Source organism: Helianthus annuus, chromosome 11 (genome assembly GCF_002127325.2).
Source record: "Helianthus annuus cultivar XRQ/B chromosome 11, HanXRQr2.0-SUNRISE, whole genome shotgun sequence".
NCBI lineage: Eukaryota > Viridiplantae > Streptophyta > Magnoliopsida > Asterales > Asteraceae > Helianthus > Helianthus annuus.
Window position 1 is genome coordinate 134,570,310 of NC_035443.2, and position 72,089 is coordinate 134,642,398.

Sequence of the window (72,089 nt, forward strand, 5' to 3'; positions counted from 1 at the left end):
TTGAACATAACCACGAACTTTGTGAGGACCTGTAGGCCCACACGTTTTTGCGAAGGTTTACTCCAAGCGAAAAGAAACTGATCGAGCAGCTGACAGCTCAAAACATGGAGTCGCGAAAAATTTTTCAAACGATAAGCAAGCAGGACCCCAACAGGTTTCATGTTCAGAAAGACGTTCAAAACGTTGTGGCGAAGATTAGAGCCGAAAAAAGACAAGGATTGAATCCCATGCAGTCACTAGAAAACGTGCTGATAAACAACGACTTTATTTACGAGACACGGGAGGAACCCAGAACAGAGGTCGTAACATAGATCTTCTTTCTTCATCGGTACTCGAGAGACATGTGGCGTGCATTCCCCCACGTCTTGCTGATCGATGCGACGTACAAGACAAACTTATACAATATGCCATTTGTCCAGATTGTTGGTATGACGCCTACCAACCATTCTGTCACACCCCAACCGATGGCGGAATCATCGGGGAGCGGCAGTGAGCGAAACAGATTGTCCAGAAGTTTCCATAACAACTATATTTACCAATTATTTAAAACAACATGTCCCATACCATGTCATAAAAGATAATACAATTATTACAGAAAAGATCTAGTCAAATTGTTATGTTCTGACAACTCAGATTTTTTATTATAGACACTTATTTGTTGATCTAGGTCTTTCCTAGCCTCGATTTCACAGCAAGCTAAGCATATAAGCATCTTAAGCACCTGTCACATACGTTAAAGTAAAAGTCAATACATATAGTGTAAAGGTGAGCATACAAGTTTCATAGATATAATAGAGTTCGAAATCGATTACGCATAACCAACACGTACACAGTGTGAAATGAGGCATGTTAGTTATCGACATGAACCTATCGATACCAATGACTGCGAGTTGACTGCCCAAGGCAGTTTGTAATACACAGTCACCACCGTGAGCCATGTAACAAATTGTCCTTAACAACCCCTGAGTGAACAGGTGCTGAGTCCAAACAAATAGTACTATCATTGATAAGGCAGGTAGACATCATTCCATGTGTAAACATAACAAACAAGCATTCATTAAGTCACGTATAACACGCGGTAATTGGTTAGCGAATAAAGTATTGCGTAGTGTGTTTGATGTGATTTAGAATAAGTAACATATGTAACTCCCAAAAGTGCGTCAAGCAAAAAGGGATCGAGTATACTCACAGCGATTGGTGGATTGAAGGGAGCGCTAGAGAGTAAGGTTAGCCTGATCAGAACAATAGCATAATGATAAGCGACGCGTAAAACGATACAAGTGTCAGTGGGTCGGTCAGCAGTTCGATCGGATGGTAGTCCGATCGAATAGCCGGTCGTTTGGGTGACAGTCCGCTCGGATGGTCATCCGATCAGGTGACCTTTCGAGTGGGTTGTTACTTCCTTCGGGAAGGATGTGTTTGTGTATGATGGCTTGACTTTCGAAGTTTTCGTTGTAGCATTTTGAAAACATAGAAGTATCTCTGCCTTTCAGGTCGGTCGACCGGACGGACGTTCGATCGGACGACAACCCGATTGGTTGGACACTTTGGTGAGAACAAGTTCACAGCAGTTTGTCACTCGATCGGATTGTAGTCCGATTGGGTGGAAATCTATTTGTATTGAACATGTTGGAAATTGTTAAATGTTGAAGTCAAATCGTCACATGGGCGGGTAGTAATCCGATCGAGTGGTAATCCGATCGGACAACAATTCGTTTAACGTTCAAACTTAAAATAATTAAAAATGAGTTAAGTGTGGGACCTAAAGTGCAAGCCGATCGAGTAGCAAACAGATCGGGTGGAAATCCGTTCGGACAGTAGTCCGATCGGACGACACTCCGACCTGGTCGACCTGATCGTCTTCTTCCTTGGTCATTTTGATAGTTTGTAGTTTTATCGAGACGATGTGACAACGTGCTAATCAACAGAACCCCAATCTTGACCCCAGTGGCCCGATTGAACATGAATCACCCAAGTTCAGCCAGTCAACCGGTTCAAGACGGTTGTTCTTGGCTAACCCAAAATCGGTGGTCTCGTGGACAGAATCCAGATCTTGAACCAACACATCAACAAGAAGGAGTAGACGGTTTGAACAAGCTCCGATTCCATCGGTTTTGAGTGCATTGAGTGTAAAAGAGTTGAAAGAAAGATGGAAAACCCTCTTTCAATCCCTTTTACCGTGAATATGTTTAGATCTATGGAAGATCTATGTTTATTTTTGTGGAAATCGTTCAGATCTAAGTTGTTCTCGGTGGATTGAGGCCAAAACATGAAGTTCTCAAGAACACCATGATGACATCATCCTAGAACACCTCAAATCTAGTGATTTCACGGTTAAAAGTTAAGATTCAAAAGATAGAAAGGTGTAGGAGTGCGTGTAGATTAAGAAAGTACAAGATTTAGGTTGAAAACTTACAAGATTTGAGAGAAATCGGAGAAAAGAAGCTTGAGTGTGGCTGGTTCGAGCAGAGAGATGTCACTTACCAAAAGTAGTAACAAGTGAGGTATTTATAGGGTTTCCAAAAGTGGGAAGGGCTAGTTGATCGGGTGGCAGCCTGATCAAATGGCTGGCCGATCGGCTGGTCACTTGGTTAATTAGCCACTTGATTCGAGTGTTCGGTGCGACGAGTTTTGCCGTTTCGATTGCAATCACGAGCGTTGCGATAGAGTTTCCTATTCAAATTACTTTTAATCCCAACTACTATATCAACATACAGTCATCCTTAATTGACTTGCGTTTAGCGTTTGCGATTCGATTGCGTTTCGATTAATCACCACAACATAACATAATTAAACATGCACAAGTAACACATAAGGCACACAAACACATAAAACAATATCCAGAACGCGTAATTCGAGTTGCAAGAGCGATTGCAATAAGCGATAAGCGATAACATATGCGATAAATATCGAATAAACCTCGATTATTAATAAGTACTCCATATAATACAATTAACGTTAAGCATAAAATAGACTATCTACAAGTCAAAGAAGTCAAAATAGGAATTGAGCAAGGAGTGATAGATTGCAATTAGCAATCTTGTCTCCCTTTGACTTCAATCTTGACTTTGACTTTCGAAGCACGGGGTGTTACACATTCATTTTGTATCGCGCATGCAGTTGTCAGTAAAGAACGAGGTGATAACTTTGTGTGGGTGCTTGAGAGGATCAAGTCAATGTTGGATGAATGTATGGAGCCACGTGTGATTGTAACGGATAGAGACCTGGCCCTTATGGGCGCGTGTGCTAGAGTATTTCCAGACGCCTCCAGGCTTCTTTGTAGTTGGCACATACAATAGAATATTATGAAGCACTGCAAGGGTGCCTTCACAGAAGAAGACTGGGAAAAATTTTTGTCATTCTGGGAGTCATTGATTGAGTCTCCATCCTTACCCGTCTACGAATACCACTTGCGCAACCTGCAAAAGAGACTTGTGGAGTGCAAACATTCTAGTAAGTTTTTTCTAATAACATACGACTCACCTATGTCAATTTTAATAAATTATTTTTACTTTTTAGGGGTCTTCAATTACGTGTATGATAACTGGCTAAAAGACTATAAGGAGATGTTCATCTTTATGTGGACTGATAAGAGGCGCAACTTTGGTAATCGTACCACAAACAGAGTTGAGAGCCAGCACACCAACTTAAAGCGACACGTCCTATATAGGAGCTCGTTGGACCGTGTAGTTGGTTGTTTCCGGGATATAGTTGAGACACAGTTCGGTGAAATAAGGAAGAGTTTTCGAGACTGCATCTAAAAAAGAATGAACCACCACAGACACCCGCTGTTTCAACGCCTACTTGGAAAAGTATCCCATACAGCCCTTGACTTGTTGAGTGGAGAGGCACTTAGGAAGCTAGATGTCTTGGAGCGCTATCATATTCATCATGTGCTTGCCAAATGTGGTACAGTTGTGGGTTGCCGTGTGTTTGTAGGCTAGAAAAGTACATGCATGCAGGTAATAATTGTTAAACGTACAACACTTGTGTGATATATTTCCGTTAATCATGTCACTTAAACAATGTTATTTTTAACCGTGCAGAGCGTCCGATTCAACTCGAAGACATAGACGTCTTCTGGCGGAAGCTTAACTTCCAAAGTTGTAAATTGATAGACGATGACGTTGACGTGGTCGAAGAGCTAAATATTGTTAGACAACAATTAGAGTCGCACCCCCCAGCTTAGTAAAAAAGCCTGACGTCAAATATTAAAGCGGTGTTGACTCCAAAGAAATCAACCAAGAAACCACCGGTTGTCCAACAAAATACTCGTGGCCGAGCAACAACAAAGCATGTACAACAAAGGTTGGACGAGGCCTCTTGTATTGATGAAGAATTGAGAAGAAGCTCCTTCGGTGATGCAAACACGTGCTTTGAAGGTTCCCGACAAAGTAAGTACGATAACCCTCGCCACAGCTCGCACGTTCCGTCACAGGCCTCTCAACAGTCGGTTATAAGGTCCCAAAAACCCAAAGCGAGCCTAAGCCGTTCAAAGAGTTCTAAGAAGAAAGAGACACGAGATGATTACGGTTTTCCTTTAATCATTGGGGACGAGAACGTGGGAATCATCAAACAGTTTAAGTCTGCCATTCCACCAGTGTTTCATCCGCACATCTCGTGCATACGAGATGTGATGCCGGACGGTCATTGTGGGTTTCGGTCTGTGGCTGTGGGCTTAGGTATGGATCAGAGTTCATGGGGGCTCATTCGAAGGGACCTTGTCCAAGAAATGGATCAGAACGAATCGATCTGGTTCCCAATATTTGAAGCATGGGATGAAGGTTATTTTTACACGGATCGTCAAGGCCTAATTTAGGATTCAGTGTCCGGTTGTCCCCCGGATCAATGGATGGACTTCCCCTTAGCAGGACTTCTTATTGCACAAACGTACGGTATCGGGGGGCACCTATTAAGCATGGGTGCGAGTTCCACTTTCTTCCCGATACTAAGTCCTCCAACTAATCAACAACCGCTTTCATAACGCTTGCACATGTTAACGAGAACCACTTCATACATGTTAAGCTGGAAGGGGATTATCCAATGCCACCAACACACGGGCTTTGGTTGAACCACCGAAGACCCCATACAGAACAATGGGAAGATATGTACTTGCCACATCTAGAATGGTATACATCGATAATGCATCCGCCACCAAGATCAAACCGCAGTCTTAATTACATCGACAGTGATACGGAAGAATGATTTTTGTAATAAATAGTATTTTTTGTATCGATAATTATTCTTATTGTAATTAATAAGATTTTTGTATTAATTTCTATAATTTTTTTATAATTACAATTGCCTAAAACAATTTTATAAGATTTCTATAAAAATTTCTATCATTTTTTTTAATTAGAATTGATTAAAACAGTTTAATAAGATTTTTGCTCATATTTTTATCATTTTTTATAATTATAAAAAAAATATAAATATACGCCTCGTATTGACCTAGACGGGTCGTCTATGGATGGTCAAAAGACCATTTTTGTCACACCCCAACCGGTGGCGGAAACATCGAGGTGCGAGCACTAAGCGTTCAGATTGCTCATGAGATTCCATAACACTAAATAGATGCAATATAAATTAGATTGATTTCATGATAACAATGTCTAAAGTACCAATGACCAAGTATCGATTACAAAATCACCATAAAAATATTCAAGTTTCTAATTTTAGCTACGATGTGTTTCTAAGCAGCATTCTAGCATGTTTCATGAGTCCTAGCATCTTGTTATCCTGCAACATGTATTAAAATAGAGTCAGTACAAAAATGTACCGGCAAGTATACCAATTTGAGTATATAGAGTAATAGATTAAAACAACTCATATCCATATGTAAATATTTACAAAAATAGTTTCAGCCATGCTAGTGTTCGCAGTCCAACAAGTGATAGTCCAAGTATCCCGATGCTTTGTTGTTTTCCAAGTCTCAAGGAAAACTAGAATCCTCCTAACAATACCCCCGAGAATAATGGGGAGGTGCATCTCCTATAACGCTACTATTGTTAAGGTGGAACTACACACCCTGGATTAAACATCCACATAACACAAATAGAATACAAGAATCACAAGTTTCACATACACATAGGATTGAGTTTAGTTTCCAAAAGTCTCGAGTATCATAGTTTCATAGAATACATGTTGCATCCCAAAGCTTAAAACAAAAAGGGATCGAGTATACTCACAGTGATTGCTTAACAGATTAATAGTTATTGGATCAAAGGGAACTCTTTAGGATTAGCCTGATTAGATTATAGCAGATAAGTGTCAGACAAAACAACGAGATTCAAACCAAGTGTCGGATCAGTCATCTTGATCGGATGGCTGTTTGATCGAATGGCTATCCGATCGGATTGCCATTCGATTGGGACGACTACTGTGAGTGAGGGACGGATTGCCATCCGATCGGATGGTCATCCGTTCAGATGGCCATTCAATCCAAGTGTCAAGTTCAAAATGTTCAAGTTTCTGAAAAGGTTTCTAATTGTTGGAAGATTCCAAGACACATTGTCACTTTAATCGGATGGCAGTTCGATCGGATGGCTATTCGATCGGATTGCCATTCGACGATCAAAGATTCAGAGTCTCAAAGTTTTTAGGGTTGAGAGGAAAGTGTCACTTGAACAGATGGTTGTTCGATCGGATGTCTATCCGATTGGATTGCCACTCGATCGGGTTATCCTTGTCCCGTTCCTAAGTTTGTAATGTTTCTAAGTTTCTGTTTAAACAGTGACGACCTGATACGTAGTGAGACAACGGTGAACACATCAGTGTACAACTGATCTGATTGGGTGGGAATCACCCCAGTCCGTTCAGCCGTCTGTTCGTGATGGTGCTTATGTCAGAATCCGTACTCCGGTCACCTTCTCCGGCAACAATCCTTTTCTAAACCAACTTCAGACTAATCATCAAGTCTATAGTCCGTTAGATCCAGATCCCACCATTTTTAAGTAAAAGTTTAAGAAAAGATGAAAGAAAGCATAGGTTTTAGTTGGAAAGTGTAGATTTAGTGAGGATTTAGTATAAAACACTTGTAATTTCTCAGATCTGAGCTAGATCTTGACTAAAATGACATCACACAACAGTTTGGTACAAACCGCCATGATGACATCACCATCAAGAGCTCGAATCTTAGATATTTCATGGTGAAAAATGAGATTTCAAAGGAGAATCATGTAGAGAATAACGTGTAGATCAAAGATGTACAAGAATCTAGTGTAAAACGTACCGAAATCGCCGAGAATTGGAAGAAAAGTGGAGTGCGTGCGTCTGGTCGAGTGAGGCTGTCACATCAGTGAGAATGATGATGTTACAGGCCTATTTATAGTGTCAGAGTGAGTGAAGGTGGTGTGCACGGGTCGGATGCACCTCGGTCGAATGGCCATCCGATCGGATTGCCATTCGGTCAATCCTATCTTTTCCGTTTAATCGTCTTTGATTCGTTTTCCGAGTTAGATTCAGCATTGTGTATTATTGGGTAATAGTATAACAAGATTATAGCATTAACACAAAAGTTTCCATAGTTTCCATAGTTTCCGCCAGTGACAAGACTCCAGTTCCTCGTTCAACCAAGTCTCAAGTTTCACGAGCCTCAAGAGTCAAGCACCAAAGTATCAAGAGTCAAGAATCTTGCTTCCAAGTATCAAGAATCATAGAATCAATTCTCATAGAATTGTAGTATCATAGGATCATAGTATCATAGAATCGTAGTTTCATAGAATCATAGTCTCCAAATATCAAGCATCAAGAATCATATCATAAGATTCACCAAGTATTAAAGTATTAAACATCACGTAGTATAGGGACTAAAAAGGTCAAATAGGTAAAAGTCTAGGGACGCAGACGTTATAGTCTCCCCTCCTTTGGGAGATTTCATCCCCGAAATCTAAGAAGAAGACTGCTCGAAGAGCTGCGGATACTTGGTCTTTATCTCACTTTTAAGTTCCCAAGTGAATTCGGCGCCACACTTTCCTTCCCATCGAACCTTGACTATGGGAATTTTGCTACGCCTCAGTCGCTTGACACCTTGATCCATGATTTCGACCAGTTTCTCCACAAAGTTTACAGCTTCATTTATTTGCAAGTCTTCAAGGGGAACCTGCAGTTCCTCGTCGGCTAGACACTTACGTAGGTTATATACGTGGAACATTGGATGCATGTTGTTTAGTTCCTGTGGCAGGTTGAGTCTATACGCTACCTTGCCAATCCTTTCGAGTATCGTGAAAGGACCCACATAGCGAGGAGCGAGCTTTCCCTTCTTACCAAAGCGAACTACTCCCTTCCAGGGAGATACCTTAAGAAGAACTCGGTCACCAACATCAAATTCCAGAGGCTTGCACCTTTTATCAGCATAGCTCTTTTGTTTGCTCCTAGCCTTGATCAAGTTATCACGGATTTGAAGAATCTTATCCGTTGTCTCTTGAATGATTTCAGGGCCGGTAAACTGCTTGTCACCAATCTCATGCCAGCTGAGAGGAGATCGGCACTTGCGGCCATACAAAGCTTCGAAAGGAGCCATCTGAATACTGGAATGATAGTTGTTGTTGTACGAGAACTCAATCAATGGTAAATGTGCATCCCAGTTACCACCAAAGTCAATGACACAAGAATGAAGCATATCCTCTAGGGTTTGAATAGTACGCTCGGTCTGTCCATCCGTTTGAGGATGAAAGGCCGTGCTAAGATTCAAATGTGAACCCATAGCAGATTGAAAGGTTTGCCAAAGACGTGAAGTAAAACGACCATCACTGTCCGAGATTATGTCAAGAGGTATGCCATGACGACATATAATCTCATCGGTATAGACTCGAGCAAGTCTCTCCACTTTATAATCTTCACGAATAGGAAGAAAGTGGGCTGATTTGGTCAAACGATCAATAATCACCCAGATACTATCGTGACCAGAAGGCGTACGGGGCAGTTTAGTAATAAAGTCCATAGCAATGCTATCCCATTTCCAAACTGGGATTTCGGGTTGTTCTAAGAGTCCCGAAAACGCTGATGTTCAGCCTTGACTTTCGCACAAGTAAGGCATTTAGAAACATATACAGTAATGTCCTTCTTCACACAAGGCCACAAATAAGTCATACGCATATGATGGTACATCTTATCGGCACCTGGATGAATAGAGTAACAAGATTTGTGAGCCTCATTCATAATGAGCTCACGAAGGTTATTGCGATCTGGCACCCAGATGCGATTGAGATAGTATTGAAGACCATCAGATTTAGTTTTGAGCTGATTCACGTTAGCACCAAGAATTTCAACAGATAGACTTCCTTCATTAGCTGACGAATACTGAGCTTCACGAATACAAGCATGTAGATCACTAGAGATACGAATAGTCTTAAACTGAGTTTTACGACTAAGAACGTCGGCCACTACATCCGCCTTGCTAGGATGATAGCGAATTTCGCAGTCGTAGTCATTAAGTAGTTCCACCCAACGTCTCTGTCGCATGTTCAGTTCCTTTTGGTCAAAGATAAGTTGAAGGCTCTTATGGTCGGTGAAAACCACACACTTAGTACAGTACAGGTAGTGTCGCCAGATCTTTAACGCAAATACAACTGCTCCAAGCTCTAGATCGTGAGTAGTATAGTTCTTCTCATGTACCTTGAGTTGACGAGAGGCATAAGCAATAACCTTGTCCCGCTACATGAGCACACAGCCCAATCCACGGTTCGAGGCATCTCAATATACCACAAAATCGTCACTCCCATCGGGTAGAGTGAGAACAGGAGCGTTACACAAAAGGGTCTTAAGGGTCTGAAAGGATTCCTCTTGCTCAGAAACCCCAAGCAAAAGGTTTCTCCTTTTAGGTCAACGAAGTGAGAGGTACAACAATCTTAGAAAAGTCCGAGATGAATCGGCGGTAGTAACCCGCCAGTCCTAGAAATGAACGAATCTCAGATGCAGACTTAGGCGTACTCCAACTCTTTACAGCTTCGGTTTTGGACGGGTCAACATGAATACCTTGCTTACTAACGACATGACCAAGAAATTGCACTTCATCAATCCAAAATTCACACTTAGAAAATTTAGCATACAAACGTTCACCACATAAGAGTTCAAGCATCAAGCGTAAATGACGAGCATGATCAGCCTTAGATTTAGAATAAATGAGAATATCATTATTAAAGACTATCACAAAGCGATCCAAATACGGTTTACAAACACGATTCATGAGATCCATGAACACGGCGGGTGCGTTGGTCAATCCAAAAGGCATGCCACGAACTCGTAGTGCCATAACGGGTACGAAAAGCGGTTTTTGGTACATCATCTTCGACTACACGAAGCTGATGATAACCGAAACGAAGGTCGATCTTCGAGAAACAGGACGCGCCTTGTAGTTGGTCAAATAGATCGTTGATACGAGGAAGAGGGTAACGATTCTTAACGGTAAGCTTATTAAGTTCACGGTAGTCGATACACATACGAAACGAACCATCTTTCTTCTTGACGAACAGCACAGGGGCACCCCATGGAGAGGTGCTTGGCGAATGAATCCTTTGTTGAGCAATTCCTGTAGTTGGCTAGATAATTCTTGCATCTCGGAAGGTGCAAGACGATAAGGAGCCTTGGTGACAGGAGTCGCACCAGGTACGAGATCAATACGAAAATCAACGGATCTAGAAGGAGGAAGACCAGGAAGATCTTCAGGAAAGACATCAGGGAAATCACACACTACTGGAACGTCACTTATGTTCTTCCCTTTGCCCTTTTATTCCACCACGTGGGCTAAGAAGGCAAAGTTCTGTTTACGTAAGCATCTGTTCGCTTGGGTGCATGACATCAGCCTTAGTCCTTTCGAAGGTCGGTCTCCATAGACATGCAAAACATCACCAGACGGAAGAGGTAGACGAACAAACTTCTCGTGACAAGCAACCTCGACATGATTCTTAGGCAACCAATCCATACTGATAATGACATCAAAACTACCCAAGTGCATGGGTATTAGATCGATAGTAAACACGTGGTCGTTAAGAATCAAGGAACAACCATAGAGAATAGAATCAACTAGAATAGACTTTCCATCGGCAATTTCCACCGAAAACGACTTAGGTAACATAGAGCGTGCACAATTTAAGAAAGATTCAAATTCCACGGACACAAAACTTCTATCAGCACCAGTATCAAATAGAATCGAAGCGTAGAGGTTATTCACAAGAAACGTACAATTAACGACGTCATTGTCGTTACGAGCCTGATTAGCATTGAGGTTGAAGGCTCATCCACGAGCGGCTGGCTGTTGGTCCTGGTTCAGCTGAGGAAACTGATTACGGAGGTGGGTAGTATCTCCACACTTGTAGCATGCACGAACAGCGTTGATTGGCCTCAGATTTTGCGGAGGAGCTGGAAGTGCTGGTAGGGTTGCTTGAGCTGGGGCTTGCTGAGCTGGCTGTGCAGGGTTAGCTTGACGACAATAAGGAGTCGTGTGACCATAGCGATTACAGTTGGTGCACAGACAACATGCAGAGGCAGCAGGATGATGAATGTTATAGGTTGTACACTTGGGGTAAGACCTAGTGTACTGCTTCTTGACTTCAGGTGCAACAAGGTTTTGAACAGCAGCAGGAGCAGGTTTAGCAGCAGGGTTCGCAACATGAACAATAGCATTGCATCCTGAACCCTGAGACTTTCACCTCTTGTTCTTGCTGCCACTTGGTTGCTGGGTAACTTGATGTGCAGACTTGGAGGTAGTAGGAGTAGCAAACTGCTTATCACGGATGCGGTTGTTGTTGAGACTAGCTGCAAGACGGTAGACTTCCTCAATAGTTTCGAGTTGGGCTGCTTCAATAGAATCACGCATAGCAGGAGGTAAACCATTGATGTACTTAGTTATCATGCGCTTAGGGGTTGAAACCAAGTGAGGGACAATCAAGCTGAGCTACTTGAAACGGGTAGTATAAGCCAGATTATCATCACCAATCTTCTTCAAGTGCCAGAACTCTTCTTCAAGCTTCAATTGTTCATGGGGAGGGCAGAACTTAAGCATCATTAGTTCTCGCACCTCATCCCATGGAAGAGCATAAGCTTCTTCGTTCGAACGGATGTTTCTCTCATTAGACCACCACTCCAATGCTCTGCCTTGGAACATTCCAGTTGCACTCCTAGTCTTTAGATGATCTGGGCACTCGCTGTTAATGTAGGTAACTTTGATGCTGTCGAACCACTCGAGCATAGCAGTCACCCCATCACTGCCCGTGAAAGGCTTAAGGTTGCAAGAGATGAAATGTTTGTAGTTGAACTTAGCAGGCTTTAGCTTCTTACCCTTCGATTCTACAGAGGATGGAGGAGTATTTGATCCTTGGATCTCAGAGACGATCTTTGGCACGACGCGAGCGATCTGGTCGACCATGAATGACATCGTATTTTTTTGAGACTTCTCCCTGGATCTCTTGAGAGTGTCGGATAGCTTACGAGAAGACATCTAAAGATCCAACAAGAGTATCGTGTAAGTCTAGATTCATAAAGCCTCACAATATAGATTCACACACGATAGATTAAGACTCAAGATTCACATAGATTAAGATTCAAGTTTTACATAGCTTCCAATAGACTCAATCACCACACCCACGACCCTCACATGGCACGTGGTACGAATTTTGGCAACATGTCAGAAGCGCTTATATATAGGAAGTACTAGCGACGTATCCACCACGCTTCGGGCAAATCGCTTCCGCCTCGTACTCGGTGTTATGTTACGTGTCGCAAAACAGACTCATCATCATCATCATAGTTTCATATAGATTCAATGGATTTCCATAGATTCAATAGGTTCCCATAGATTCAATAGATTCCAATAGGTTCAATAGTTTCCAATAGATTCAAAATAGATTCAATAGATTCACGTAGATTCACATAGGTTAGTGTTAACAATCCACAAACAACTAAATCCCGCATGGCACGTGCTACGAAAGTTCGGTAACATGACAGAAGCACTTATATATAGGAAGTACCAGCGGCGTATCCACCATGCTTCAATCATGCCACGTCCCTCTCGTCATCGGTGTCATGCTTCGTTAACCACAACATTAGATTCTATCATTTCTCGCAACATAGATTAGTCCAAATAGATTCAATCAACGTAGATTAACCAAGTAGATTCCACAACCTCAACCTGAGCCTACAAAACTATGAACCTCACTTAGCGCGTGGTACGAAGGTTAGGTAACATGCCAGAAACACTTATATATAGGAAGTCCCAGCGGCGTACCCACCATGTTTCGGACATGCCACGTCCGCCTCGTCTTCGTCGCTAGGCTACGCTTCGTATTTTGTTTCTCACAACAACACATACGTAGATTACACATAGATTACACTAGAGTACTCATAGATTACACATAGATCTCACATGGACTCCACATATATTACACAAGTAGTTTCCCATAGCTTAGATTTCAACCATTTCATCACCGGTCTGCAAAGCACTAAGTTTCGCATGGCACTTAGTACGAAAGTTGGTAACATGCTGGAAACACTTATATATAGGAAGTACCAGCGTCGTATCCACCATGTTTCAGACACGTCACTTTTCCTTCGTATTTCATGCCATGTTACATTTAGTGTCTTGCAATCACAGTATCACATAGATTCTTCGTGTAGATTTACATAGTATTATAGTCGATCAAGATTCCCACATAGATTAACATGATAGAATAAAGCTTCATAAATTTAGTTTGATTCTGAGATTAGAATTAACGTTTTAGATTGCGGATATACGTGCGATTAGTGTAAAAGTCTCAAAATAAACGAAGAATTAAGTTTGAAACCACACATAAAATCGAGATAACATAAAAGATAGGCTCATAAAACATAGGATTGTTCTGGGTAGAGGAACGGTGACTAACCAAAGTGATTCGAACCCCTTTCGAATTGAGGTAATGCGTCCTGACTTACTTAGACAAATACGTCATCGATGTTAGGCCTACGATATTCGTCCTTTTGGTCATTTGACGTTCCTAATTGAATGGAAGTTTCGAGACTTTGGCGAGACATAAAAATATCAAAGAGTGGGACTAGTTATCAAGGTCTGAGTTTCACCTCTAACTTGACAACTTCGTACCCTAATAGTGGCGGTTCTTATCCACAGACGAGACCCACTAGAATAATATGGAGATTTTCCATTAGGTTCGGATGTCACTCCTGGCTTGAGAGCAATTCTCGTGCAAAATATAAACACTGATTAACAGTGTTTTCAAAGTATCAAGTGTATATTGTATCAGCCTTAGGAAAGGCGTGTAAGTTTAACAGGGAAACTGTGTTGCTAGGAGGTAGATACGGTAGAATGCAGTAGTCTTAAACAACAAATAAGAGTCAAGATTCCTAGAACTATAGTCTAGGGATAGTATTCCAACTTATCTTAATTCCCTATAGTTATGGCTCTGATACCAATCTGTCACACCCCAACCGATGGTGGAAACATCGGGGTGCGAGCACTAAGCGTTCAGATTGCTCATGAGATTCCATAACACTAAATAGTTGCAATATAAATTAGATTGATTTCATGATAACAATGTCTAAAGTACCAATGACCAAGTATCGATTACAAAATCACCATAAAAATAGTTTCAAGTTTCTAATTTTAGCTACGATGTGTTTCTAAGCAGCATCCTAGCATGTTTCATGAGTCCTAGCATTCTGTCATCCTGCAACATGTATTAAAATAGAGTCTGTACAAAAATGTACCGGCGAGTATACCAGTTTGAGTACATAGAGTAATAGATTAAAACAACTCATATCCATATGTAAATGTTAACAAAAATAGTTTCAGCCATGCTAGTGTTCGCAGTCCAACAAGTGATAGTCCAAGTATCCCGATGCTTTGTTGTTTTCCCAAGTCTCAAGGAAAACTAGAATCCTCCTAACAATACCCCTGAGAATAATGGGGAGGTGCATCTCCTATAGCGCTACTATTGTTAAGGCGGAACTACACACCCTGGATTAAACGTCCACATAACACAAATAGAATACAAGAATCACAAGTTTCACATACACATAGGATTGAGTTTAGTTTCCAAAAGTCTCAAGTATCATAGTTTAATAGAATACATGTTGCATCCCAAAATTTAAAACAAAAAGGGATCGAGTATACTCACAGTGATTACTTAACAGATTAACTGTTATTGGATCAAAGGGAGCTCTTTAGGGTTAGCCTGATTAGATTACAGCAGATAAGTGTCAGACAAAACAACGAGATTCAAACCAAGTGTCGGATCAGTCATTTTGATCGGATGGCTGTTCGATCGGATGGCTATCCGATCGGATTGCCATTTGATTGGGACGACTACTGTGAGTGAGGGACGGATTGCCATCCGATCGGATGGTCATCCATTTGGATGGCCATTCGATCGAATGGTCGTTCGATCGAATGGTCGTTCGATCCAAGTGTTAAGTTCCAAATCTTCAAGTTTCTAAAAAGGTTTCTAAGTGTTGGAAGATTCCAAGACACATTATCACTTTAATCGGACGGCAGTTCGATCGGATGGCTATCCGATCGGATTGCCATTCGACGATTAAAGATTCAGAGTCTCAAAGTGTTTAGGGTTGAGAGGCAAGTGTCACTTGATCGGGTGGTTGTTCGATCGGATGGCTATCCGATCAGATTGCCACCCGATCGGGTTATCCTTGTCCCGTTCCTAAGTTTGTAAAGTTTCTAAGTTTCTGTTTAAACAGTGACGACCTGATACGTATTGAGACAACGGTGAACACATCAGTGTACAACCAATCTGATTGGGTGGGAATCACCCTAGTCCGTTCAGCCGTCTGTTCGTGATGGTGCTTATGTCAGAATCCGTACTCCGGTCACCTTCTCCGGCAACAATCCTTTTCTAAACCAATTTCAGACTAATCATCAAGTCTATAGTCTGTTTAGATCCAGATCCCACCGTTTTTTAAGTAAAAGTTTAAGAAAAGATGAAAGAAAGCAAAAGTTTTAGTTGGAAAGTATAGATTTAGTGAAGATTTAGTGTAAAACACATGTAATTTTTCAAATCTGAGCTACATCTTGACTAAAATGACATCAGACAACAGTTTGGTACAAACCGCCATGATGACATCACCATCAAGAGCTCGAATCTTAGAGATTTCATGGTGAAAAGTGAGATTTCAAAGGAGAATCTTGTAGAGAATAACATGTAGATCAAAGATGTACAAGAATCTAGTGTAAAACGTACCGAAATCGCCGAGAAATGGAAGAAATGAGGAGTGCGTGCGTCTGGTCGAGTGCGGCTGTCACATCAGTGAGAATGATGATGTGACAGGCCTATTTACAGTGTCAGGGTAAGTGAAGGTGGTGTGCATGGGTCGGATGGCACCTCGGTCGAATGGCCATCCGATCGGTTGGTCATCCAGTCTGCTTGTCATTCGGTCAATACCATCTTTTCCGTTTAACCGTCTTTGATTCGTTTTGCGAGTTATATTAAGCGTTGCGTATTATTGGGTAATAGTATAACAAGATTATAGCATTAACACAAAAGTCTCCATAGTTTCCGCCAGTGATAAGACTCCAGTTCCTCGTTCAACCAAGTCTCAAGTTTCACGAGCCTCAATAGTCAAGCACCAAAGTATCAAGAGCCAAAAATCTAGCTTCCAAGTATCAAGAGTCATAGAATCAAGTCTCATAGAATCGTAGTATCATAGGATCATAGTATCATAGAATCGTAGTTTCATAGAATCATAGTCTCCAAAATCCTAAAAAACAAGAATCATGTGCAAACCCTACACGTTATGTCCTTTAGAGCAAACCCAGTTAATTTTTTTTTTGTTAAAACTGATCATGTGCAACGCATATGAGGGCATTTTTGTAATTTCGTATTTTAGGGAAATTTATGTAATTAACTTAAAATAAATACCCCACCATCTTCAAAAGTTGCAGACCCACCAGTTGCCATCACCTGCCGCCACCACCTCCCACCCTCACCTGCCGCCAACCACCCACTATCTCCACCATCGCCTGACCCACCATCACCACTTACTCCACCGTCTCCAACATCACCATCAACATCCACCCCTTCGATCCACCATCAGATTCCCAGCTACAAACTATCCCCAAATCTCCAAACTATCCACCCCTACGAAATTATCTGAACAAACAAACAAAGCAATAGCGTTCAGTGTTGAAGATTGAATGGGTAACGAAACAATAACTGATTGACTGTTCGTAAATATAATACACTGATCAGATGCTACTTGTAAATTAAATATGATAATGTATCATAAATTTTGCCACTAGCATTTAAGACAATGCGGGTCCCATCTTCATATGATTCGGAAACCAGATGAGTTTATCAACACAAAAGATATGTAGCAAACTGATTAAAGTGACAAATTTGCAGAAGAAAAATGATTACCATCAAGCAATTGTGCTGAGGCCAATCTGATAAAGAACTGACTTCCATTTGTATTCGGACCAGCATTAGCCATAGATAAGATACCAGCTCCCGTATGCTTCAACTTTGGGGTGATCTCATCCTCAAACTTTGAACTTCAACAACAGAAGGTCCATCGTCGGCTGCTGATGTCATATTCGTTGGTGTGGATGGTGCTCAAAATTTCTTAACATGTCCTGCTATCTACCAGATCCAACCAAATGTTGTCGATTATGCATACCACCGGACTAGTGGGTCACAGATCTGACTAAGGAACGGGCTCAGGTGTACCGGATAATCATATTTGAGACCGACGATCTGTAATGGTGAGATGAAGGCGGCATCTATTTGGGGTTAGGGTACCGTCGATCTGTAATGGTGAGATGAAGGCGGCGGCGCAACTAGGGTTTCAGCGAGGAGAATCGTGTTGTGATGGTGATATTGGAGAGTGGTGGAGGGTAGTGGCTAAGGGTGGCTGTTGGTGGTTAATAGTGGCGGTGGGAGAGGTAGTGAGAGAGATCTAGAGAGAAAGAGAGCTATAGAGAAAGAGGCAGACAAGATTTTTCTTTATACATATAATATGTTCTTTTAATTTTGTATATTTGTTAATTTTTTGATAAAAAGACTAAACTAGCCCTGTGTGATATAATTTAACAGAAAAAGTTAACTAGGTTAGTGCTAAAGGACATAACGTGCAGGATTTTGAAACATTAAGTACAAAACTCATCAATTTTAAAGGTAAAAGACAGCGCCTGAAATTTGGGACAAACATAAAGGACAAAACTTGTAATTTACTCTTTAATTAATTGCCATTAAACCCCTGAGAAGCCCAGGTATAGGCCTTAATCAGGGGCATAAAGGTAATTTAGATAGATGGACGAAAAATCGAAAAAAAGACATTGGTGGAGTAATGGTGAGTGTGATGGGGACTACAGTGGTGGTGGAGTTCAAGATGTTGGCGGTGGATATAGATGTAGAGAGAGAGAGAGAGAGAGAGAGAGAGAGAGAGAGAGAGAGAGAGAGAGAGAGAGAGAGAGAAATAGACTATCTTTATACCCATTTTCATGATTGTGGAGTTAAGTTCTCCGGTGGTCGGAACATTTCCGGAGAAGGCCGGAGTTAAGTGCTACGGCGGTCGGAACATTGCCGGAGAAGATACTATAATAAAACAGGGTGTATGGTGTAAATGTCTTATTTAGTTCTATTTTCTTATTATTATCAGGTGAAAAAAAGTATTTTCACGTTTCATGGGGTAATATTGTAGCGTTTTTCAATAGTTGAGGGGTAACACAACAAAAATTTCGTGGTAGGGGGTAAGGTTGCCAATCGCATCTAACCCGAGGGGGTAAAATTGCAGTTTACTCAAAAATATATTTTAGATTGGGCTTTGATTCGGTTAAGTAATTAAGTGGCTAAAGAATAATTTTATAAGTTGTGTTATATATTTGTATATTAAATAATAATCAGTGTTTACATAATATTTTTGTCTAAGTCGGGCGGTTGAAAATTTTCAAGGGGTGCGGGTGAAAATTTCCAAGGGGTGCGGTCGAAATTTCCGACGAAAAATAACACTAAAAAATATTTTTTCAAGGGGTGCGCCCGCCCACCCACGCCTTAGGGTGGGTACGCCCTTGAGGCAAGGATAACCAACACACGTTGGAATCGTCGGCGAACAAATATGGAACCAGGTTAGAAGTTTTGGCCTCTGGTTACCACTGCGGGCTACCAAATGGAATCGGTGACCACTTTGGGCAACCAAATGGAATCAGTGGCCACCACTGGTTGGGCCGGCAAAGGTTAGGTTTTTGTGGAGTTAATATTTGCGCCGGAGGAGAAAGAACAGTTGTGTACTTGTGTTATGATGTTAAATTGTTGATTGGTTTAATTATCTTTGTTTGTAACTTCATTAAGAATGGGGATATTTGAAATTTAGCGCTTTGAGTTAATTACTGGTTTCGTCCCTGTGGTTTGTCAAAAATCACTATTTCAGTCCATTAGTTTAAAATTTGCGATTTCAGTCCCTATGGTTTCACTTTCGTAACCATTTCAGTCCCTGTGGTTTTACTTTCTTAACCATTTCAATCCATTATTCTATTAAGTACAGGGACTGAAATGGTTACGAAAGTGAAACTACAGGGACCGAAATCGCAATTTTTAAACTAATAGACTGAAATAGTGATTTTTAACAAACCACAAGGACGAAAACAGTAATTAACTCTTTAGCTTTTGGGTTGGGTATATAGTATAGATTAGGCTAGTAAATATGGGGATACATGTAATTCTTCCAAAGAAAACAAATGATAATTGATCAAAATACCCCTCATTTAATATTAATTTTTAGCAGGTTTAGAAGAGTGGATGAGTCTGACAATAATTTTAAAACATGAGTGTTCAGTTGAGAACAAAAAAGAACAAAAACCTTTTTGGATAAATCTAACAATTGTATCCAAACCTCACGAACGATTTTAGCAGTTTACTCATATAATAATTGTTTACATAATTATTATTAATAAATAAAATTATGATATAATAAACTGAATATGGTATATATATTTATATTATATACTAAAACTATAATTAGATACATATTAAAAATAATCATAAACTAGAACTAGAATTAAGACCTGCGGGCGTTGCCCGCGGGCTAGTAAATTTTTCAAAGTGTGAGCGAACGTTGTCTTCATATGGTTTATTTATAATGTTGACTTAACTTTTTATAATTCCTAATTATAATGTTGAGTTAAGGGCTTTAAAATATCTAACCGAATGACTAAAGAGGCTAGTTGAAGCCTGCTTCTTTAACATAGAGCATTATGTAATCTATGAAATCCTAGTAAGAAAGTTCAACAGGCAACTTCTATATCGTATAACCATGAAATGATGAAGCGGACAACATATTTAACATAATGCAAAGCATGGCTTGATATGAAACATTTAACGAGTACTACAAATATCCTAAATTTAATCGTACGAAAGATGATCTAGACAGTTATTCCAATCGGGAAGCACGCACAATCCTGAGCGCTTCTATAAAATGACAGTATTACCTTATGATTGTTAAACCAACCTGCGAATTTCATCCCAACAAATGCATCATCCTCAACAGAGCATCCATGTAAAATAGCACTATACCTGAATTGTATTTATTTAATTAGTATATCATCTACTAAAATAAAAAATAATATAGGTAGATGCGTGGACAAATTTATGAGGCATAACTACATAATCTTTTTTTTTTTTTTTTTGAAACACACCCAAAGCCAAGGGTATAATTACTCTAAGCTAAATTTTGTTGCTTATTTATAATGTATAATGTATAATGTATATAACTAATTAAGAAATAAGAAATGAATCAAACACGAGCTTGAAAAACTAATCACGAGTTAAGCTAGAGCTGGAACCGAGGGGAACTCAAGTTAAACGAAAACTTTGTTGCAAGAAGACAAGAATCCCCATTCTCCCTCTTTTTCTAACCGTTTCAGGTTTTCCGTCACATCTCCTTTCCCTCCATAAACCCCACTCATCTTCTTCAAAAACACACACACACTCTGCGTAAACATCAAATCCAAATTGCTTTCTTGTTCGGTATGGCATCGATACCTCGTACAGTTGCAGATATTTTCGGAGATTACTGCGGTCGTCGTAGAGGATTCATTGATGCTTTAACCCATGGTAACTTCAGTTCCTAACCCTCATGGTATCTTTTTCCGATTGACTCAAGTTACTGATTATCTTTTTTGTTGTTTGAATTTACCTAGATGTTGATACATTCTTTGCTCAGTGTGATTCAGGTACATTGTTCTGTGAATTCGGTTATTCAAATGTGGGTCAGTTGTGTTGATATTTAATCCAGATTTCTTGAATTAAGTTTAATGGAGTTGTTAAAGACTAGATTCTTGTTTCTTGGGTCGGGTTGGCGGGTCAAACAAGAACATGTCATGGACCAAAAATTGTGTCCACATGTGAAGCCGGACAAGACGCATGCACTTATGGGTTGACATGAATACGACTCGTTTAACCTGTTATTTTTATTCTTTTGCATATTAAAATTTACGATCAAAAAATAGAAAAATGTATGATATAATTATGTATATGCTTTAAACTATAAAAATTCTTTTTCAACGTTTACATTTTGGCAATCCACTTGAGATTAAGACATAAAAGTCTAGTACGGGAATTATTAGAAATTGATATTAATAACTTTCTTAGAGTAACTATGAACAAATATTCTGAGAGTGGTGTATCAGTTGATAATATTTTTTTGAACTTTTATAAAAATAAATGGGTTAAACTGGTCGACCTGTGAACCGCCAGACTGACCCAAACCTGACCCATTTGAGAAGTTTTATTTGATACTTTTGAATGTATGGTTGTGTTGTTCCAGACGAAGACAATCTCTGTCTATATGGATATCCAGATGGAAGTTGGGAAGTGACTCTTCCATCACATGAGGTCCCACCAGTGATTCCTGACCCTGCTCTTTGAATCAACTTTGCAAGAAATAAGATGAGCCGAGACGAGTGGCTCTACCTGGTTGCAGTCCACAGTGACTCGTGGTTATTCAATGTGGCTTTCTTCTACGCTGCATATCTAAATAAAAATCAAAGGTTCACACTATTTTTAACTTTTAAATGCATGATGTCTACTGTTGCAGTCTACAGTGACTCATAATCTTTTTTTGTTACAGGACGCGTTTGTTTAACTTGATTAACCGTCTGACCAATGTGGTTGAAGATGTGAAAAAACGGAACGCTTTACAAAACACGCCTAGAATAGACAAGAGTAGTGAAGCCAGCGGAAGCAAATCTAAAGACAAGAGTTGTGAAGCAAGCGGAAGCAAATCTAGGATCCCCAAAAGGTAAGCAAATATGATTTAAGTAGTTATGTTTTAAATACGGGTCAAGTGACCCTTTTTGTGTAGCTTAAAAAGGGCGGATCATATCTTAAGTAGTTGGTGTGTAAATGAGTTAGCTTTTTTGTATGTGTTTTGAAGTAGTCTGTGCGTTAAACAGTGGCAAAGCTTGAGATTTCCGACCGGGGGGTCGAAAACGTATATACCAAAAATTTTTGTAAAGTCGGGGGGTCAAAAACGTATATACCCAAAAATTTCTATACGAAAACTACATACTCTCCACTAACGAGCGAAAAGTTCGGGGGGTCGGCCGCCCCCTCCCGCCCCCACAAAGCTACGCCCATGGCGTTAAACATGATCACAAAAACTATAATTTTATCTAAATATATAGAATCAAAAGATTTTAGGAGGATGTGGATTACTAAAGATACACTTTTGATGATTTTCAACGTGTCCATTTGACCCATTTTCTTTTTACTTAACTTGTTGTTATGACTTATGATCATATAACCCATTAAGTCCTCATATTTTCAGAGATCAAGTGATGGACCGAGTAAAAGCACCTCAAAAATTGTAGAAGATAGTCATGTGGAGAGTGAAGAAGAACAAGAGGAGACACCATGTGGCTGTTGTGGCGAAGTCTACCAGAAGAATGAGTTCTGGATCGCGTGTGACTTCTGTCCGTTATGGTATCATGGCAAGTGTGTGAATGTCACAACCACAATGGCCGATGAGATAGACAAGTATGAATGCCCTTTGTGCGCCCAGAAACGAACCAAAGCATAGACTACAGAAACTGACTGGATTTAGCGTATAGCCATTTTGCTTCTTGTTGTGATGAAAAGATTAACTTAGTCATGTTATAGTTACTTGTAAATCATGAAGTGAAAGTTAGACGTTGCGTTTATGACAAAGGAGCAACAACCTTGATGAATTGTATAGGTTATGCTCATTTGCAGATTTTGGATTTGATTTTGATTCAAAGTATACTTTCTGTAGTTGTGAGAGGGGTATAATTTTTGTTGAATTTTTAGTCTCCACTTAACAAATTATTTAAATGTGATTCCTTCATTTATTTTAGAAATTAATTTTCTTAATATTTTGTATAAAAAAAATGTAGGATGTTACATAGGAAGCATGTTACAATACTGTATGAGGTAGATGTACATAAGGATTTATAGGTTCAATTCATCTCAACACACATCAACTTCTTGACATCTTCACTAAATCTTTCCGATTTTCTTCTCTACCATTCAAGCTTCAAGTTGATTCTGGCCTTCAAGCATATTAAACTGAGTATACATATAGCCAATTTTAATACGTTGAAGATCGTATAACATTGTGGAAGCAGCCGCAACCAACGGGCAACTATGAATGCCCAAAAACGCCATATGAACGGTGACAAATGCAGACCGGTGTAAATTGCGCGGCTACATCCGTGGAACGTTTTTAGCATCACCAAGTCTAAGGACCAACACCCACAAACTAATCCGTGTGACCCCCCCCCCCCCCCCATTTCGGAAAAGTTAATTTTCAATGCAAATTGGTTTAAAATACATATGCTCCTATTATTAAAGAGTGTTATTAAGGAGCTGTTTGTTTAGCTCTTAATAAGACTCTTAATGATTCAGACCTCTTACTGGTTCAGTACGTACTTAATGATTCAGACTGTTTGTTTCACGAGCATGTCTGAATGGTTCAGACATTTGCCTCTGAATGTATAAGCTTTATACTGAGTCTGAATGGGTAAGACCTCTAACCTGAGACATTTGCCTCTGAACAGTTAAACATTATACTTACTCTTAATGGTTCATACATCTTACTGGTTCAGCAATTAATGGTTCAGACCTCTTACTAGTTTTGCACTTAACGATTCAGAAGTTGCCAAACAGTCCCTAAGTTTTATAAAAAAATGAATTAAGAAAACAAGTTTAAGAAAACGACGTGTAAACGTATCAGCTGAGGTAAAAACATGGTGTACAACTGAAGTTTACTAATTCCGCATGTAAACCTCATAGGGTAAAACTGCAATTTAATCTTTACATAATTACAAATATACCTTCAAATTAATTAAGCACTCAACCAATGTTCTTAATGATTAGATTAATAACTCGGTAAGAATCTCTTTGTCAACCATCTATATTTGTTTTTATAAAACCCAATTAATTAAAATGAATGTATTCAAATAAAATTTTGTTGGGCTAAAAAAATTGCAAAAGGCTCCCAAGCACCCCGGTAGAGGTGCACAGACCGGTTTTATTTTTTCTAACCGTTTTGATGGTATTGGGTCCAAAGACAAAAACCGATTTCGGTTATTAACTGAACGGTAATAACCGGTTATTCGAAGGACATACTTATAACCGATATGTTATAAAGAAAACGGTTGAAAAACCGTTTTTTTTTCCAGTTTTTTTTAATAATAAAAAACTGGAAAAATTAAAAAAAATAAAACACACAAATAAACCAAATAAAAATACGTTTTTTTTTTTTTTTTTTGTAAATTCTAATAGTTTTTCAACTAACATTACATATTTAAAATTAAAAAGACCTGAAAACATCCAATACAATTTTTGTAGCTAGTCTTGAATCAAGTTCTCGTCGTGTCGTTTCGTCGTTTCATCGGTTTGTCGTCAAGTCCTTTTGTCGTTTCTTCGCTTAGTCGTTTGGTAGTTTAGTACTCTAGTCGTTTCGTCGTGGCTTTTAGTTGTTTATTCGTCTTCGTCCAATATATATTATTTTTTCCACTAGTTGTTTAGTCACTTCGGGGACTAGTGGAGTGTACGGATTCATCGTACGCGAGTTCGTCATCAGAAAGTGGTTGTGCCCATCGTTTACAAAACTAATATTAAATTAAAATAAAAACTTTTATTGAAGACAATTGACACAAAAGCCCCTATTTTCTCCCTCCCGCCCTTTTCAGTTTTTCCGTTGCATTTCATGAAATCCCCATAATGCTTTTCATCCACAAATTTAAATAAAATTTATGAAGGAACTTAGCGTACAAGAGTTGTGATTTAGAATGATAGACAAATTTAAATAAAATAAAATTGACACCAGAAGACTCTCTCCCGCCCTTTTCAGTTTATCCGTTACATTTTATAAAACCCCCATCTTCCTCTTCACCCTCCTTCCACAACAACACTCTTCAAATACAAATTGCTTTCTTCTTCGCTATGGAAGCGGCTTCGTCCCCTCGTAATCCTACTACAATTGAAGAGATCTTCAGAGATTACAGCGCCTGTTGTGCTGGTTTGGTTCGCGCGTTAACCCATGGTACTTAAATTCATAACCCTCGTTGTATCCTTTTTCGATTGATTCAAGTTACTGATGATCTTCTTGGTTGTTTGAATTCAATCAGATGCTGATACATTCTTTGCACTTTGTGATCCAGGTACTTGTTTATAATTGCATACATTCTGCTGTCAATTCGTTTATTTATTTTCAACAAATTTACCACCAATATTGAGTAAAATTGTGGGTAGATTATGTTGAAATTCTTTTCCAGATTACTTGAATTAAGTTTACAGGAGTTGTTAAAGTCTATTGTGGGCATGATTAGAAATTCATATTTCTTGGCAATTTATTTTAAGTTCATAGTTTGTTAATTGATTAATTAAGGAAGGGTATTGGGTCGGGTTGGTGGGTCAAATTAGAACAAATCATGGACCCAAAAATCGTATCTCCACATGAACCCGAATTCAACACTATTATTTGTAGGTTGACATGGACACGACCCATTTAACCCATTATTTTTATTCTTTTGTGAAAATTACTAGAAATTCATATTTTGCTTTTTTTATAGTCAAAATTTTCAATTTGCACTACGAATAAAGATTGTCACTGTCGTGAATTAATTGATCTATAAGGGCTGGTGGATCGTGTTAGCGGGCCGAACCCGAACACGACACGGGCATGTGTGGGTTGACAACACAACCCATTCAACCATTTTTTTTGCATATTAGTACTTGTGTTAATTTCTTTTTTGACTTCTATATTTTACTCCTTCCACTTTATATTATGATATAACACACATTCTGAAAAGAATTTTATAAAAACAAATGGGTTAAACGGGTCAACCCGTGAACCATTAGGCTGACCCAAACCTGGCCCATTTAGCTAAACGTGTTTGTGGTTCCAACCTGACCCGTTTGAGAAGTTTTATTTAGTACTCTTGAATGTATGATTGTGTGGTACAGACAAAGACAATCTATGTCTATATGGATATCCAAATGGAAGTTGGGAAGTGACTCTTCCAACAGAGAATGTCCCATCAGATATTCCCGACCCGGTACTTGGAATCAACTTTGCAAGAGATGACATGGACCGAAAAGATTGGCTCCTCGCGGTTGCAATCCACAATGACTCGTGGTTGATCTCTATGGCTTTCTTTTATGCCTCATGGTTGTCGCTAAATGCAGCTGATAGGTTCTTACTTTCTTTCAACATTCTATACTGATTCATACTATTTACCACATATTGATGATGAAAGACAACATGTAGAAGAATAACTAATAAGATAAGGTTAAAAGTAGTTTATGCTGATATAGTCTTTCTAAGAAATCTTTTTTTTTTTTTTTTTTTTTTACAGGAATTGTTTGTTTACCTCGATTAACAACCTGCCCACTGTGTATGAAGATGTAAAAGAATGGTTAGTTGTACAAGACAAGAGTAGTGAAGCTAGCGGAAGCAGATCTAGGATCCCCCAAAAGGTAAGAAACGTTTATTGTGTACGAATCTGTCTCTAGTATAGGTAAACACGATCATAAAAACTTGGATTGTTACTTTATTTGTAAGTATTTGGGTGGTTAAAATGAATAGTTATTGTATAAATCCTTATTCCTTTTGAAGTAGTCAGTGTCTTAAATATGACCACAAAAACACGAATTAGTAGTTTGTTCTGTAAGTATTTGGGTGGTGTTTCTAATGAGTAGTTTATTTTATGTGTCAAAATGGCCGGGTGGGTTAACCTAAAACACTTTTCGTCCAAATCTAGAGTTATTACTTTTTTTTGTAAGTATTAAGTGGTTCAAATGAGTAGCCTTTTAGATTAATTGTCACTATGGTCATATCATATTTGCAGAGATCAAGTGACGGACAGAGTAAAAGTACCTCAAATATGGTAGAAGAGAGTCATGCGGAGAATGAAGAAGAGCACAAGGTGACACTATGTGGCAGCTGTGGTGAAGTCTACTACAATGGGGATGAGTTCTGGATCGCGTGTGACTTCTGTCAGTTATGGTATCATGGCAAGTGTGTGAGTGTCACACCCACAATGGCCGAGAAGATACACAAGTACAAATGCCCTTCCTGCACCCTAAAACGAACCAAGCAGTAGTCTTCAGAAACTTATTGGATTTAGCATACAACCGATTTGCTTCTTATTGTTGTGAAAAGATTAACTCAGTCATGCTATAGTTACGTTTACATCATGAAGTGAAAGTTAGACATTGCGTTTGCAACAAAGGAGCCATAACCTTGATGAGAGGTATATAGATTACATTTAGGTTATGCTCATTTTCAGATTTTGGAGAACTAATAAACAGTTTGTAATCTTATATTGATAAAAGTTTACTTTCATTACATGTAAATATACTATTTCATTTGGTTTACGCTACTAAACAGCAAAAGATCTTCATCAAAACATAAATGTGTAATTTCAAATTCCTCACAAAGTTTAGCACCTCCATAATAAGAGTAAACAAATAAGAAGATAAATGTTCCCTTGTCTCAACCCCTTTAAAACAACCAACAAGATCACGTGTTTTTGTATTAGTAAAGGGACTTAATTGTCATGTAATAGAAGTTAGAGGGTAATGCATGTAAATGTCAATGACTTATGAAAAGTTAGTGAATCAAGAAAAAAAAAAAGATATATTTTGTACCATTCTTTCCTTTTTAAGTGTTATTAAGCACTGTATAATATAATTTAAACATTTTATAACGAATCATTTAATTAAGCACTGTATAATATAATTTAAACATTTTAGTACCAATATCAAAATAATAATCATCTCCAATATTAGTTTGGAAATCCAAACACAGATACAATCAAATTAAAGTCTTTAAACAGTTTGTTAGCTCAGCTTAAACTTGGTGTATCTAAACATGCGTATTCATTCCTTTATTCTATCTTGTTTTACTACTAGTAGGATACCCCATTCCGCGCCTAGAAAACTGGGCAACCTGTGACATTGATTCCTGGAGCCATAGGGCATTCCGCCAAAGGGCGGTGCCCCCCACCACTTCAACTCAACAACCTCGTTTTGCAGTATGATGAACAACACCACCCCCATGAAAGCGGTCCCTGCATCAAGCGCAACCGACAAGACAAAATTGTACTTCTGCCACCACTGCTTTTGGTAAACACAAAGTAGTTAAAGATCATTCCTGTGACAAGCAAACTGGCTATTTTTGTAGGTGTTGTTGGCGGCATTCCAGCAAAACCAAACGGTATAACCGGTATATTAATCAACAGGATCCATTTCTTTTCTCGGTAAATCTTGCTCATCATCCATACTGGAACCGGTAATAATGCACCAATTTGAAACAGCCATATTAGGTTTCTGTACAACCCGCCTAGGCCAAAGAGTCTTTGCAGGTCGATGAGTCCCCGTATAACAGAAGCATCAAATGTGATCTTGAACTTGGGGCATGTCCATGGACTCTCAGGATGAAGCCCATCGATATTCTCCAACATCCACCGGCCAACATCCACCATGAGACCGCAAGATTTGCCATACCAGAAACCAGAGTTCCCACCAGCTGACAATATATACACACGTACATTAGACAACAAGAAGAATAACCATACCAAGTAAAATACCACGAGTTGACATTATATACATATGTACATTAGATTACTAACCAACATAAATTTGTTGGTAAATGGTTAATAGTAACAAAATAGACTAACCTCTGCTGTGAACATCCATCTGGGTAGGATCTTCATGTAGTGCCCGAGCTTAAGATCAGATAAGACAGACAGAGCATGGATGGTGCTGATTCGCCTGTAGATCTTGAAAAGCAAAGAGAAAGCCCCACACATCTTCCTTGTATGCGAAACTAGACCTGGCAAACGGGTCGGGTCGGGTTGGGTCGGGTCATGGGTCAAAACGGGTTCGGGTCAAAACGGGTCAATTATAAAAAAGGGTTGATTTGGTTCGGGTCGAAACGGGTCCGGGTCAGAACGGGTCCGGGTCAGAACGGGTTTCGGGTCGGGTCGGTCCGGGTCAGAACGGGTTTCGGGTCGGATCGGGTCTTTTTTTTAGAAATGTTTTATCACTTGTTTCAGCAAATAATCAGCCGCAAACAACCTGTTTTATCACTTGATGCAGACCAAATTAGAACAGAATACGCGAAACTCAGATCTGTGCAGTACGGACTGATTTCAAATAACAGCGTATGGACTGAACAACAACAACAGATCTGCAGTCAACGATTTCTGCAGCGGCTGATTTCGATCAAACAAACAACCAGTTTCAATCCCTTATCGCTGTTTTCGATCAAACAAACCTTGAACAAATAATCAGCGAAACGGATCCATCGAACAGATTCTGCGGAGAACTGTCGATTCTGCAAGTGTAAATGCAGTGTAAATGACTGGATTCTGCGCAAAACGACAAATTTCGGCGAATGAAGGTTCTGTTCAGCAGCTGATGTTTCTGATTCGTGTGAAATGTCACAGATTTGCGCAGACTATCAAAGATTTATCCGTGCCTTCGTTTCAAAAACAATCAGTGCGAATCATGTCTATGTAGATCTGGGAATAATGTGACTTGTCAAACCATGCGAATCAGCAATCAGATTTAATTCAAACTTATGCGAATTCTGTATCAGATCTATGCAGACTCGTTGAACTGATTCATCCAACTGTGCAGACTCAAAACAATTCGAACAGAACTGATCCGTAACAGTACGGGTCGAAACGATACGCGTCGAAACGGTTCGGGTCGAAACGGTACGGGTCGAAACGGTACGCGTCGAAACGGTACGGGTCGAAACGGTACGCGTCGAAACGGTACGCGTCGAAACGGTACGGGTCGAAACGCTTCTCGTCGAAACGATACACGTCGAAACGGTTCGGGTCGAAACGGTACGCGTTGAAACGGTACGGGTCGAAACGGTACGCGTCGAAATGGTACGCGTCGAAACGGTTCGCGTCGAAACGCTTCTCGTCGAAACGGTACGCGTCGAAACGGTTCGGGTCGAAACGGTACGCGTCGAAACGGTTCGGGTCGAAACGGTACGCGTCGAAACGGTAAGCGTCGAAACGGTACGCGTCGAAACGGTAAGCGTCGAAACGGTACGCGTCGAAACGGTTCGCGTCGAAACCCGTGCGAAAACTCGTGTCGGCCCAAAACTCGTTGCGATCCGAAACCCGTCCCATGCAGAGACCCGTGTCGGCCCGAAACCGACCCGAACCGGCCCCGTTCCGATCTAAAACCTGTGTCATGCCGAAACCCGTCTCGGCCCGAAACTCAATTTTAACTGAACCCGTTCCGATCCATAATCCGTTTCGTGCCGTAACCCGTCTCGTGCGGATACTTGTGCCGGCTCGAAACCCATTCCGACCCTAAACCTACCGCATTTCTTTAAGACACTAACCCACATTGACCCAATTCTTTAATGTTGTCGACCCGTTTTGACCCGAAAATAACAAGATGGAATTTCAAGTGACCCATTGTGACCCATTTAGTTAAAATATCTTACCCAAACCAACCCATAAAATTTTAAAAGCAACCCAAATTGACCCACTTGAAAGGCTTTGGGTCAAGATTGCCCCCTCTATGCAAAACACATGACCAGAGACAACATGATGCTCCTGACCAATAACACGAGATACCACCATTGTGGCACTTGTTCATAACTCTTTATTACTTTTGCATGAATGTCGGTTTTCATGTTGTGCACTACAGATTTGCTCTTCTTCCATATGTCCCTGCATGATAAAATCCAGTGAATAAAAAAGATATTATTTTCTCTTTTTTACAGTTTACAGACTTTAAACGATACTTTTGGCGGCTTTTGACCACCAAAAGGTTAACAGTCAGTGGCGGACCTAGAATTTTTTTGTTAGGGGTGTGGAATATTTTTAAAGATTTTAGAATCCTAGCTATATAAAAAAAATCAGTTCATAGCAGGTCGGATCGAGCCGGGTCATGTAAGACAAAAGAAACACCAAACTAAAATTTAAATAATCATCAAAAACACGTCAAACGTCATTACAAACGAATTTAAAATTTTTTACCTTACAGGTTTTCATTTTTTGAAATCTATCCAAAACATTATCTAGAGATACTAAACACTCCATAAGTTCATTACATTCTTACTGATGGTCCCTATCACATATAAATCGCTCCATAAGTTCATAAAACAACACTAAAAACTTAAACAAAATAAACAATCATGTTCAACCATAGTCAACAATTTTCAATTTTATTTTCAAAGATTCAAGCCCTAATATTAAATGTTGATTACTTGTAACTTATCATTTAAACAAACAAAGCTATAAATAAAACAACAAAATCATTTAACTACAAGTCTACAACAGCCAAAAAAAATATATATATATGAAACCCTTATACGTCTTAATTTTCTCCTAATCATCACACAAAACAAAAAAAAAAAAATCAATAAAGAAACTATACTAGTTCTATATCAGAGTTCTGGCGTAATATGGGTCGGTCTTGCCGGAATTTTGGTTTTTCCGGCAAAAAAAGTCATCCAATCGTAAGCAGTGGCGTCAAGTCGCTAGGAGTTTTTTTGGGGCGGTATTTGGAATTGGAATGGGTGGATCGGTTTGAGTTATTTTATTTAGTTCAAATTTCTTTGAAAGGGTTTGGGCTTGGGTTAATAAAAATATATTTTAGCTTGGACTTTGATTGGGTTAAGTAATTAAGTGGTTAAAGAATAATTATATAAATTGTGTTATATATTTGTGTATTAAATAATAATCAGTGTTTAATTTTTTTTAAATTCATAATATTTTTTTCTAAGTGGGGCGGTTGAAAATTTTCAAGGGGTGCGGGTGAAAATTTCCAAGGGGTGCGGTCGAAATTTCCGACGAAAAAAAACACTAAAAAATATTTTTTCAAGTGGTGCGCCCGCCCACCCACGCCTTAGGGTGGGTACGCCCTTGAGACAACGATAACCAACACACGTTTGAATCGCCGGCGAACAAATATGGAACCAGATTAGAAGTTTTGGCCAGTACTGGTTGCCGCTGCGGGCTACCAGATGGAATCAGTGACCACCGCGGGCAACCAAATGGAATCAGTGGCCGCCATTGGTTTGGCCGGCAAAGGTTAGGTTTTTGTGGAGTTAATATTTGCGCCGGAGAAGAAAGAACAGTTGTGTACTTGTGTTATTATGTTAAATTGTTGATTGGTTTAATTATCTTTGTTTGTAACTTCATTAAGAATGGGGATATTTGTAATTTAGCTTTTGGGTTGGGTATATATATAATTAGGCTAGTAGAGGAAGGTTCTTTGGGGAACACTAAAAAGTGGGGAACAGTGGGGAACCGACTCAAACGAACTATGATTGGACTCATTCCAGCGGCGTTGGAACCGGCTCGTCGAACCCTAACTAGGATCTCTTAACCCTAAACCCTAAATCCTAACTCCTAAACTCTAAACCCTAAAGCTAAAAAATAAGGCTAAAATCTAAGGTAAACCGTAAAATCTAAACTATAAACCCTAAACGCTAAACCCTAAAGGCTAAACCTAAAGCTAAACCCTAAACCCTAAAGCTAAACCCTAAAGCTAAACTATAAACCCTAAAGCCAAACCCTAAGGCTAAATCCTAAAGCTAAACCCTAAAAGCCAAACCCTAATATATTTGGGGTTTAAGGGTTATGATTTAGTGTTTAGGGTTAAGAGATCCTAATTAGGGTTCGACGAGCCGGTTCCAACGCCGCTGGAATGAGTCCAATCGGAGTTCGTTTGAGTCGGTTCCCCACTGTTCCCCACTTTTTTAGTATTCCCCAATGAACCTCACACTAAATATAGGGATACATGTAATTCTTCCAAAGAAAACAAATAATAATTGATCAAAATACCCCTCATTTAATATTAGTTTTTAGCAGGTTTAGAAAAGTGGATGAATCTGACAATAATTTTAAAACATGAGTTGTTCAGTTGAGAACAAAAACCTTTTTGGATGGATCTAAGAATTATATCCAAGCATGAGAAACGATTTTATTATTCACATAATTATTATTAATAAATAAAATTATGATATAATAAACTGAATAAGGTATATATATTATGTTATATACAAAATCTATAATTAGATACATATTAAAAATAATCATAAATGTATATAACTAATTAAGAAATAAGAAATGAATCAAACACGAGCTTGAAAAACTAATCACGAGTTAAGCTAGAGCTGAACCAAGCCGAACTCAAATTAAAAGAAAACTTTGTTGCAAGAAGACAAGAATCCCCATTCTCCCTCTTTTTCTAACCGTTTCAGCTTTTCCGTTACAACTCCTTTCCCTCCATAAACCCCACTCATCTTCTTCAAACACACACACACACACTCTTCTTCTTCTTCTTCTTCAAAAACACACGCACACACACTCTGCGTAAACATCAAATCCAAATTGCTTTCTTGTTGGGTATGGCATCGATACCTCGTACAGTTGCAGATATTTTCGGAGATTACTGCTGTCGTCGTAGAGGATTGATTAATGCTTTAACCCATGGTAACTTCAGTTTCTAACCCTCATGGTATCTTTTCCCGATTGATTCAAGTTACTGATTATCTTCTTTGTTGTTTGAATTTACCCAGATGTTGATACATTCTTTGCTCAGTGTGATTCAGGTACATTGTTCTGTGAATTCGGTTATTCAAATGTGGGTCAGTTGTGTTGATATTTAATCCAGATTTCTTGAATTAAGTTTAATGGAGTTGTTAAAGACTAGATTCTTGTTTCTTGGGTCGAACAAGAACATGTCATGGACCAAAAATTGTGTCAACATGTCAAGGCGGACAACACGCATGCACTACACGAATACGACCCGTTTAACCAGTTATTTTTATTCTTTTGCATATTAAGATTCTAACAACCACAAATTTACGATCAAAAAATAGAAAAATGTATGTATAAGCTTTAAACTATAAAAATTTAATGGTGATTTCTTTTTCAAAGTTTACATTTTGGCAATCCACCTGAGATTAATACATAAAAGTCTAGTATGGGAACTATTAGAAATTGATATTAACAACTTTCTCAGAGTGGTGTATCAGTTGATAATATTTTTTTGAACTTTTATAAAAATAAATGAGTTAAACAGGTCGACCTGTGAACCGCCAGGCTGACCCAAACCTGAACGTGGTTGTTGTTTCGACCCGACCCGTTTGAGAAGTTTTATTTGATACTCTTGAATGTATGGTTGTGTTGTTCCAGACAAAGACAATCTCTGTCTATATGGATATCCAGATGGAACTTGGGAAGTGACACTTCCATCACATGAGGTCCCACCAGTGATTCCTGACCCCGCTCTTGGAATCAACTTTGCAAGAAATAAGATGAGCCGAGACGAGTGGCTCTACCTGGTTGCAGTCCACAGTGACTCGTGGTTACTCAATGTGGCTTTCTTCTACGCTGCATATCTAAATAAAAATCAAAGGTTCACACTATTTTTAACTTTTAAATGCATGATGTCTACTGTTGCAGTCCACAACGACTCATATTCTTTTTTTGTTACAGGACGCGTTTGTTTAACTTGATTAACCGTCTGACCAATGTGGTTGAAAATGTAAAAAAATGGAACGTTGTACAAAACACGCCTAGAATAGACAAGAGTGGTGAAGCCAGCGGAAGCAATTCCAGGATCCCCCAAAAGGTAAGCAAATATGATTTAAGTAGTTATGTTTTAAATACGGGTCAAGTGACCCTTTCTGTGTGTTAAATACAATCACAAAACTAGAATTGTTGCCTTACTTGTAAGTATATGAGGGGGTATAAATGAGTTAGCTTTTTTGTAACTGTTTTGAAGTAGTCTGTGTGTTAAACATGATCATAAAAACTATAATTTTATCAAAATATATAGAATCAAAAGATTTTAGGAGGATGTGGATTACTAAAGATACACTTTTGGTGGTTTTCAACCTATCCATTTCACCCGTTTTCTTTTTACTTAACTTCTTATTATGATCATTTAACCCATTAAGTCCTCATATTTTCAGATATCAAGTGATGGACCGAGTAAAACCACCTCAAAAATTGTAGAAGATAGTCATATGGAGAGTGAAGAAGAACAAGAGGAGACACCATGTGGCCGTTGTGGCGAAGTCTACCAGAAGAATGAGTTCTGGATCGCGTGTGACTTCTGTCCGTTATGGTATCATGGCAAGTGTGTGAATGTCACAACCACAATGGCCGATGAGATAGACAAGTATGAATGCCCTTTGTGCGCCCTGAAACGAACCAAAGCATAGAGTACAGAAACTGACTGGATTTAGCGTATACCCGTATAGCCATTTTGCTTCTTGTTGTTGTGAAAAGATTAACTCAGTCATGCTATAGTTACTTGTAAATCGTGAAGTGAAAGTTAGACGTTGCGTTTATGACAAAGGAGCCATAACCTTGATGAATTGTATAGGTTATGCTCATTTGAAGATTTTGGATTTGATTTTGATTCAAAGTATACTTTCTGTAGTTGTAATATACTATTTCATTTGGTCTATTCTTTCTGTTTTGTGTGTGTATGTGTGTGTGTGTGTGTGGGGGGGGGGGGTCACTTAACTGACAGACTAATTCCTTCAAGTGCTGTTCAATTGAGATTTTTGTTGGCTTTTTTAGTCTCCACTTAACAAATTATTTAAATGTGATTCCTTAATTCATTTATTTTAGAAAATAATTTTTTTAATATTTTGTATAAAAACTGTAGGATGTAACATAGGAAGCATGTTACAATACTGTATGAGGTAGATGTACATAAGGATTTATAGGTTCAATTCATCTCAACACACATCAACTTGTTGACATCTTCACTATATCTTTCCGATTTTCTTTTCTACCTTTCAAGCTTCAAGTTGATTCCGCCCTTCAAGCATATTAAACCGAGTATACATATAGCCAATTTTAATACGTCGTATAACATTGTAAAAGCAGCCATAACGAGCTCCTATGAATGCCCAAAAACGCCATATGGACGGTGAAAAATGCATAACTAGATATAAGAACACGTAACAAAATGTATGGAAATGACACTGAATATAACGGGAAGGAACATAGAAATGAGCTAACGGGATGGAACATAGAATTTCTATGATAGAAATATACCTTTAAAACTAATTACACTTAATGATTGGATTAATAACTCAGAAAGAATCTCTTTTTCAAAATCTATATTTATTTTTAGAAAACCCAATTAAAATGAGTGTAATAAAAATTTTCCGTAGTTTTAACTTTGCCGAAAATTTTCGATTTTTTTTTTATGTAAAGTATTGGATTTTAAAAAGTTCCCCCCACCCACCCAACCAATTTGAATTTTAGGAATCTGATCCTACTCTGTTTTCGTTCAAACTCTGTCATTGCAATATCACACAAGATCAATGTGTATACATTTTACCTTTAATTCTTCCAAAATAATAGCATAAGAATCTAGACAATCCCACATGTTGCACTTATAGCTTCATCAAATATTCATGTTCTTTTATCTTTACATAAAATTAATAGTTTATATCAATAATAAACTTTTACACTTAAATATCACCTAATTTTTTACTTCAAAGAATTTAAATCCACACTGTCTTTTGAGAAGGTAGAATGCTACCTATCGTCGGCATGGCATAGGGCGGTACTGGTGTGGAAGGTTATATATCACCGGCGATTGCTTGGAAGGTTAGATATTGTCGACTATGGCGTACGGAGAGGCAAAAGTATTGGAGCATGGATTTGAATGACGGGGATAAATGGTTGTGGAGAAAGTGGCGATAAATATTTGGGCAAGCGTAAACTTGTCTTGTTTTGCTTTTAGCAGGTTTATCGAACTTAACCATTCAAGATTTCATAAGGTACCATTTCAGTGAACCAAATACACCTACTTTTAATTGTTTTAGAGGTAGCCTTTCAATGAAATCATTAAGATACGAAGAACCCGAACCCCTGAGAAAGTTACTATACTATATGACACTCAATGTACCAAGTATTCAAGTAACGGCATAGTTTTCTTTATCGACATGAATAATTGAGTAACTTTTAATTATATAATAAATATTAAGGCCAACTACAAATTTAATTTTACAAGTTTATGCATAAACTCATCCAACAATGTAAAGTATAAGACATGTTACGTCCTGTCATAGTTGTTGAGTGTGAAGGCCACTTGATCAAGTGGAGATTAGAAAATCCTTTCTTATCAAAAGGATAAGAGGATAAGGGGACATGGGTCTGTGACCCATTATTCACGGATCTTGTTTTCTTCACTTTCCTCTTTCATCCAATCTTATATAAGAGATTGTTTTGTATCTGAAATACTTGTACCAAAGCTTAATACAAATATTCCTAGTTACCGAGAGTGGATGTAGGTCAGAACCAGACCGAACCACTATAAATCTTTGTGTTCTTCAACAGAAAATTGTGTGTGTGTGTGTGAGAGTTTTGTGTTCGTGAGTGTATTCTGATCCTAACAACTGGTATCAGAGCTCAGGCTCTTGTTGTTGAACCGAACAGATCGAACAGAAATCGATCAGAAGACGAACAGAAACCGAACAGATCGAACAGAAATCGATCAGATTCGAACAAAAGCGAACATAAACGAACAGAAACGAAGGTGTAGAAGAAGGAGATACCTGAAGGTGCAGAAATCTGAACTAGGGTTCTGATTTGCATCAGTTTCAGCCGGTCCTTTCACGCCAGTTTCCTCTGTTCAGGTCCGCAGTTACTGTTCAGGGTTCTGAACCAGTAACCGTCGCCGCTCAGGTGAATCATAGCAGTGATTCCGAAGCCGCCATGTTTCTGATCAGAAAATCACCGTCAACACAGCCGTCAACACAGCCGTCAGAACTGCCGGCAGTTCCGCCAGCCTCCATATGTCCAGCGTCGCCGCCGCTGTCTAGGGTTCCGATTGAACCCAGTCTTGCTCTTGTTTGAAACACAAACAGAAGAGAAGAAGAAGAAGAAGAAGAAGAAGAAGAAGAAGAACTGGAGAGCAGAGTTTTTCTGTGTTCTGTGGAATTGAGGTAGAAAACACGCTCATCTTTTCTTTTTTTATTCTGGTGGAGAATTGAAGTTTTCAATTTGATCAGAAAGGCCCCTCATCTTTTATTTCTGGTGGTGGAGAAATTGAAGTTCTCAATTTATCAGAAAAAGCCCCTCAACTTTTATTTTCTGGTGAAGAAAATTGAATTTCTCAATTTTATCAAGAAAGGTCCCTCAACTTTGAACAAGATCTCATTATCCATCAATACTTGTCCCTTGCCATTAAAGCTTGAAACAGATAAGTTATTTGTTTCTGATTATCGCTTTCGCTCGTATAAATTACCACTTAGCAGTACAAACTCGTTTGGTTAGTAGTAATTTGGTAACTTTTGTTTTAATGGCAGAAGATAGTAAAATCAAGATTGATAAGTTCGATGGAAGTGATTATGGATTTTGGAAAATGCAAATTGAAGATTTATTGTATCAGAAAAGTTTCCATTTGCCTATGGCAGGTGAACAACCAGATGACATGTATGATGAAGAATGGATGTTGTTGGATAGACAAGCTTTGGGTGTGGTTAGGCTTTCTTTGGCAAAGAGTGTTGCTTACAACATTGTCAATGAAACAACCACATATGGTGTATTGAGAGCTTTGTCCAACATGTATGAAAAACCATCCACTTCAAACAAAGTATTCCTCATCCGACAATTGGTTAACACTAAGAAGAAGGAAGGCATGTCGGTTACCGCTCACATAAATGAGTTTAACTCGATTATCTCTCGTTTAGCCTCAGTTTAAATAAAGTTTGAAGATGAAGTTCAAGCACTACTCCTTTTATCATCGTTGCCCGACAGTTGGTCAGGCACAGTCACAGCTGTTAGTAGTGCATCCGGCACTACCAAACTCACTTTCGATAGTATTCGTGACTTGATAGTAAACGAAGATATCAGACGGAGAAGCAGTGGTGAGACTTCTAGTTCTAGTTCTTTATTGCATACAGAAAGTAGAGGAAGAAGAAACGAAAGAGGACAAAATCGAGGCAGGTCCAAGTCCAGAAGAAGGGGACAGTCAAAGAACAGAAAAGACGTTGAATGTTGGAATTGCAAAGAAAAAGGTCACTTTAGAAGCCAATGTACAAAACCCGCTTCAAAGAAAGAAGTAAACAGTGTATCCTCAGAAGAATTAGGTGATGTTCTCATCTGTTTTGTTGAAGATTCAGTTGAATCTTGGATTATGGATTCAGGTGCTTCTTTCCATGCTATCTCATGCCCAGATATGGTCAAGAATCTACGAACAGGTAACTTTGGTAAAGTTCGTTTAGCAGATGATCAAATGCTTGATATCACAGGTATTGGAGATGTAGACTTGAAGACCTCATTATGAACTATATGGACATTGAAAAGTGTCAGGGTTATTGTCACACCCCCAAAATCCACCCGCGGCGTACCACCGCTTGGGAGCGTGACTGACCAGGATCAAGCCATCAATCATATCAAACATAGCATTTAATATAAAAGTAATTAATGTAAATCATCATGACATGATTGATGTTTCAAAACCAAACATCGTTTAAGTAGCGGAAGCATAGTTTGTAATCTCAAAATAGTTGTAAGTTCAGATAATGTTCATAATCCATATCCCACAACGACCTGCTCCTCCTTGTGCAAGCTCCATAATGTACCTAAGGTCCTGCAAGGCATGCAGCAAATAATCAACAACTAGTTGAGCGAGTTCACAGAAAGTAAGTTCATAACATAGTGCATAAGTTTAACTAGTGGGGGCTTCCCATACTAGTGTGTACTAAAGGTGGGGGCTTCCCAAACCTTGTGTTCATTTTACTGGTGGGGGCTTCCCATGTTTATCCTGGCTAATGAGGGCTTCTCATTAACGGTACTTACTAGACTAACTTCCGACCACGTGTTCTTCTTTACCGAGAACAGGAAAAACGTACAGGGTCACGTAGGCTTTACGTGACGTGCCCTTCCCCGAGGACAGTGGTACGCGTGGGGGCTACGTAGGCTTTACGCAGCGTGGCCTTCCGACCTGGAAGCCAGTAGATGGTATTGGGTTACGTAGGCTTTACGCAACGTGTCCTCCCGACCCGGGAGACATATGGCAATTGTACTGGCTTACGTAGGCTTTACGTAACGTGTCCTGACTAACCTGAGGACGATGGTCTATAGTCTAGAGAATGCGTAAGTACGAGTAATCATTCCATATTCAACATATCCAACCCAATTCCCAACCCGGGAATCCCATGCCTTGGCTGTGTGAACTCACCTTGGTTTGCTCGGCAGATACACAGAAAGTACAAGTAGCAAGTAAATGGTCACTCACGTCCTATCATGGTTATTATGCAAGTCAGGTTTGTATAAAAAACGTAGATTACTAACACGTATTGATCATGGCAATGAACACGTATTCCAATAGCAGCCCAAAGCAGACAGTTAAACAAATAGCCAAGTGTCCGGCCCAATCAGTTGGACCTGTAATAGTAAAGGTCCAATAGCAAACAGTCCACAAATCAAATCATTGGGCCCGTGACAGTGAAGGCCCAAACAGTGTGCGTGTAAATGGTGGTCTCGAGTCGCAACGGAGATCTCGAGTCGCAACCGGAGATTTCGAGTCGCAACAGCTGGTTGCGAGTCGCAATGGTGATCTCGGTTCATCATGGTCTGGTTACGAGTCGCAACGGGACTCGCAACCGTGGTCTCGGCTTGTGCTGTTTGTGGTCTCGAGTGGGGTTCCGACTCGCAACGAGTGATACCGAGTCGCAACCGTGTGTGTAACTGGTTTTCCTGATTTCATGCAGATCGGTTACAATCACATAATAGTTTCCAATTATACCCAGCTCCATTAACAGATTTCTAACAATTCGTTTAGCATGATATCGATCAAACAAGGTATTTTATCAAGAACTCTCATGAACCCTAACAATCATATGAACAATTTTTAACAATTCGCATGAACATATATCATAACATTTAATCCGAATCGTCTAGCACATCGACTGATCACAAGCATTCCGATTACCGTTTAACTTATATCATACCATCCGATTTCTTGTGACCCCTGACTATACACATAAGCCGATTAACATCATACAAAACACATATATCCGATTTCATGAGCAAGCCAATTACATGAACATTATCTATCATCGACCCAATCTAATAATATCATACACAACAAGTTTCGGTATCAAGCAATCATAACATACAAATCATAACACACCACCAAACAATACATAATCACTAACCGGATTGGAGAAGAAACAAGGGTGATCCGAATAGAATTCTTGTGCCGTCGGGTTCCAAGCACACGAGAGAAGGAAATCGCCTAGGGTTTGTGTGTGTGGTGTGTTGCAAAAGTAGTGAAACCAACCCCTAGTTCCGGTTTTGTGTGTTGCGAGTGGGGGATTGGGCCGAGCCCATCCGGTTATCTAATGGAGTCCGATTTTCAAAGTGTGGCCCAAAGGGCTTGTGTGACCGGTTTAATGTGCAATCGGGTTTGGCTCGATAAACATGCAAACACGTAAAACACTAAGCACATAACGACATTCAATAAATCACGTAACATTCATTAGTTCAAAATGTCACATAAGCACGTAACGTTACATCAAGGCAAGTCTAAAGTTCGAGTTGTCACATTATCCCCAACTAATTGGAAATTTCGTCCCGAAATTTGGTATGCACTCACTGAGGAAGCTAGGTAAACTGTACTGTTCACTGATTTTCCTGGGGTGTCACATCCTCCCCCCGTTGATCTGGAATTTCGTCCCGAAATTCCGAAGTAGTAGCTTCAGCCTCAGTAGTGGTAGCATTGGTTTCGAATAACTGGGGGTACTTTTCTGTCATCCTGTCTTCGCGTTCCCAGGTGTACTCTGGACCACGTTTGGAGTTCCAACGAACTCGGACAAGAGGGATTCTCTTGTGTTTGAGGACCTTCACATCCCGGTCCGTGATTTCCACTGGTTCCTCGACGAACTGCAACCGCTCGTCGATAGTGAGTTCCTTAAAAGGAATGATGAGGTTTTCATCTGATAGGCACTTCTTTAGGTTCGATACATGAAAGACATTGTGAACTGCCCCGAGTTCAGCTGGTAGGTTCAACTTGTATGCTACTTTGCCAATCTTTTCTATGATTTCGAATGGTCCGACGTACCGCGGATTTAGTTTGCCCCGTTTGCCAAAACGAACCACACCCTTCCAGGGTGAGACTTTCAATAAAACCCGGTCCCCGACCTCAAATTCCAATGGCTTTCTACGCTTGTCCGCGTAGGCTTTCTGACGGTCGCGTGCTGCCGCCATGCGTTGTCGTATCTGTGTGATCTTTTCTGTGGCGTCCACTACTATCTCTGGACCCGTAATCTGACTATCCCCCACTTCTGCCCAACAGAGGGGTGACCGGCATTTACGCCCGTACAATGCCTCGAATGGCGCGGCTTGAATGCTGGTATGATAACTGTTATTGTATGAGAACTCCACTAAAGGGAGGTGCTTTTCCCAGCCGTTGCCGAAATCGATGACGCATGCCCTAAGCATGTCTTCGAGAGTTTGAATCGTTCGCTCAGACTGCCCATCCGTCTGAGGGTGATATGCTGTGCTCATGTCTAATCGTGAGCCAAAGGATTTGTGCATTGCTTGCCAAAGCTCTGACGTGAATCGTGCATCGCGATCCGAAATGATGGACGTGGGCACCCCGTGCCTCGAAACAACTTCTTTAAGATAGACGTCTGCGAGGGTGGAGAACTTATCCGTTTCCTTTATCGGCAGGAAGTGTGCAGACTTGGTGAGTCGATCAACTATGACCCATATTGTATCGTTCCCACGCTGGGATCTAGGTAGGCCTGTAACGAAATCCATGGAAATTTCTTCCCATTTCCACTGAGGTATCTTAGGCTGCTGAAGTAGGCCAGCTGGTTTCTGATATTCGACCTTGACTCTCGCACAGGTCAAGCACTTTCCAACGTACGTAGCGATGTGGGCCTTCATACTAGGCCACCAATAAGTAGTGCTGATGTCGTGGTACATTTTATCCGACCCTGGATGTACCGAGTAGCGAGACTTGTGAGCTTCATCCAGTACAAGTTCGCGTAAACCGCCATAAAGTGGGACCCAAATCCGGCCCGTTACATAGTAGGCGCCGTCTGCCTTCTGTTCCATTCGTTGTCGTGAGCCGCGTAAGGCTTCAGCCTTGACGTTTTCTGGTTTTAGTGCTTCTGTCTGAGCAGCTCGTATCTGAGCAGGAAGACTGGACTGAATCGTAAGCTGTAGCGCTCGCACGCGCCGTGGTAGAGTGTCTTTCCGACTGAGGGCATCAGCCACAACATTGGCTTTGCCTGGATGGTACTTGATAGCGCATTCATAATCGTTTTGTAACTCGACCCATCGTCGTTGACGCATATTCAAATCCTTCTGCTTAAGGATATGCTCGAGACTCCTGTGATCGGTGTAAATCGTGCACCTGGTACCGTACAGGTAGTGTCGCCATATCTTAAGCGCGAAAACAACAGCTCCCAGCTCTAAATCGTGCGTCGTGTAGTTCCGTTCGTGAATCTTTAGTTGACGTGAAGCGTAAGCAATAACTTTGTCGCGCTGCATTAACACACATCCAAGTCCCCGAATGGATGCATCACAATAAACCACGAAGTCATCTGTGCCCTCTGGCAATGAGAGAATAGGTGCGCTGCAAAGTCTATCCTTTAAGTGCTGAAAGGCAGTCTCCTGGGGCTCTCCCCAGCGATAGGTAACACCCTTCTGTGTCAGTAACGTAAGCGGCTGAGCAATCTTCGAAAAGTCTCTAATAAACCGTCTGTAGTAACCTGCCAGACCCAAGAATTGGCGTATTTCTGTCGGCGTACGCGGTGCAGGCCAGTTCCTGATCGAGTCTACCTTGGATGGATCGACATGGATCCCATCCTTGTTCACCACGTGGCCTAAGAAGTGGACTTCACGAAGCCAGAAGTCGCATTTAGAAAGTTTAGCGTACAGCTGTTCCTTCCGATGGAGTTCCAATATCAAACGAAGATGCTGCTCGTGTTCCTCCTGACTCTTGGAGTAAATCAGAATGTCGTCGATGAAAACAATGACGAACTTGTCAAGATAGGGTTTGCATACCCTGTTCATAAGGTCCATAAATACAGCAGGCGCGTTCGTTAACCCGAATGGCATGACGAGAAACTCGTAGTGACCGTAACGAGTTCTGAAGGCTGTCTTGGAGATGTCCTCATCCCGGACTCTCAGCTGATGGTACCCCGACCTCAAATCTATCTTCGAATAGTAGCACGACCCTTGCAACTGGTCGAATAAGTCGTCTATGCGTGGAAGAGGATAACAGTTCTTCACTGTCACCTTGTTGAGTTCACGGTAGTCGATGCACATCCTGAACGTACCGTCTTTCTTTTTCACGAATAGTACTAGAGCTCCCCAAGGCGAAGAGCTTGGTCGTATGAAACCCTTTTCCAAGAGTTCTTGCAGCTGTTTTGACAGTGTCACACCCCCAAAAATCCACCTGCGGAGTATCACCGCTTGGGAGCGTGACTGACCAGGATCAAGCCACCAATCATACAGAACATTGTATAAAGTAAAAGTAATCACATTATAATCCAAACCATTTCCATATGAAAGGTGTTTCCAAAACATAAGTAAGTTAACATTGTTTAGCGGAAGCGTATCATTGTAAAACCCATAGCAAATCAGTATCAGACATCAAAAGTGTTTAACAAGGTGATCACGATCCAAGCCCCACAACGACCAGCTCCTCCGTGTGCAAGCTCCAAGTACCTAACGATCTGCAAGGCATGTAACAGAATGATCAACAAACTAGTTGAGCGAGTTCACATAAAGGAAATGCGTAATAGTAAGTTCATTTGTAATAGGTGGCTCTACTGGGCCGTTTGTATATTTTACTGTGGTGGTGTTCCACGTTTTCCTGTGGTGGTGTTCCACGTTTTCCTGTGGTGGTGTTCCACGTTTTCCTGTGGTGGTGTTCCACGTTTTCCTGTGGTGGTGTTCCACGTTTTCCTGTGGTGGTGTTCCACGTTTTCCTGTGGTGGTGTTCCACGTTTTCCTGTGGTGGTGTTCCACGTTTTCCTGTGGTGGTGTTCCACGTTTCCTAACCACTAGACTACTCGTAACTATAGGTATCCTTCACAACCGAGGATAGTGATGTGGTAGTCTAGTCATAGTGTCAATAGAGTATCTAATCAACCTTTCAATCCCATTCCCAACACCCCGGGAACCCCATGCCTTGGTAAGAGTGTGAACTCACCTTGGTTTGCTCGGTATGCTAAATAAGTACACGCGCTCACAGTTAATCAATCACGTCCTATTGTATACACGTATAGCAAATCAGTTCATGGTCGGAATATTACGCATGCAATTAATTGTTCACACAGCAGTCAGTTTGCATATCAGCACAACACGTAGTATTACACAAACATGTTCATCACCAAGCATGGCATGTCAATTAATTCAACATATGTTCAATTGTTCAAGACATTATGCAAGACCCTAACATCTTTCGATTCATACTTCATAATTCATCCTTCGACAGTCCATTATCTTTCGGACCGAAGGTTATCCTTCGGACCATGTTATCTCTCGGTCCAACTATCTGTCGGTCCAATTATCTTTCGGTCCAACTATCTGTCGATCAGACTATGGTTCGGTCAATCATAACAATGGTTCGACCAAAGCTATCCTTCGGTTAACATGACATCCTAACAGTCTCAACACAAATCATCGATCAAACAGGCTGAATTCAAGTTGTTTCTCAAGAACCCTAATGAACACAATCCTATTTACATACAATCAGTTTAACCTTGAAACACATCAAGTTTACACTAATCAATATCAATGTGTGAATCCATGGAGTAACAATCCGATCAACATAACTATCATTCAAAACGTATATACCAACCGATTACAATATCCAGCCGATTATTAATCTGGTTAACATACATATCCACTTCGTATACAAATCCGAGGAACATCCAAATTCTACCAATCATTCACAACCGAAAAACATACAACCCTAATATCTTTAAAACATACATACTATCCGATCACGATATGAACAATTTGGTTAACATATATCCGACTAGTATACGTATCCGATAAATCATACAATCCACATATTACAAGTAAATCGGTAAATCATATAATCACATACACCTTAAATACTAACCGGAATTGAGAGCAAAAAGGGAATTGTTCAGCAAATAATCTCCGGGTGTTTGTAATTGCCGTCACACACGAACTGAAAACTAGGGTTTTTCTTTGAAAATAACCATCAGTTTACATGCACTCCTATATATACGTATCACAGTAATGGGCCAAGCCCATCAGATGACTGGGCCGAAGGATGTCGAAGGATTCCTTCATGGCCCGAATGATATGTTTCGAGACTTATCAATCCGAAGGATGATCTTCTGGATCGAAGGATGTGTTTCGTCATCCTTCGATTCATGCACCATGTTTCGTGGACATCCTTCGAAGGTTGTTTGTGTAATGTAATGTGTTTCATGCTAACTAGTTTACAAGTTTCACAATGTAGCAAACAACTATGCACGATCAAACAATCAAAACGTATATATATATTTTCATTAACACACAACTCGTATAATTCAAGTCCACAATCCAACAACTAAGCAGTCAAAGTCAAAGTCAACGCGCATTAAATGCGAAAGTGAAAGTCAAAAACTCGAGTTGTCACATTATCCCCAACTTAAAAGAAATTTCGTCCCGAAATTTGGTACGCACTTACTGAGGAAGCTAGGTAAGTTACATCGTTCACTGATTTTCCTGGGGTGTCACATCATCCCCCCGTTGATTTGGAATTTCGTCCCGAAATTCGGTAGTAGTAGCTTCAGCCTCAGAAGTGGATGCATTGGTTTCGAATAACTGGGGACACTTTTCTTTCATCCTGTCTTCGCGTTCCCAGGTGTACTCTGGACCACGTTTGGAGTTCCAACGAACTCGAACAAGAGGGATTCTCTTGTTTTTGAGGACCTTCACATCCCGGTCCGTGATTTCAACTGGTTCCTCGACGAACTGCAACCGCTCGTCGATAGTGAGTTCCTTAAAGGAACTATGAGGGTCTTATCTGACAGACACTTCTTCAGATTCGACACGTGAAATACATAGTGAACTGCACCGAGTTCAGTTGGTAGGTTCAGTCTGTAGGCTACTGGGCCTATTCCTTCAGTGATTTCAAATGGTCCAACATACCGTGGATTGAGTTTGCCTCGTTTACTAAATCGAACCACACCCTTCCAGGGTGAGACTTTCAATAAAACCCGGTCCCCGACCTGAAATTCCAAGGCTTGCTACGCTTGCCCGCGTAGGCTTTCTGACGGTCGCGTGCTGCCGTCATGCGTTGTTGTATCTGTGCAATCTTTTCTATAGCGTCCACTACAATCTCTGGACCCGTAATTCGACTATCCCCCACCTCTGCCCAACAGAGGGGTGACCGGCATTTACGTCCGTAGAATGCCTCGAATGGAGCGGCTTGAATGCTGGTGTGATAACTGTTATTGTACGAAAACTCCACTAAAGGGAGGTGCTTTTCCCAGCCGTTGCCGAAATCAATAACACACGCTCGAAGCATGTCTTGAATAGTTCGCTCAGACTGCCCATCCGTCTGAGGGTGATATGCTGTGCTCATGTCTAATCGTGAGCCAAACGCTTTGTGCATCGCATGCCGTAGTTCTGACGTGAATCGTGCATCCCGATCCGAAATAATAGAAATGGGCACCCCGTGCCTCGAAACAACTTCCTTGAGGTAGATATCTGCGAGAGTGGAGAACGTATCCGTTTCCTTAATAGCCAGGAAGTGTGCAGACTTGGTGAGTCGATCCACGATCACCCATATTGTGTCGTTCCCACGCTGAGCTCTCGGTAGGCCTGTAACAAAGTCCATGGAAATTTCTTCCCATTTCCACTGTGGTATCATAGGCTGTTGAAGTAGGCCAGCTGGTTTCTGATATTCGACCTTGACTCTCGCACAGGTCAAGCATTTTCCAACGTACGTAGCAATGTGGGCCTTCATACTAGGCCACCAATATGTAGTGCTGTTGTCGTGGTACATTTTATCCGACCCTGGATGTACCGAGTAGCGAGACTTGTGTGCTTCGTCCATTACGAGTTCGCGTAGACCGCCATAGAGAGGGACCCAAATCCGGCCCGTGACATAGTAGGCGCCGTCCGCCTTTTGTTCCATTTGTTGTCGTGAGCCGCGTAAGGCTTCAGCCTTGACGTTTTCGGGCTTCAGGGCTTCTGTCTGAGCAGCTCGTATCTGAGCAGGAAGGCTAGGCTGAATCGTAAGCTGTAGCGCTCGCACGCGCCGTGGTAAAGTGTCCTTTCGACTAAGGGCATCCGCCACAACATTGGCTTTGCCTGGATGATACTTGATAGCGCATTCGTAATCGTTAAGTAACTCGACCCATCGTCGTTGACGCATATTCAAATCCTTCTGCTTAAGGATATGCTCGAGACTCCTGTGATCGGTGTAAATCGTGCACCTGGTACCGTACAGGTAGTGTCGCCATATCTTAAGCGCGAAAACAACAGCTCCCAGCTCTAAATCGTGCGTCGTGTAGTTGCGCTCGTGAACCTTGAGTTGACGAGAGGCGTAAGCGATAACCTTGTCGCGCTGCATTAACACACATCCCAGTCCCCGAATGGATGCATCACAATAAACCACGAAGTCGTCTGTGCCCTCTGGCAATGAGAGGATAGGTGCATTGCAAAGTCTATCCTTTAGGTGCTGAAAAGCAGTCTCCTGGGGCTCTCCCCAGCGATAGGTAACACCCTTCTGTGTCAGTAGCGTAAGTGGTTGCGTGATCTTTGAAAAGCCTCTAATAAACCGTCTGTAGTAACCTGCCAAACCCAAGAATTGGCGTATTTCTGTCGGTGTACGCGGTGCAGGCTAATTTCTGATCGAATCAACCTTGGATGGATCGACATGAATCCCATTCTTGTTCACCACATGGCCTAGGAAGTGGACTTCACGAAGCCAGAAGTCGCATTTTGAAAACTTTGCGTACAGTTGCTCTTTTCGAAGAAGTTCCAAGTTAAGACGTAAGTGCTGCTCGTGTTCCTCCCGACTCTTGGAGTAGATCATAATGGCGTCGATGAAGGCAATGACGAACTTGTCAAGGTAGGGTTTGCACACCCTGTTCATAAGATCCATGAAAAACTGCAGGCGAGCTCTGAAAGCTGTCTTGGAGACGTCCTCATCCCGGACTCTCAGCTGATGATAATCAGCCTGTAGATCAACCTTGGAGTAGTAACTCGACCCTTACAACTGGGCGAATAAGTCATTAATGCGTGGAAAAGGATAACGGTTCTTCACTGTGATCTTGTTCAATTCACGGTAATCAATTTCACATCCTGAAGGTGCCATCCTTCTTTTTCACCGATAATTGGTATCTAATAGTTCTTGTAGCTCCCAAGGCGAAGAGATAGGTCGGATAAATCCCATATCCAAGATTCCTGGTAGCTGTGTCGATAGTTCTTCCGATTCTAGTGGAGCTAAGCGATACGGTGCTCGAGCTATGGGTGCTGCTCCTGGAGCGAGCTCGATTTGAAATTCGTCCTGATGATGCGGCGGTAGACCAGGTAAATCCTTGCGAGACACCTGAGGAAAGTCGCGTACAACTGAATGGTCTTCGCCAAAGTTGCGGTGTGGCCCTTCCGCAAACATTCCTGAGCCTTCAAGAAAGAGGTGATGCCAACCACGGCACCACTCTTGTCGCCTTGAGCTTCGAGAGGTTCTTGACCAGAACGAGGAATGCGAACAATCTTTTCTTTGTATAGGATTCCTGCTTGCTGTTGCTGCTGGCGATTCCGGTGTGCAAGCCGTGGGCTCCTGAATTCCTTAGCTTCTGCTGTGCTCAGGCGATCACTATTCTTGTGCTGCTGTTGTGCTTGAGACCGAGCGGTAGCTGAACCCTTGCTGGAATACCCATCCCATTTCCGCTTGTTGTCACTAGGAGTAGCGGGAGTAGCAGAAGTGGTAGCGATAGTAATAGCGCTGATACAACTAGGTAGCCTGTTCTGTTCCACTGCCTGATCCGTGAGGCGATGAGCAAGACACTGAATGTCTTGGATTTTGTCGAGGTTAGCCGATGTAGCTTGGCTCTGAATCTCTGAGGCTAGACCCTTGAGGTACAATTCGATACGCTTGTTTGGAGGGTCCACCATGGTTGGACACAAGATGGCCAGTCCGTTCTATCGTTTCGTATGAGCTTCAATTTCTGACCCCATCATTTTCAAATGGTAAGGCTCCACTTCCAACTTGTGGATGTCATCACGCGTGTAGTATTCCCTTTTAATGTGTTCTTTGAATTCGTTCCAGGGGGTGGCGTTAGCAGCTGCCAACCCTAGTATCTGTACTTGCGCGTTCCACCTGGTTAGCGCGATTCCTACCAAAGTACCCGTGTCGTACTTGACCCTGCGAGCCTCAGGGCGTTCACACATGAAGTTCTTGAATGTGCCACTGAATGTGCTTGGACGACAGTCCATGATGTTCTGGAATGTGCAGAGAGGTTGATGTGCGTTCTGACCCGTTGCGCGAGAAAGATAGGTCAAGGTTAAGCGCGAGAGTTGGGTCACGAGAGTAGGATCTAACGACCTAGGATAGGTCTGGGATAGCAGGTTATACCTCCTGCTTGTGCGGCTGCAAGTGCCGCAGCAACTTGTTCGTTAATGAGAGCCGTCAACTGGGCTTGAGTCATGTCAACACGTCCAGACATGATCGAACAGTAAAGGTAGCATAAGTAAGAATGGTTCACGAATAGTGCGATGACAGAAGAGTGTAAGCACGTATGTGTTCTCAAGCAATAACAAGTTGTGAGCAAAGTAATGTAAGCATACTACGAGCAAAGTTCTATGCAGTTCTAGCAAGCAGGTAATAAACATAAACCTTATTACCTAGGATGTCGAGTCTTGCACGTGGAGCGAAGCGTCGTTGTGGATCGTTGAGAGCACTGTTCTGGTTATAGTCTGGTTTTAATAAAAACGTTTTCCCATATTAAAACCAAGTTCTCTATAACCAATGGCTCTGATACCAATCTGTCACACCCCCAAAAATCCACCTGCGGAGTATCACCGCTTGGGAGCGTGACTGACCAGGATCAAGCCACCAATCATACAGAACATTGTATAAAGTAAAAGTAATCACATTATAATCCAAACCATTTCCATATGAAAGGTGTTTCCAAAACATAAGTAAGTTAACATTGTTTAGCGGAAGCGTATCATTGTAAAACCCATAGCAAATCAGTATCAGACATCAAAAGTGTTTAACAAGGTGATCACGATCCAAGCCCCACAACGACCAGCTCCTCCGTGTGCAAGCTCCAAGTACCTAACGATCTGCAAGGCATGTAACAGAATGATCAACAAACTAGTTGAGCGAGTTCACATAAAGGAAATGCGTAATAGTAAGTTCATTTGTAATAGGTGGCTCTACTGGGCCGTTTGTATATTTTACTGTGGTGGTGTTCCACGTTTTCCTGTGGTGGTGTTCCACGTTTTCCTGTGGTGGTGTTCCACGTTTTCCTGTGGTGGTGTTCCACGTTTTCCTGTGGTGGTGTTCCACGTTTTCCTGTGGTGGTGTTCCACGTTTTCCTGTGGTGGTGTTCCACGTTTTCCTGTGGTGGTGTTCCACGTTTTCCTGTGGTGGTGTTCCACGTTTCCTAACCACTAGACTACTCGTAACTATAGGTATCCTTCACAACCGAGGATAGTGATGTGGTAGTCTAGTCATAGTGTCAATAGAGTATCTAATCAACCTTTCAATCCCATTCCCAACACCCCGGGAACCCCATGCCTTGGTAAGAGTGTGAACTCACCTTGGTTTGCTCGGTATGCTAAATAAGTACACGCGCTCACAGTTAATCAATCACGTCCTATTGTATACACGTATAGCAAATCAGTTCATGGTCGGAATATTACGCATGCAATTAATTGTTCACACAGCAGTCAGTTTGCATATCAGCACAACACGTAGTATTACACAAACATGTTCATCACCAAGCATGGCATGTCAATTAATTCAACATATGTTCAATTGTTCAAGACATTATGCAAGACCCTAACATCTTTCGATTCATACTTCATAATTCATCCTTCGACAGTCCATTATCTTTCGGACCGAAGGTTATCCTTCGGACCATGTTATCTCTCGGTCCAACTATCTGTCGGTCCAATTATCTTTCGGTCCAACTATCTGTCGATCAGACTATGGTTCGGTCAATCATAACAATGGTTCGACCAAAGCTATCCTTCGGTTAACATGACATCCTAACAGTCTCAACACAAATCATCGATCAAACAGGCTGAATTCAAGTTGTTTCTCAAGAACCCTAATGAACACAATCCTATTTACATACAATCAGTTTAACCTTGAAACACATCAAGTTTACACTAATCAATATCAATGTGTGAATCCATGGAGTAACAATCCGATCAACATAACTATCATTCAAAACGTATATACCAACCGATTACAATATCCAGCCGATTATTAATCTGGTTAACATACATATCCACTTCGTATACAAATCCGAGGAACATCCAAATTCTACCAATCATTCACAACCGAAAAACATACAACCCTAATATCTTTAAAACATACATACTATCCGATCACGATATGAACAATTTGGTTAACATATATCCGACTAGTATACGTATCCGATAAATCATACAATCCACATATTACAAGTAAATCGGTAAATCATATAATCACATACACCTTAAATACTAACCGGAATTGAGAGCAAAAAGGGAATTGTTCAGCAAATAATCTCCGGGTGTTTGTAATTGCCGTCACACACGAACTGAAAACTAGGGTTTTTCTTTGAAAATAACCATCAGTTTACATGCACTCCTATATATACGTATCACAGTAATGGGCCAAGCCCATCAGATGACTGGGCCGAAGGATGTCGAAGGATTCCTTCATGGCCCGAATGATATGTTTCGAGACTTATCAATCCGAAGGATGATCTTCTGGATCGAAGGATGTGTTTCGTCATCCTTCGATTCATGCACCATGTTTCGTGGACATCCTTCGAAGGTTGTTTGTGTAATGTAATGTGTTTCATGCTAACTAGTTTACAAGTTTCACAATGTAGCAAACAACTATGCACGATCAAACAATCAAAACGTATATATATATTTTCATTAACACACAACTCGTATAATTCAAGTCCACAATCCAACAACTAAGCAGTCAAAGTCAAAGTCAACGCGCATTAAATGCGAAAGTGAAAGTCAAAAACTCGAGTTGTCACAGACAGTTCCTCCAATTCTGATGGAGCTAGACGATATGGTGAGCGAGCTATGGGTGCGGCTCCTGGAGCGAGCTCGATCTGAAATTCGACCTGACGATGAGGCGGTAAGCCAGGTAAGTCTTCAGGAAACACCTGAGGGTAATCGCGTACAATTGGAATATCCTCCAATCTCCTTTCCTTTACTGATGCATCTGAAACAAGAGCCAGAATGGCTGTGTGACCCTTACGTAAACATTTCTGAGCTTTCAAGAAAGAGATGATGCCTACCACTGCACCACTCTTGTCGCCTTGAACTTCGAGAGGTTCGTGACCCGAACGAGGAATGCGAATAACCTTCTCGCTGCATAAGATTTCTGTCTGGTGTTGGGATAACCAATCCATCCCAATCACGACGTCGAAGCTACCCAAAACTATGGGAATGAGATCGATAGAGAAAGCTTGACCAGCTAGGATAAGATTACAACCCTGAACTACGTGCGTGGCTTCTAGACTTTTACCGTTAGCTAACTCTACTACATGTTTGGTGGGTAAAAGTGTTGGTGCACGTTTTAGCAGTTGACACATTTTTACAGACATATAGCTTGTATCCGCACCCGAATCAAACAAAACAGTAACGTAAATATTGTCGAGGAGAAACTTACCCATAACAACGTTGGGATCGTTCACTGCGTCGCCTCGACCTAGCACAAAAGCGCGTCCCCTAGCTTCGTTGCCATTATTGTTGTTGTTTCCACCGTTGTTGTTTCCGTTGCCCTGATTATTGTTGTTGTTGCGGTTCTGGTTCAACTGAGGGCAATCGCGTTTGAAGTGACCTTCAGCCCCACACTGGAAACATCCCCGATTTCCACGCTGTGGCTGCTGCTGCTGCTGCTGGTTCTGTGGAGCTGGTTGCTGAGGCTGCTGATTCTGATTCGCAGGGCGAGGGCTCCTACAGTCTTTGGCCTCGTGGCCCATCTTAAGACACCTTTGACAGCGACCCTTATTACACGGGCCGTGGTGATGCCTGTTGCAGTTGTGGCACCTAGGTTGACTACCCTGATATCTCCTCTGTCTGTGACTACCAGAGGATTGCTGACTAGGACTCTGGTAGTGGTCAATCTTTTGCTGCTGAGCTTGTGGCTGAACAATCGCTGAACCTTTACTAGAATCTCCTTCCCACTTTCTTTTACTGTCACCAGATGTAGCAGGAGTAACTGAGGTGGTGACGTTAGCAGTAGCATTAACACGTTTGGGCAGTTTATTCTGATCCACTGCCTGATCGGTGATGCGATGAGCGAGGCGCTGGATTTCCTGGATATTTTCGAGGTTAGCCGACGTCACGTGGCTCTGAATTTCTGGCGCCAATCCCTTGAGATACAACTCAATGCGCTTGTATGGAGGGTCCACCATAGTTGGACACAGCACGGCCAGCTCATTCGACCGTTTGGTATATGCTTCGATCTCTGATCCAACCATTTTCAGATTATACAGCTCGTCCTCCAACTTGTGAATATCTTCACGTGTACAATACTCGCGCTTGATGAGTTCCTTAAAATCGTTCCATGGGGTGGCGTTAGCTGCTGCCAACCCTAAGATCTGAACTTGGGCGTTCCACCAAGTTAGCGCGATTCCTTCCAAAGTGCCAGTGGCAAACTTGACCTTGCGAGCTTCAGGGCACTCGCACATTTCAAAGACTGATTCTAGCTTCTCAAACCAATGGAGGAGTCCCACTGCCCCCTCTGTGCCGCTGAAAGAGTTTGGACGACAGTCCATGAAGTTCTTAAATGTGCAGACAGGCTGCTGCGCGTGTTGACCTATTGTACGAGTAGGGCAAAGTTTAAATACAAGAGCTAGTTTAGGAGTGTAGGATCTAAAGATCCTAGCGTAAGTTATAACTACAGGTTATCCTACCTGCTTGAGCAGCCGCAAGTGCCGCTGTGACTTAGGCTTGAACGAGAGCCTCTAGCTGGGCTTGTGTCATGTTGATTCGTCCAGACATGATCTTCATTGTAACAAGTAGCATACGTAAGAATGGTTTGCGAGTAGGGCGATGACAGAAAAGTGTAAGCACATAGGGATTCTCATGCTACAGTATCGTGTGTATCTAAGCGTAATGCGAGCAAAGTTCTAAACAGTTCTAGCAAACAGGCAATAAACATAACCTTATTACCTAGGATGTCGAGTCTTGCACGTGGAGCGAAGCGTCGTTGTGGATCGTTGAGAGCACTATTCTGGTTATAGTCCGGTTTTAATAAAACGTTTTCCCATATCAAAACCAAGTTCTCTATAACCAATGGCTCTGATACCAATCTGTCACACCCCCAAAATCCACCCGCGGCGTACCACCGCTTGGGAGCGTGACTGACCAGGATCAAGCCATCAATCATATCAAACATAGCATTTAATATAAAAGTAATTAATGTAAATCATCATGACATGATTGATGTTTCAAAACCAAACATCGTTTAAGTAGCGGAAGCATAGTTTGTAATCTCAAAATAGTTGTAAGTTCAGATAAAGTTCATAATCCATATCCCACAACGACCTGCTCCTCCTTGTGCAAGCTCCATAATGTACCTAAGGTCCTGCAAGGCATGCAGCAAATAATCAACAACTAGTTGAGCGAGTTCACAGAAAGTAAGTTCATAACATAGTGCATAAGTTTAACTAGTGGGGGCTTCCCATACTAGTGTGTACTAAAGGTGGGGGCTTCCCAAACCTTGTGTTCATTTTACTGGTGGGGGCTTCCCATGTTTATCCTGGCTAATGAGGGCTTCTCATTAACGGTACTTACTAGACTAACTTCCGACCACGTGTTCTTCTTTACCGAGAAAAGGAAAAACGTACAGGGTCACGTAGGCTTTACGTGACGTGCCCTTCCCCGAGGACAGTGGTACGCGTGGGGGCTACGTAGGCTTTACGCAGCGTGGCCTTCCGACCTGGAAGCCAGTAGATGGTATTGGGTTACGTAGGCTTTACGCAACGTGTCCTCCCGACCCGGGAGACATATGGCAATTGTACTGGGTTACGTAGGCTTTACGTAACGTGTCCTGACTAACCTGAGGACGATGGTCTATAGTCTAGAGAATGCGTAAGTACGAGTAATCATTCCATATTCAACATATCCAACCCAATTCCCAACCCGGGAATCCCATGCCTTGGCTGTGTGAACTCACCTTGGTTTGCTCGGCAGATACACAGAAAGTACAAGTAGCAAGTAAATGGTCACTCACGTCCTATCATGGTTATTATGCAAGTCAGGTTTGTATAAAACACGTAGATTACTAACACGTATTGATCATGGCAATGAACACGTATTCCAATAGCAGCCCAAAGCAGACAGTTAAACAAATAGCCAAGTGTCCGGCCCAATCAGTTGGACCTGTAATAGTAAAGGTCCAATAGCAAACAGTCCACAAATCAAATCATTGGGCCCGTGACAGTGAAGGCCCAAACAGTGTGCGTGTAAATGGTGGTCTCGAGTCGCAACGGAGATCTCGAGTCGCAACCGGAGATTTCGAGTCGCAACAGCTGGTTGCGAGTCGCAATGGTGATCTCGGTTCATCATGGTCTGGTTACGAGTCGCAACGGGACTCGCAACCGTGGTCTCGGCTTGTGCTGTTTGTGGTCTCGAGTGGGGTTCCGACTCGCAACGAGTGATACCGAGTCGCAACCGTGTGTGTAACTGGTTTTCCTGATTTCATGCAGATCGGTTACAATCACATAATAGTTTCCAATTATACCCAGCTCCATTAACAGATTTCTAACAATTCGTTTAGCATGATATCGATCAAACAAGGTATTTTATCAAGAACTCTCATGAACCCTAACAATCATATGAACATTTTTTAACAATTCGCATGAACATATATCATAACATTTAATCCGAATCGTCTAGCACATCGACTGATCACAAGCATTCCGATTACCGTTTAACTTATATCATACCATCCGATTTCTTGTGACCCCTGACTATACACATAAGCCGATTAACATCATACAAAACACATATATCCGATTTCATGAGCAAGCCAATTACATGAACATTATCTATCATCGACCCAATCTAATAATATCATACACAACAAGTTTCGGTATCAAGCAATCATCACATACAAATCATAACACACCACCAAACAATACATAATCACTAACCGGATTGGAGAAGAAACAAGGGTGATCCGAATAGAATTCTTGTGCCGTCGGGTTCCAAGCACACGAGAGAAGGAAATCGCCTTGGGTTTGTGTGTGTGGTGTGTTGCAAAAGTAGTGAAACCAACCCCTAGTTCCGGTTTTGTGTGTTGCGAGTGGGGGATTGGGCCGAGCCCATCCGGTTATCTAATGGAGTCCGATTTTCAAAGTGTGGCCCAAAGGGCTTGTGTGACCGGTTTAATGTGCAATCGGGTTTGGCTCGATAAACATGCAAACACGTAAAACACTAAGCACATAACGACATTCAATAAATCACGTAACATTCATTAGTTCAAAATGTCACATAAGCACGTAACGTTACATCAAGGCAAGTCTAAAGTTCGAGTTGTCACATTATCCCCAACTAATTGGAAATTTCGTCCCGAAATTTGGTATGCACTCACTGAGGAAGCTAGGTAAACTGTACTGTTCACTGATTTTCCTGGGGTGTCACAGTTATTCCTAATTTGAGGAGAAAGTTGATTTCAGTTGGTAAACCGGATGATGAAGGGTTTAATGTTCACTTTGGGGGTGGACAATGGAAAGTGATCAAAGGCAATTTAGTGATTGCCAAAGGAAAGAAGCAAGGTACTCTATACATGGCAGAAGTTTCTGCTGAAGGTGTTCATGCAGTGACCACCAGTCCGAGTCCATCAAATTTATGACACAACCGACTCGGACACATGAGCGAGAAGGGATTGAAGATGTTAGCTCAGAAAGGTAAGTTTCCAGACTTGAAGAAAGTGGTAACTGAATTCTGTGAACCTTGTGTTCTTGGAAAACAAAAGAGGGTTACTTTTGTGAAGACAGGGAGGACACCGAAAGCTCAGAAGTTAGAGCTTGTTCACTCGGATGTACATGGACCAACCTCAGTTTTATCTCTAGGAGGCTCAAGATATTATGTTACTTTCATCGATAATTCAACACGAAAGGTATGGGTATATTTTCTTAAGCATAAATCTGCTGTATTTGATGCTTTTAAGATATCGAAATCTGCTGTTGAAAATGAAACTAACTTGAAGGTAAAGTGCTTAAAGTCTGATAATGGTGGTGAATACATAAGCAAGCACTTCACTGACTAGTGCGCCAAGGAAGGGATAAAGATGATCAAGACAGTTCCCAGAACTCCTCAGCAGAATGGTGTAGCTGAGAGAATGAATAGAACTCTAAATGAGAGGGCTAGAAGCATGAGGCTAAATGCCGGGATGCCCAAGACATTCTGGGCCGATGCAGTTAGCACTGTAGCCTACTTGATCAACCGTTCACCAACCGGTCCCTTAGATTTCAAGTTGCCTGAAGAAATGTGGCAAGGAAAGGAGGTAAGTCTCGAACACTTACGAGTCTTTGGTTGTAGTGCTTACGATTTGTTAGAAGTTGGTGACAGGGATAAGTTACACTCAAAATCCAAGAAGTGCACATTCATTGGTTATGGGTCAAAACAAATGGGTTACAGGCTTTGGGATAATGAAGGCAGAAAAGTAATTAGAAGCAAGAATGTCGTCTTCAATGAAAACGAATTGTATAAAGATAGAATCACCAAAGGACCAGAAGTTCAGAAAGACTATGTTGAATTTGAAAGTGGTGAAACAAGAAAAGAAGCTTCAGTCGACATTCCAGAAAATGGGAATGAGTCAATCGACAGTGGGAGCTCAGGGAATGATTCTAGTAATGATTCTGCAGAAGAAGAAGAAGAGGTCGCTCCTCAAATTCCTGAATCCCCAGAAACTCCTCAGTTTCAACCAAGAAGATCCTCCAGAGTCGTTAGACCACCAGACAGATATTCACCATCCGTCAATTACATACTTTTGACAGAAAATGGTGAACCCCAGTGTCACTCAGAAGCCATGGGGTTGAAAGATTCATTGCAGTGGGAGTTAGCAATGAAAGATGAGATGAAGTCGCTTGAGAAGAACAAGACCTGGCACTTAACAAAGCTTCTAGCTGGGACGAAGGCTCTTTGGAACAAGTGGGTTTTCAAGGTCAACGATGAACATGATGGTACCAAACGGTACAAAGCAAGATTAGTGGTCAAGGGATTTCAGCAGAAAGAGGGAATTGATTTCAATAAAATATTTTCTCCAGTGGTGAAAATGACTACTATCAGACTTGTTCTCAGTATTGTAGCAGCAGAAGGCTTGCATCTAGAGCAGCTAGATGTCAAGACAGCTTTTCTACATGGTGACCTAGAAGAAGATATCTACATGACACAACCAGAAGGTTTTCAGGTTAAAGGCAAAGAAAACTTGGTGTGTAAGTTGAAGAAGAGTTTGTATGGTTTGAAACAAGCGCCAAGACAATGGTATTTGAAGTTTGATAACTTCATGGGAAGAGCCGGATACAAGAGATGTGACAATGACCATTGTTGTTACATCAAGAGGTTTAAGGGTTCTTATATCATTCTATTACTATATGTGGATGATATGTTAATTGCAGCTTCAGACATGACAGAGATCAAGAACCTAAAGAAGCAGATGTCTGAAGAGTTTGAGATGAAAGACTTGGGAGCTGCAAACCAAATACTCGGGATGAGTATTTTCAGAAACAAAGAAGATGGTTCTTTGACACTCTCTCAAGAGAAGTACATTGAGAAAGTGTTAGAAAGATTCAGCCTTAAAGATGCCAAGTGTTGTACCCAGTTTTGGCCTTAACAACTTCTTTTTACGTAATATGGTAAGTGATTTCAGTATATGTGAAAAAGATATGCGGAAATGGAAATCAGACTTTCAAGAAACAAGACCTACAGAATTATCAAGTTTATATCACTTTGAAACAAATTAGTTTAACAAGGTGATTGTAAGATTATTATCTAATACAAATGAATCTTGATTTCTGTGGGTGAGAAGAGCAGTGGAGTTTGGGTGTTGTATATGAATGCTAAGCTTCAAACTCAAGTATCTTCTGCCTCTCGAGCCTTCCACTTATAGACGGCTGTGGACATGAATAAACAATTGTTTATTCATGCAATAAGTCCTGCGTAAAGTAGCAATTTGACATATTCATTGAATCTATCGTTCAAGTTGCATTTGTAATCATGATAACCAATAATGTCATGCTTCGGTCATGGGTGGCAGGATAGAGTTGTGATTTTTTAGACAAGTGGGGCTTTCATCAGAATTTCTGATAAACCACTTCATCAGAAATTCTGGTGAACAAATCATCAGAAAGTCTGATGATCAGAATTGTCAGAAACTGATGATATTTCATCAGAAATATCATCAGATCCATCAGAAATGACCCTCTCAGATAATCCAAATCAACTCTTGATCAACTTGTGATTCTTTGTAGTAGATACTTTGCATTTCAGTTGTCCTATCTGATTTTCTTCATCTTGCTGTGATCTTCAGGACTGTTATCTTCTTCAGAGATCCAGTTGATTGAGATTTTCTTCAATACTTACAAATAAAATTTCCTAACAGTTTCCCCCTAAGTATTGTAAAAAAATGAACTATCTCTATGTCCAAATGTAAACAACTTTTAACTAATTCTTGAAAAAGAAAGATCAAGTGACTAAGTCTCACAGACATAAAACATAAACCATAAAACATAAACCATCCAACCATTGTTCAAAAACAGAAAAACAAATTCTAAATATTGTTAAAAAAAAAACAATATCTCATCAATTCTTTTAATTGATCTTCACTCCACCTCTATGTTTGTCTCCTGGTTTCAGCTTTTTCTTGTGATCAATTATCTTTTGAGTTTCCTTGTACATTGATTTGTACCATTCTCTTGCTTCCATCCAATTTTCAATACAATCTTCAATTTTCTTTCTCAGCTGTTCATTGTTCTTTCCTTTCTTCTTGAGCTACTCTTGTTTGTCATTTATGCAGTTTCTTATATATTTTAAAGTTTGGTTTGAATACCTGCAAATTTCACTGATTTTGAATAGAGCTTTCTCTTCATGGGCATCTTTGAAGACTGCACATATTTCTGGTGTGTCAAAGATTGCTCCAGTTCTTGCTAACTTTGAAGGAATTTTGGCTGGAATTGTTGTGTTGGGTGGAGGTATTAACACTTTGGTGCTATACTCGAAATTGATACATAGATCAAAGTCTGCTAGTGCTGCTCTTTTGTATAATTTCGCTCCTGCACTCTTAAGACTATCAAGGGCTCTCCTGATCACTACTGAACCACCTTTCCATTCATCAATGATGTTCTTCATCTTGACTATGTCCATTGGATAATCTTATCAGCCAGATCTGCATCAGTAACCTTTTGAACATCTTTATCTTTTCTGATCAGGGTATACTTGTTTTGACTTTCATTCCCTAATATGCCTCCTCCAGTAGTCAAAGTATCAACTCTTTCAATTGATACTATTGGATTGGTCAAGTTGTTGTGCAATATTACCCAGCTACCATTATTTATTTCTTCAAAAATACCTTTACTCATTGGTGAGAGTAGCCTTGTTGGGTTGTCTTCTAGACCTTTCCAATAGTAGTGCTTCAGATGTTCTTCTGGATACATGATTGTGTGTAGATCACCTTCCAGCACTTCTGATTCTTTGATGTTGCCTTCTGAATCTACTCTCATTATTTTTCTTGGCCTTTTTGAGGAGGTCACTTCATGTTCCATTCTTCTCTTCTCTTTTGTGTCCATCCTTATGCTAAATTCTTTTTCTAAAATAATGGTTCTAGAAGATGGTTGAGCTGGAATATATTCTTTATGTTGGATCTTTGAAGTGTCTGGCTTTGGTATGTTTGGTGGAGGACCCATAGGCAACTTTTGTTTATCTGGTGGTGGACCCATGGTCTGCTTCTGTTTTTGAGCTGTTAAGGTTTCTGTTTGCTTAATTTGTTCTTGTTGGATGGTTTCTAGTTGATGTTGAATATTTTCTGATTCTTTTGCTTGTCTTTCTTGTGGAATTGGAGTTTTTAGTGTATGAAGATCAACTTTTGCCAGTGTGGCAACATTATACTGCAATCTTTTTACTAATAAGTGAATGTTAGTAAGAGCTTGAGTGTTTGTTTCTTCTTGCTTCTTTATCTTCTGAAACTCCTGACTTTCTTTATTTCTTTGTTCGCTTAATTCCATTATCAACTTCTCAAAAGCCTCACTCAAGCTGCTGCTGTTGGCTCCGAGAAGTTGTATTTCTTCAAGAAGCCTTCCTGAACTTGAACTTTCTCCTGCAGTTGCAATCTCAGTCATCTTTTTCTTGATATCATGTAGTTCTTTAAGAGCCTTCTCCATCTCTGATAAACTTCCTTTGCTTTCTTATGACTTTTGTATTTCTTTGAGAGCTGCATTATTTTCTTCTATTTGTTTCTGCACAATTTTGAAAGTTTCTGATAAAACTTTGATTTCTGATTTTTGATTTCTGATTTCTTCCAGTATCAGATCAAGTTTTTCCTCCATGACTGTTTTCTCAGTAGCAGCTTTATCTTCAAGTTCTTTATGAAGTTGTTTAGGGGACATAGATGGTTGTCCTTAGGAAATAGGAGAAACAACAGATGTTTCTCTTCTAACACCACCAGAAAACATATTTTCTGATGTTCTGAGGTTAAGAGGGTTGGAAGTATCCAAATTCTCTGTTCCCTCACCAGAAAATTGAAACAAATTCAAGTCCTGGTTTTCCTCATATCCTTGAACCCTTTCAGGTTCTCCATGAGTTGTTGAGAACCTTTTATTTTTCTCATCCAGGTTTCCTTGATCAGCAGACTGATCTCCACCTGTTGTCACCATATTTTCCTCCTCAGAGTCTGATTCAGAAAATGGGTCTTTTGTTTCACTCACATTTTGTTTTGTAAAAACAGTGCTGCTTTGTAAAATTTCATATTTTCCTTGAATTGATTCATCAGAATCACTTTTAGAAGTATAAAATACATTGAGTTTAGATTTTGTTGCACCTGTTTCTTCCATATGTGAGCCTTCTGCATGATGTTCTTCTGTTGCATGAGTCATATGCACATCTTTATCAGCTGGATGAGGATCAGATTCATCCTGCTGCTCTATTCTTGGTGTGCTTGATTCTTCTGCATCATGCTCCATGGGTGACACATTTTCAAATCCTTCTTTTGTTTCTGCTTGTTTACTTAACATTCTCAGATATTCTGCTCTGTATGATGAGTCTTCTGGTATCAGATCCATCATATTTTCTGGCAGAACAGGTACATCAAAATCTGACTTACATGACCCTGCAGCACTCCAAGGTCTCATAATTTCTGATTTCCACATAAATTTTGATTTTGGAGTTTGTAGATTCCTTTCAGAAAAAGCATCAGAAATTATGATGGACAGAAATCTGGGGAATGGTAGATGTGAATCTATCTTTCCAGTTTTGGTCAGAATTGATCTTTTGATCAGATTAAATATTTCTGTTCCAAAATCAATATTCAACCCAGTTATGAGGCTGAACATGATTATTAGAATATTCATATTTATCTGATCTGTACCTCCGATCTTGGATGATAAACACTTATTCAGTATCTCCATTAAAACTTGCCAGAAGGCAGGTAGCTTGTTCCTCTTGAACTCATTGATTTTTGAAATCTTTGCCTTGCATCCCATTACAGCACCAAGTTGTTCAAACATGTCTTCTTTTTGTGGTGCTTCTTCATAGTCTTGATTTAAGGGTAGTTCCAAACATTCCCTTATTTTCTCCGGTGAGATTGTGATGAAGATATCTTCCCATACATGTGCTGTTAGCTCCATACTTGTACTATGAGGTTCGAGAGTTTTTACAACTTGTTGTAGCAGTCTTTCTGGTACCTCTCTGGTCTTTGTAAGAGCATGAGCTATTGGGCTTCTGATCAGAAATTCAATGAGAATTTGACACTTCACATCATATTGTTCGATGTTAGTATTCATTGCTTCATTGTTGTTCTTCAAAGGAAGATATTCAGCTTCAGTGATTAATGGAACAGAGTGTTCAGCTGGAGGTGGACTGATGTTGGTGGCAGCCATTTAGGATTTGGGTTTTTTTGCTTTGTAAAGGGTTTTTAGGGTTTGAGAATGACGATTGAAGATGGACGTCTCTGTTTTGGATGGGATATTTATAGTGAGTTGAGACAGAGATTTTTGAGTGTTTTTCATGGGTTGTTTGTATTCAAGGTGTTTTATGACACCTTAATGATGTTTTAATCTCTTAAAGAAGCAACCGTTTTTTGAAAAACCTTTGGTTTATCTCTAATTTAATGTATATCTCATTTAAAGATAATTAGAGATTCCAACGATTTTAAAAGGATAAACACTAGTATCCAACTTGCACCTTTTTCTTCATGTGGGACCCCTTTTGATTTCAGACATGGTCCAATTAAAAACCTTTTCTTCGATTAAGTGTTGTCCCATATTGTCCTTTTAATGATATATATTAGAAAATCTCTAAATATTTCTTGGAGAGTTGAATTTCTCATATATATATCATCAGAAAACATTTGATTCATTTATAGAAGTCTGAATCAGTTTTCTTTTTTTTCTTTTCTTTTTTTTTTTTTGAAGATGAGAGGGAATGAGTGGAGTTTGAGAAATTTTTCTTACCTTGATCTTGTGAACTCCACACCTTTTATCAGGAAGTCTTTGTCATATAGCTTGTTCCAGTCCTTAGAAAAAAAAATTGAAAGAAACTTATCTAAAAATAATCTAGATTTTTTTGTAAGTTTCTTTGTATCTGATCAAAGTCATGTTCCCCTTTTTTTTGTTTGAGCAATTGAACCTTCCCATTTGTCAAAAAAAAATTTCTTTTGATGTTTTGCATCAATTTTTCAGTTTATCTGGTGATTTTGAATCAAATTCTGATGTTTTAATGAAGTTTCTAATAAATTTTATCAGATTCTGATGATTTACTATATCCTATCAGATTTCATTTGATTCTAACCAGATTTTCCTTGTTTCCATCAGACAAGATTTCTTAGTTCCCCCTGCACCTATTGACATATATAACTAACATGTATTTAAGAAAAACTTAATATATTACTAAACAAAAGATGGTTAGAACACACAAAAAGGTTAAACAAACAAAAACAAGAACAGATAAACCTAACTACTCATCCTCCTCATCCAACACGTTATACATGCACTTCACATATAACCAGAGACTGGTTATTCTTCCTGTATGATTGGTTGATGGAACAAGGGAAGCAACTCTTAAGTTTTCTTGAAGTTCTAGTTCAGCACTTGTATAACAACTTCTCACACCTCCAAAGTCCAGCTGACTTGTGATTACCTTGGTTACAAAACGAGGGTAGATCAGAAAAGGATTACGGTCATGGACATTTCCTTCTAAGTCTCTCATGAGAAACTTAGCATAATTATAAGGTTTTTCCTGTACAATAGCATGTGCCACTTCCATCATCCTGTAAGACAGCTTATTAAAGTGTCCAGTCTTTTTAGAAAAGCAAACACTTAGCTGTGTTACCAGATACTGGAAAGGTGGTATGAACCCAGATTTGCAAATTTGCCTTGACACATTGTTTGAATTGTAACCCATTTCAATCAAGGTTCGTTGCACCTCTGCCTTTTCCAGTATGCTGATCTTTCGATAATCACCCAATCTAAGGACATCTCTGAGTGTTTCCTCTTTTAGGGTGATCTTTACCCCCATAACCTCACTATTTATCCACATGGAAGTGCCACTCATAACGACTTGAGCATTCCACCAGAACTCTTGAAGAAGTTCTGGATATATAGTGACATGTGTTGATATAGCAAAGCCCAAGGGACTTCGCATGATCATATTGTATACAAACCTGCAGTCCTCCCATGCAGGTCCTTCCAAGTTAGATCTTAGTCTGAGATTATGATTTTCGTAAAGGTTGAGAGGGAATTGGTTGGATTCCATTGATTTTGGGTGACTCATTTGAAATAAGAAGTTTTCTGATGGTAGGCTTTTGAAGAGAAGATTTTGTTGTGAAGAATGTCTTTTTCAGATTATTAATATTTATAGATGAAAGTGATAGTTCCATATTAACAAACAAATTTTTTTCTCTTTATTTAAGACGATATCTATTGCAATGAATATGACAGTCTACTAAGCCCTTTGTGTGAGTAAGCATTCAATAGGTGGGCGGCTACTTTCATAGCTCCTAATGATATTGGTGCTTACGTGTTTCTCTTAAACTCCTTATGACCGAATGACGTTGCATAAAAAAATGATTTTTCTTTTGAGAAAAGAAAATTGTGACGATTGAGTTCTTTGGATTTAATTTTATCTTCATACATGTCATCAATGTTTCCCCCTTTTTGTTTTTTTTTTAATGAAAAATAACAAATAACAAAAATTGAATTAAAGAAAACTATAAATTTATACAAATGGAATATGTATGAAGATATGGACTTTTGATGATTACTGATCATTATGTACATTTAAACAAAACTTCCTGATGAATATCAGAATTTCTGATAAAAATTTCATCAGATTTTCTGATATATTATCAGAATTCTGATAAATCATCACATTTTATTGATGATTTATTAGACCTTCTGATTTTTCATCAGATAGATGAATTTCTCCATCAGAATTTTGTTTAATTGTCCTTTCATTCTCAGTATCTTGGTGATTATCAATTTGGTTTTCATTTTGTGTTGCTTTTATTTCTGAAACATTTTCATCTCTTAAGTTAACCATGCCAAGTTTGCTGATCAAAAAGTTATGTCTCTTTTCATCAAGAGGTTTTGTAAACATATCAGCAATTTGGTTTTCAGTTGGAACAAATACATTTCAATGTTACCTTTCTCCACATGATCTTTTATGAAGTGATATCTGACATCTATGTGTTTCGTTCTTGAGTGATGAACTGGATTTTCTGTTATTGCAATTGCACTCTTTGAATCACACAAAATTGGCATTTTTGTCAGATTTACTCCATAATCCTTCAGTTGAGTTTGCATCCACAGCACTTGTGAACAGCAGCTTGCTGCTGCAACATATTCTGACTCTGCTGTTGATGTGGCAACACAGTTTTGCTTCTTGCTTGCCCAACATACCAATTTTTCCCCCAAGATTTGACAAGCACCAGATGTGCTTTTTCTATCAATCTTACACCCTGCATAATCTGCATATGTGTATGCAATTAATTGAAGGTTTGTATCCTTTGGATACCAGAGACCAAGTTCTGAAGTGCCTTTTAGATATTTGAAAACCCTTTTTATAGCTTTTAAGTGGGATTCTTTAGGATCACATTGATATCTGGTCTACTTGCAGTCAAATATAGCAATGACCCTATCATCCCCCTATAAGTTTTAATATCTACACTTATTCCATCTTTATCAAAATCTAATTTGTTCCCTGTTGCCGTGGGAGTTTTTGAAACAGAGCAGTTTTCAAGTGAATATTTTTGCAGAATTGTTTTAATATACTTTGATTGACTCAAAAATATTCCATCAATTCTTTGTTTGACTTGTAACCCTAAGAAAAAGGTTAATTCACCCATCATGCTCATTTCAAAGTGGCTGGTCATTAACTTTTGAAACTTTTTGCAAAATTTTTCATTTGTTGATCCAAATATAATGTCATCAACATATATCTGAACCAACAAGGTATGACCTTTGTGTGTTTTGAAAAAAAGTGTGGTGTCAATAGTACCTTTGGTAAATCCAGAATTGATTAAGAAGTTTGATAATGTTTCATACCAGGCTCTAGGAGCTTGCTTCAATCCATACAAGGCTTTGTTTAATCTATAAACATGATTTTGAAATTTTGGATCAACAAAGCCTTCTGGTTGTTGCACATAAACTTCTTCTTCAATTTTACCATTTAGGAAAGCTGATTTTACATCCATTTGATAAACTTTGAAATCCTTGGATGCAGCATAAGCAAGAAAAATTCTTACAGCTTCTAATCTAGCTACTGGTGCAAAAGTTTCATCATAATCAATACCTTCTTGTTGATAGTAACCTTTGACCACTAACCTTGCTTTGTTCCTTGTGATTATGCCATTTTCATCAGATTTATTCCTGTATACCCATTTTGAGCCTATGACATATTTGTCTTTAGGCTTAGGTACCAGATCCCATACCTTGCTCTTTTTGAATTGATCCAGCTCTTCCTGCATAGCTTGTATCCAATCTGGGTCATTCAGAGCTTCTTTGGCAGATTTGGGTTCTATTTTGCTTAAGAACCCAGCATATGCACATTCATGTGCAGTTGCAGATCTTGTTCTCACACCATCAGCTGGATTGCCAATGATATCAGAATGAACATGCCCTTTGATCCATCTTAACCTATTTTGAACAACTGTTGGTTCTGATGGATTTGAAGTTTCCCCCTGTTCAGTTACCTCTGTTTGGTGTAAAGCACTAGAATTTTGATTTTCTGTTGTGCTATTTACTTGTTCTTCAGGGTTAGTACATGATATTTCTGATGATTTAAATGTACAAGATTTATCATGTTCTAGAAAATCTTCTGATATCATTTCAAAGAGATGCTCATAATTTTCTTGTTTGTCAGAAAGGTTTATTTCTTTCATGTATTCATCAGAAACTTCAGTTTCTGATGAGTCATCAAATGAGACATATAAACTTTCTCTGATTGTCCTTGTGTTAAGAATAAAAATTCTATAAGCTTTTGAGGACAAAGAATATCCAAGAAAAATACCTTTTTCTGCTTTTCTGTCAAATTTTTCAAGGCTTTCAAAATCATTGAAGACAAAACATCTACAACCAAATGTGTGTAAAAATTTTACACTTGGAATCCTATCATTTATAATGTTATAGGGTGTTTTGTTTAGCCTTTTGTTGATAAGAGTCATGTTTTGAGTAAAATATGCATTTGCAATTGCTTCTGCCCAAAAGTGAGAGGGCATTTTGGCATATGCAAGCATTGTTCTGGCAGCTTCTACTAAGGTTCTTTTTTTCTTTCAACAACCCCATTTTGTTGAGGGGTTCTGGGAGCTGAAAAATCATGAGAGATTCCTTTGTTTACAGGAAAGCTCTCAATTTTTGAATTTTTGAATTCTGTCCCATTGTCTGATCTAATCCTTCTTACTATTAGTTTTAACAGATTTTCAATTTTCTTGATAAAATTAATGATCAAATCAGGTGTTTCACTTTTCTTTTTCAAAAATTCAACCCATGTATATCTGGAAAAATCATCAACTATTACTAGTATATATTTCTTTCCAGAAAAACTTTCTGTACCTATGGGTCCACACAAATCCATGTGTAAGAGTTCCAAATTTTGTGTAATGGAAGATTCAGAAATTGACTTATGAGAGCTTCTTTTTGATTTTCCCATCTCACAAGCATCACAAATTTTATCCTTTTTAGAGGATATGAAAGGTAACCCTTTTACCAGACCTTTACTTGCTAATTTGCTTAGGTTTTTGAAATTTAAGTGAGCCAATGTTTTATGCCATAACCAACTACTTCCTTTGTTGATTTTTGAAAATAAACATAGTTTAGGATGTTCATTTTCTTCTTTAAAGTCAAAGTAGTATATTGAATATCTTATCCTTTTCCCACTCAAATATATTTATTATCATCCATACCTATTAGCAAGCATTTTTCTGGTAAGAATGTTACCTGAAAACCTTTGTCACAGAATTGACCACAACTTAGCAAAGTATACTTTAAGCCCTCAACATAGGCTACTCTTTCAATGGTCAAACATCCATACCTGATACATCCGTATCCCATTATCCTTCCTTTCACTCCATTTCCAAAGTTCACCATTTTACCTAGCTTTGAGACAAAGTTGCTGAGTAAGCTCCTATCCCCAGTCATGTGCTTGGAGCTCCCTGAGTCGCAGTACCAAATCTGCTGCATATGATGGTCCTGAAATGAAATGATTAGAGGGTTTTAGGTACCCAGGCATGCTTGGGTACTCTTTCTGATGATATTCTGGTTTTATTATTTCTTCTAAATGACCTTTCATCAGAATTTCTGTTAAATGCTGAGCCATTAACAGAATTTTTCTTTTTCTTTTGGATATGGTGTTGAACAAGCTTCAGTATTTCAACACACATACAAGAATCATCAGAAATTTCTGATGTTCCTTCTTGTGATGGAATGAAGGAATAATTTTGAAAAGATGAGTGAACTGCTTCTGGAGTTTTTACAAATTCTTGATTGCATTCACTTCTTTTTGGTTCAAAATTTGGCTTATCAAAGGAGTATTCAGAACATGTTGATTTGCAAGTTTCAGAATCAGATTTTGATAAGAATTTATCAGAAATCTGTTTAGTTGCTTTTACAAAGACAGTGGGTTTGTTATTATTTGTTCTCACATAACCCAAACCCTATCCTTTGTTCTTTGGAGTGGACACTATGAAATTTATGAATTCTTTTGCTTCTTGAAAACCTCTTACATTAATTTCTTTATCATTGATTTTCTTGTAAAGATCTCTTCTTTCATTTTCGTAGAACTCAATCTTAGCTCTTTAATCTAAACTTTGTTCTATAAGTATTTGATTTTCAAGAATAATTTTATTCAAGGTCCTCTGCAACTCATCAGATTTTTTACCATCTGATTGATGTTTAACTTGCAAGTTTAAAAAATCTGACATGAGCTCATTTAGCTTGTGTTCAAGATCAAGATTGTCTAAACTTACCTGTTGTCCTGAAGTCTCTGGTATGTCATCAGAAAGTGCCATGAGACAGAAGTTGGCCATTTCTTCTTCTTCTTCTTCTTCATCAGAAGAATCATCAGATAGCCATGTATCTGTCACACCCTGGCTTTGCGGAAGCGTGGGTTTATTTGGTGTGACTTCTTAATACCATAGCTTAATCACAACAAGCTATATGAAAGTAAAACCATGCAGATCATCCATTGATTTAAGTTTTAAAATAAAAGTACCACAACATTGTTTTAAAACGTTGACACATGCAACAGAATTACAACCTAATAATATAAAAACATTGTTCAGAAGACATAACCACAAACATAAAACAGACGTAGTTTAAGAACTGTGACTCGTCCAGGTAAAAGCCACAACCCCTAAACTTGGATTACCTCATAACTCTTACGCAGCGTGAAAACGTAGCATACCGTGCCAGATCCTTAGTTTCCTGAAATACATATAAGTTGGAAAAATCAACAAAAATGTTGAGCGAGTTCATGTGTAGTGAGTATGTAAAACCTTTGTAATATAAAAATCCCTGGTATGTAGCAAATAAGGAAATAAAGAGATCACTAATGGTTTGCAAGGCCATTGATATGTGTGAAGTGCAGTAGGAAGACTCAAACCTAGCAGATTTTTGCGTCAGGTACCAAATCACCCCTAGGTCCGTACTGTTGGGCCTGGGACTGGGATTGCTAAACCCAGATAGATCTACCGCTAAAGACCCTCGGTCCT

The 72,089-nt window shown here is 39.9% G+C and overlaps 3 protein-coding genes across 3 annotated transcripts; all 3 read left to right on the forward strand.

The window, feature by feature from the left end:
* The first annotated feature begins 21,757 nt into the window (after positions 1-21,757).
* Positions 21,758-23,033, forward strand: LOC110886122 (PHD finger protein ALFIN-LIKE 3-like). Its single transcript, XM_022133880.1, has 3 exons — positions 21,758-21,982; positions 22,063-22,233; positions 22,762-23,033. Exons 1-3 carry the CDS (start codon positions 21,882-21,884, stop codon positions 22,802-22,804), a joined length of 315 nt encoding a protein of 104 aa, XP_021989572.1. The 5' UTR covers positions 21,758-21,881; the 3' UTR covers positions 22,805-23,033.
* A 2,247-nt stretch (positions 23,034-25,280) lies between these two features.
* Positions 25,281-27,802, forward strand: LOC110886120 (PHD finger protein ALFIN-LIKE 3). The gene is made up of 5 exons (XM_022133877.2): positions 25,281-25,500; positions 25,586-25,618; positions 26,424-26,652; positions 26,816-26,936; positions 27,308-27,802. The coding sequence occupies exons 1-5, from the start codon at positions 25,401-25,403 to the stop codon at positions 27,560-27,562; spliced, it is 738 nt and encodes a 245-aa protein (XP_021989569.1). The 5' UTR covers positions 25,281-25,400; the 3' UTR covers positions 27,563-27,802.
* Positions 27,803-33,698: 5,896 nt separating this feature from the next.
* Positions 33,699-35,924, forward strand: LOC110886121 (PHD finger protein ALFIN-LIKE 3). The gene is made up of 5 exons (XM_022133879.2): positions 33,699-33,937; positions 34,024-34,056; positions 34,643-34,865; positions 34,946-35,081; positions 35,425-35,924. The coding sequence occupies exons 1-5, from the start codon at positions 33,853-33,855 to the stop codon at positions 35,674-35,676; spliced, it is 729 nt and encodes a 242-aa protein (XP_021989571.1). The 5' UTR covers positions 33,699-33,852; the 3' UTR covers positions 35,677-35,924.
* Positions 35,925-72,089: the final 36,165 nt, after the last annotated feature.

Coding starts and splice junctions, on each gene's coding strand:
- LOC110886122 (XM_022133880.1), top strand. CDS start 21,882: ATGAGCCGAGACGAGTGGCTCTACCTGGTTGCAGTCCACAGTGACTCG. Junction 21,983..22,062: donor TATCTAAATAAAAATCAAAG/GTTCACACTATT, acceptor TTTTTGTTACAG/GACGCGTTTGTTTAACTTGA. Junction 22,234..22,761: donor AAATCTAGGATCCCCAAAAG/GTAAGCAAATAT, acceptor TCATATTTTCAG/AGATCAAGTGATGGACCGAG.
- LOC110886120 (XM_022133877.2), top strand. CDS start 25,401: ATGGAAGCGGCTTCGTCCCCTCGTAATCCTACTACAATTGAAGAGATC. Junction 25,619..26,423: donor CTTTGCACTTTGTGATCCAG/GTACTTGTTTAT, acceptor TGTGTGGTACAG/ACAAAGACAATCTATGTCTA. Junction 26,937..27,307: donor GATCTAGGATCCCCCAAAAG/GTAAGAAACGTT, acceptor TCATATTTGCAG/AGATCAAGTGACGGACAGAG.
- LOC110886121 (XM_022133879.2), top strand. CDS start 33,853: ATGGCATCGATACCTCGTACAGTTGCAGATATTTTCGGAGATTACTGC. Junction 34,866..34,945: donor TATCTAAATAAAAATCAAAG/GTTCACACTATT, acceptor TTTTTGTTACAG/GACGCGTTTGTTTAACTTGA. Junction 35,082..35,424: donor ATTCCAGGATCCCCCAAAAG/GTAAGCAAATAT, acceptor TCATATTTTCAG/ATATCAAGTGATGGACCGAG.